The sequence below is a fragment of the Capra hircus genome, chromosome 4 (genome assembly GCF_001704415.2).
Source record: "Capra hircus breed San Clemente chromosome 4, ASM170441v1, whole genome shotgun sequence".
NCBI lineage: Eukaryota > Metazoa > Chordata > Mammalia > Artiodactyla > Bovidae > Capra > Capra hircus.
The window spans coordinates 26,142,018-26,202,965 of NC_030811.1; the positions used below are offsets into that span (position 1 = coordinate 26,142,018).

A 60,948-nucleotide genomic window follows, 5' to 3' on the forward strand; every position below is an offset into this window, starting at 1 on the left:
ATCCTCATGTGCCCAGAACCTATCAAGTAAACAGTAGTCATATGAATTGAAATTAATGTATTGCAGAATCAGTAAAAAGCTTTTTGGAAAAGATGGAGCCTTAGCTGGATCTTAGGGCAGGTAGATTTCTGGTGGTTGGGAAACATGTAAAAGGTAGAGAACTGGGAGAAAATAGTATACAACAGAATTGGGAGGAAATCTGAGCCTGGGCATGGTGGTGAAGATAGAATATGAGAAGGCAAGGACTAGGTGGTAGAGGGTCTCACAGTGCAAGCAGAAGAGTTTATACTTGATGAAAGGGGCAGATGGAGAGCCTTGGAAGGTTTTTGAGCTGACTGCAGTCTTGAGAATGATGAATCTTGCAGCATGGTTGCAGGGCAGAGAAGTTTTAAGCAGGGAGTCAAGCAAGGAGCTTCCGGGAGAAATCTAGATTTTTAAATGATGCATACGGATTGGGTGGTGCCAGAGGGAATGCAGAAGATGGGCTCAAGGAGGTATTTTGGTGGAAGGATCATGAGTCCCTGGTGAGTGACTGGTGCCTGACTGAGCATAGAAGAAGTCAAGAAAAGAATATTTAGCAGTGGGTGGGAAAGGAGGGGCAGAGCCCATCTCCACCACAGCCTCTGAGCATTTCCTTACCCAGCTGTCACAGTATGGAGTTCCACTGTAAGAATATATTTTGTCTCCCTTACAGTGTACTTTCAAAGAGGAATTTTTGCTGAGAGGTACTACCCAATGAGTTGAGTTCACTATAAGAGTTAGGGACATGATAGCTCTCTTCTTTTCCTGAAAGAGATGGTGGGGATGAGCCTAGAGACACAGTAAAGTCCAAATGAAGCTTGGACCCCCTCGCTCCTAAACCTCAGGCATTCCAAAAAAAGAGCAGGGACTGAAAGATGATGCCTGAGATGAAGAAAATGAACATTTCCTGGAATAGATGAAAATAGTAATTTAAAAAAATAGAAGCTGGGGGAGGAGAAAGCACAAGCCATAGTAGGAAGCTATAGGGAAAACTCCAGAAATCACTGTTGTTTCTCTCTCTCACTAACATTATAAACAGATGCTTATCAGAATAGAGTATTATCCCTTCTATTGCCTCATAATTCTAAAAGTTGGGTAAAATTATTTTAGATACCTGTATTGACATATATGTGACATACATTAAACTGCATATATTTAAAAATATGCCATTTGAAAAGCTTTGACATATGAAACCTTCACCACAACCCACATCATGAACCTATCCATCAGTTGCAATAAATCTGTTTTTGAGAATCACTGAGAAAATCTCCAGATGGAAAAAGATCACTGAAGTCCCCTTGCTTTGCGGATGAGGAAATTAGGCCCCAAGTGGGGAAATGACTTACACAAAGACCCAGGAGTGACCAGGGTAGAGCAGGCATCCTTGGACCCTGAGTCACTGCTCAAACACTCTGGGCTGTCCAGTCATTCAAGGTGTTTCCACTCAGTTCTAGGAAAACACCACTTCAGACCAAACACCTCTTTATCAACCCATCCCTGGGGAAGCTGTAATTGAGAAAGAGTAAGATGATAGCTGTCTTTAGAAAAGTGCCCTCATGGCATGTTACTTCTTATTAAGAATGATGTTAGGCACACTTTTCACTTTTGCTCTTTAACCCTAGAAAGTAAGTAGCCTGATAGTAGGGAGAGTAAGACACTAAATGAAACCATAGGACACAGGACTGCAAATTAAATCCTTCAGTAGAGTTACCAGACTCCAAAGCACTTCAAAATCAAAACTCTGAGTGCCTTTGCACGTAGAAACATTATGATTCATAGTAAAAAAAAAAAAAAAGTTCTACAGCTCTATTAGTAAACTATTAATGATATGTTTCAGTACATTATAGATTAATAGACGTGCATGGAAAATGCACAAATGTCTGAAAAAAAGTATGCTCCAATTTTTAATCAACCAAACTTTAAACTTTGTTTTGACCAATATTCTATGCTTATATACAGTAGCTCACCCTTATCTGCAGTTTTGCTTTCCAAGGTTTCAGTTACCCAAGGTCAACTGAGGCCCAAAAGTATTAAATGGAAATTTATGGAAATAAACAATTCATAATTTTAAATTGTGTGCTGTTCTAAGCAGTGAGATGAGTCTTCCTTTGGGTGAAAAAGTAAAAGTGATATTTTGAGAAAGACTACATTCCCGTAACTTTCATTACAGTATGTTGTTATAACTGTTCCATTTCACTGATTACTGTTGTTAATCTCTTACTGTGCCTAATTTATAAATTAAACTTTATCATAGGTATGTATGTGTAAGAAAACACATACTATATAAAGGGGTTGGTACTATTTATGGGTTTAGCCATCTGTCCACTAGGTAAGGGGGGGACTACTGTAAGCTGTTAACATTAGGGCAAGTGGAGTGAGAGGTATGCAAGAACTCTCTGTACTATCTTGGCAACTTTTCTGTAAAGTTAAATTATTCTAAAAATTACTCAAAAATTAAAGGTTTATTAAAAAAAAAACCTGTTGAAGCCACATATGAAAACAATGAAAAGGCAAATACTGTACAAGTGGGAAGTATTTGTAGCATATATTTTAAGGCTTGATATCCTTACTATGTAGACAGCACTTACAAAACTCTCCAAGTAAATATCTTGTAGAAAATGGACAGTCACAAAAATAGGCAGGTCAATCTCACACACATACAAATAAATGGCTAGTTTAGTCCAACATCTGTAGTAACCAAAGAAATGCTGTTTTAAAAACTGAGGTGCCATTTTCTTTTTTCACCAGTCAAGTTAGCAAAGTTGGGCTTTTGGCTATAGTGGATGCTGCTGCTTTGTTTTTAATGTTACCCAGAATTGATGAGGGTTTGGGGAAATAGGCGCTCGTGGAAGAGTGTACATTGTTACAGGCTTCAAGAGAGGGATTTAGCAATTCAAATCCAAAAACTTATAAATATTAACCTCTCACCTAACCATTCTACTTTTAGGAATTTATTCTAAAGAGAGCACCACAAATATACACAAAGATTTACCTAGTATTTATATTGTTTCAAATGGTGAAAAATCTTAGTGGCTTCTAACTGACAGTTGGCTAAATTAAACGGAACAAATCCACACCAACCAAAAATAAGGGGCCCATTAAAAATGGTGTATAAGAATAATAAGAAAAGGACTTTCCTTGTGGTTCAGTGATAGAAAATCTGCCTGCCAATGCAGGGGACATGGGTTCTATTCCTGGTCCAGGAAGATTCTACATGCCATGGAACAACTAAGCCTATAAGCCACAACTACTGAAACCCACATTCTAGAGCCCACTATCTAAAGACTGTGCACCATAAGAGAAGCGAATGCAATGAGAAGCCCTCATGTGGCAACTAGAGAGTAGCCCCCTGCCCTGCTTGCCACAGCTAGAGAAAGCTCGCAGGCAGCAACGAAGACCCAGCACAGCAGAAAAATAAAATAGATAATTAAAAAATAAAAGAATACTAAGAATATATATGGGAAATAGATGGGGAAATAGTGGAAACAGTGTCAGACTTTATTTTGGGGGGCTCCAGAATCACTGCAGATGGTGATTGCAGCCATGAAATTAAAAGACACTTATTCCTTAGAAGGAAAGTTATGACCAACCTAGATAGCATATTCAAAAGCAGAGACATTACTTTGCCAACAAAGGTCCGTCTAGTCAAGGCTATGGTTTTTCCAGTGATCATGTATGGATGTGAGAGTTGGACTGTGAAGAAAGCTGAGCACCGAAGAATTGATGCTTTTGAACTGTGGTGTTGGAGAACTCTTGAGAGTCCCTTGGACTGAAAGGCAATTCAACCAGTCCATTCTAAAGGAGATCAGTCCTGGGTGTTCATTGGAAGGACTGATGCTAAAGCTGAAACTCCAATACTTTGGCCACCTCATACGAAGAGTTGACTCATTGGAAAAGACTCTGATGCTGGGAGGGATTGGGGGCAGGAGGAGAAGGGGATGACAGAGGATGAGATGGCTGGATGGCATCACCGACTCGATGGACATGAGTCTGAGTGAACTCTGGGAGTTGGTGACGGACAGGGAGGCCTGGTGTGCTGCGATTCATGGGGTCACAAAAAGTTGGACACGACTGAGCGACTGAACTGAACTGAAGAATATGTAAAGACATGGAAAGATGTTTACAGAATATTAAGGTGTTTTTTAAAATCCATTTATAAAATAAAACATGCATTCAAAATAATGATTATATAGGAAGGAAATACACTCAAAATTTAAACCAGTGATTTGGTTATATACTTCTATGAGGTTAACAGTAACTTTAATTCTCAATTTGCTTATAATTTACATTAAAAAAAAAAAAAAGACCAAACCTCCCTCTAAGTTGGGATGGGAAGAAACAGATCCTGGCGTCTTTCCTTATACCTTGGTCCCAACTGGGTTTGCCATCCTTACTGATACTGTGCTTTATAGACTTGGCTTTCCTTTTGGTCTGCAAGTTCTTGCTTTGGGTTCACCTTAATACTCTCCCATTTCCCATCTACCCACACTTCAGAACTCCTCAGAGCTCACCACCGTCTGTGCTGCCCTCACTTGCCACCAACAGACAGCCACTGTGTCAACTCAGTAGGACCCAGTTTACACTGAGCCCTGACCTTCCAAACACAACCTCTGCACTTGCTTAGGTCTAAAAGTCCATTCCACAAATTCTTGTTTATATTAGGTCAGGAAAAACAAATAGAAATTGGTAGATCATTTGCTGTTTGCAAACACCAGGCTCAAAAAACCTCCGATACAGTAACTATTTGTCTTTCTTCAGCTAGGAGATAACCACCCAACTCCATACTGTGAAGGTCTTCTCAGTCTGCACCAGGTTCCCATTTATGGTCACCCCAACTCAGGTTTATGAATGGATCCCTCATTTATGAAATAGCTACTATGTGACAGGCACTGATAAATAGGACTCCGAAGATGAGCTGATTTTATCAGTTAAGAGCTCAGTGTCTAGACTAGCACTGTCCAGCAGAACTTTCTGCAGTAGTGGAAATCTATATTCGCACTGTTTCAAGTATGTTGCCACCAGCCACATATAGCTATTGACCACTTGAAATATGACTAGTATGACTAGGGAACTGAATTTTTTATTTTTAATTAATTTTAACTCAAGTTTAAAAACTGAAGCAGAGTGTAAAATATTCTTCCTTTAAAAACAATGTAATGTTTTGGTAGGATATTTTAACTATTGAAAATTTAGCATCCAAGTTAAGATATGCTGCAATATAAAGTACACACCAGATTTCAAAGACTTAGTATGAAAATTAGAATGTAAAATACATTATTAATAATTTTTATATTCATTACATGTCAAAATGATAGTATTTTACATATATTGAATTAATAAATTATATTATTAAAATTAATCACATTTTCTTTTACAAAAAAAGTTTTTAAAAACTACATTAAAAAACGTAGTTACTAGATAATTTAAAATGACATAGGTGGCTTGCATTAAATTTCTATTGAATAGCACTGATCTAGAGAAAAAAGGAAAGTGATATCTAAACAGTCTCCAACTGTTATGTGTTCCTAGAAATGTATACAAAAGTCTAACACATAAAAGTTAAGCAATAGGCTTATCTGCTATAACATGGTGGGGTAATGGTTTAATTCTCAAAACCTAAAAAATATTATAAAATCCATAATTTCAATATGCATTGAATAATAACCTTTTATTCCAGTTGCAAAAGTAATTCATGCTGCTCATTAAGAATTGAAACATTACAGAAATAACTCAGAAAGTTGAGATATTTAACTAGATATAATTAACAATTTGAGCTATATAGAAACATATCATTATTATTGGTTCTTTGTATAAGTGTGCTGCTGCCGCTGCTAAGTCACTTCAGTCGTGTCCGACTCTGTGCGACCCCATAGACGGCAGCCCACCAGGCTCCCCTGTCCCTGGGATTCTCCAGGCAAGAACACTGGAGTGGGGTGCCATTTCCTTCCCCAATGCATGAAAGTGAAAAGTGAAAGTGAAGTCGCTCAGTTGTGTCCAACTCTTCGTGACCCCATGGACTGCAGTCCACCAGGCTCCTCTGCCCATGGGATTTTTCCAGGCAAGAGTACTGGAGTGGGGTGCCATTGCCTTCTCCAGTATAAGTGTGAGACGATACTATATTTGGGGGAGAGCTAAACTGTATTCCATAATACGGATATAATTTATTTAACCAATCCCTTATTTATGACATCCAATTTTTTGCTATTTCAAAGCATAAGAAACACTCATATTTGTATATTTGTTATATATTTTTCTGCTTCTAAAATAATATTCTTATAATAAAATATCCATATATTGCTGAAAATTATAGCAAAAAAGTGACTACCTCTTATGTTGCCACCCACCTTATCCCAATCTTCCTCTGATGATTATTGTTGTTGTTGTTTAGTTGCTAAGTCATCCAACTCTTTGCAACCCCATGGACTACAGCCCACCAGGCTCCTCTGTCCATGGGATTTCCCAAGCAAGAATATTGGAGTGGGTTGCCATTTCCTAATTCAAGGGATCTTACCAGTTGGTTATATACATTTTATCAGAATTAGTTTCCATGTATATATTAACCAGGTTATTTTTTTCTTTTATAAAATTTTAGATAGACTATATATACTGTCCAACTTTTTAACTTAAAAATAAATTAAGCAACAAATATATACTATATATTTACTATAATATATATACTATATATTATGTTGTAATAACTTATAAGGGAGTATAATTTGCAAAAATACTGAATCACTATGCTGTACATATGAAATAAATGTAATATTGTAAATCAACTATACTTCAATTAAAAATGATTTTAAAAAAACCAAAGGTGAAGTCATTATTTTTCTCAACTCATAGGGAATATCAAGGGTTGAAACCTCAGAGGGCAGGCTTGGCCTTTATAAATCCCTGGGCTTAGTGTCCAATCCAGGCTCAGACATGGGTTCTGAAGGTTTCACTAAAACAAATACTTGTTACATTTACTTTTCCACACTTCTTCCCGTCATATATGGAGAAGATCAGGCTCAGGGGAGAGCCTGAAACATGCTCAAACAGAAGATGCATTGTTGTAGGCTATTTCCCCTGAGAAAATCCAAATAAAAAAAGATGTGTTTTTAACTTTCAGGCTAAGCTCTCATCTATACTCTCTTGATGAAATTGTCAAACAATGGTAATAGATATGTAATTTTTACACCTGTGGAATTTAGCAGTTGCTTTATTTGTATATAACATTTACAGAATTAAAATTTTTTAAAAGATGTCAGTGACATTATTTCAATTAGTAATTTTCTTTCCAGATCTTCATCAAGATTATATTTTAAATGCCAAGAAACTCTTTTTGAAGAATTAAAAAAAACCTCCTGATTTGCTCAAAAAATGTATTATTTGGGCAAAGGGGGTCAAAAGGTTTAAAAAAAAACAACTATAGTTGATGTAAAAGAGACATAGAATTGTTAATCAGATTTAAATTTAAATAAGTAAAAGAGTGGATTTCTGGGTCCGAGGGTAACTCTGTGTTTAACTCTTTTAGGATCTGCCAAACTGTTTTCCAAAGTGAGTGCTGAACACTTTTATAGGCATTTTGGAAAACACAGAAGTGAAGACAATTCCTGCAATTTCAAAGGACTTACAGTTTACTGTAGATGGAGAGATGCAACTAACATGGACACATTAAAAGTATAAGTATAATATATCTTATAAATAAGAACCAAACCATGCAACTCTAAAAGTTATACATTCTTGAGCTTCCCAGGTGGTACTACTGGTAAAGAACCTGCCTGCCAATACAGCAGACATAAGAGATGAGGGTTCAATCCCTGCGTCAGGAAGATCTCTTGGAAGAAGGCATAGCAACCACTCCAGGATTCTTGCCTGAAGAATCCCATGGACAGAGGAGCCTAGTGGGTTACTGCCTATAGGGTTGCAGAATCTGACACTACTGAAGCAACTTGGCACACACACATGTTTAAGAGAAATAGGACCTGATTGAAATCTTAAAACAAACCAAAAAACCCCAATACACATATTTATGAATTCTTAGAGCTGGAAGGGAAGGCAAAAGAAATACATATACATTCTACATACACATGTATAACTCACTTGGACACTTTTCCATGTCAGTACATAAACTAAGGTTACCAAAAAATGCTCATCAATAAGAAACTCATTCAATAAATGATCAGTTCGGTTCAGTTCAGTCGCTCAGTCGTGTCGACTCTTTGCGACCCCATGAATCTCAGCACACCAGGCCTCCCTGTCCATCACCAACTCCCGGAGTTCACTCAGATTCACGTCCATTGAGTCGGTGATGCCATCCAATCATCTCATCTTCTGTCATCCCCTTCTCCTTCTGCCCCCAATCCTTCCCAGCATCAGAGTCTTTTCCAATGTGTCAACTCTTCTCATGAGGTGGCCAAAGTACTGGAGTTTCAGCTTTAGCATCATTCTTTCCAAAGAAATCCCAGGGCTGATCTCCTTCAGAATGGACTGGTTGGATCTCCTTGCAGTCCAAGGGATAGAGCTATGCAATAGAATGCTTCTCCTGTGGCTTAGTGATAAAGAATCTGCCTGTAATGCAGGAGATGCAGGTTCGATCCCTGAGTGGGGAAGATCCCCTAAAGAAGGAAATGTCAACCCACTCCAGTGTTCTAGCCTGGAGAATCCTGTGGACAGAAGCGACTGGTGGGGTACAGCCCACAGGATCACAAAAGAGTCAGACACAACTGAGTGACTAAACAATGGACTGCTATGTGACCATGAAAAAGATATGAGATAGGTCTTTATGAACTTAGATGGAATGATGTCAAAAATATATTTATAAGCAAAAAAAAAAAAAGCAAGTTGTTGAATAGTATATATTAAAATTCAACTTTTGTGGAAAAAGATTAATACAATTATCTCTGGCTATCTAAATTTATTTATTTCTGAATTTAGACAGCAAGAATTAAAGTTTGGTTAGTAAATTTAGATAGTGAAGGATATTAAGCTTTCTGAATGTATTCAGCTTGTAAGTTTCAGATAGCTCATAAGAGTTGGGATGAGGAGAAATACATCTCAAAATATTTATCTGAATCCAACCCATTCCTAAGTTTAGAGAAAGCAAGGGTTCAACTTATTACATATGTTTATGTTCAAAAATGGCCTGGAAATAATATGCATTGAACTGTTAGCATAACTGTTAGTTATCATCTTTAGGGTAGAATTTTCTTTCCATTTTAACAAAATTGCATTGTTTGAATTTCATAAATGCACATGAGTATTTCTAATCAGAAAGCACATAATAAAAATGTCATTTCTAAAAAGTAGATTTTGGGAATCTGGCAACCTAAGCAAGTATATAATACTTCAGTGAATATTCCTAAGTATGTATCTACTTTTTTTTTTTTTTTTTGCACATCTGAAAGGATGTTACCAATTCTTAATCATGGAACTGCTAGGTCACAGAGTATGATCATTTTTTATATTCCCAGGTTGTCCTCCAAACAAATTATACCAATTTTCTTTCCCACCAACATTGCTTTGAAAGGGCCTGCTTTCCACAGCTTCCCAATATTAGTATCATCACACATTAGATCTACACAAATCTGAAATAAAAATATTTCAGTTTTAGTTTTTATTTCTTTAGTTATTTGTGAGGTTGAACAACTTTTTGTGTACTTTTTTTTTGTCATTTGGCATTCCTCATCTATGAACTTTCTATTCATATACTTTGACCATTTTTCTACTAACTTGTTTGACTTTATCTTATTTTTAAAACTCTTTATATATTTGGGATATTAAGATCTGCCCTAATTTTCTTACAAAAATTTTCCCAGTTTGTCTTTTCATTTTATTTATTGAGTTTTTTTTCTTTTTTTCCAATTCTCTCTCTCTCTCTCTATGAAAGTTTAAATAGGTTTATTCAGTCCAAGTATCTGTCTTCTGCCTTAAGGCGTCTAGACTTCGTATTGTGCTTGGAAAAGTCTTCCCTACTTGAGATTAGGAAACTTTTTATTGGTGTGTTTTTCTAGTACTTTTGTAGTTTTCTTGTTTTGTCTTTCAATTTTGTTCCATCTGGACTCAATTCTCATATAAGGAATTAGATCACATCACCTTTCAGAATATATTCTTCAAGAATATATTTTCCAGCACCTTATATGTGTTCTTTAATTCTGATCTTTTTTTTTTTTCCCACAAATAAGCAAAGTCAACAGGCTTAACCCCTAGACTGGACTAACTGATGCTAAAACAGACCCCTTCAAATGTGTCCAGTGATTTCCAGCTTTGTCTCATGAACTAAATTTATGATATACTCTTCTTATCACTAACATCAACACATTCATTTTTTCATGTATAAATGTCAAGGAGTAACTATTCAAATAGGTGTACAAATTACCAGTGCACCAAGATATTGAAATCATTGAACCTAAACAATGCATCTGAAATGTTCATTCATGAGCTCAAGTACAAAAATCCAAGTTCTGGGGTTTAGGAGTGTCAATGCATATTGTCCAAAAATTCCAGTTTTTGAACATCAAACCTATGAGAGGAAAGATTGGGGGTTCATGACAACAAGATGGGCTATACATACACACATAGGGGTCTCAACTATGGGAACCCAACTTTCCTGGGAGATCCACAGGAAATGTTAGAGGAGTGAGCTTTGAGATTGGTCTTAAAATTGAGGAGCAGTTCAACATTTGAAGAGTCCAATATTTGAAGACTTGGTGACTGGTGTTTCAAGCAGAGCAATCAAGTGTGGGAAGGTGGCTAGGCTTGGAAGGTTCTTCTTAAAAGTCCTGATCCCATCTTTCTCCATCCCTCCCAACTTTCTATCTTCAAGAGGAGGGAAGGATCCGATGCCAGACTTACTGCTTATTTGACCTCATTCACAATAAAGTCATTACTCCAACCTTACATATATATTTTATACCTTATCTTTAATTGTATAACAAAAGGTTTTTTTCTCTTTAAAGGAACTTCAGACAAAAGCAAAGCAGGTCAAATTTAGTCTTTTGTTGGAGTGGTGGCCAGGGGTACCAGGTAGCCTTAACTTTTCACCCCTAGGAGCCCTGTCCTCACTTGCAGAGGTGATTTTCTCTTTTTTGTCAAGGCCTGTACCCTGCCCTTACCCAGCTCACCCTCTTCCACATCTTCCCAGCTACACTACCAGCCTCTTCCCCTTCCTCAGTCCAAGCTCCCTACCTCCCGCCTAGTGCCAACACACTCAAATCATTACAATACTTTAAAAAGTATTTTTTTCAATATTTAAAGACTTAATCCTACTTCCTCTACTCCCTGAGTCCTAAGACTCTGCACATTTAAAATTAATGAAAAGATTTTAATACCAGAATTCCCAGCTTAGCAGCCTTTAGTATATATCCCTGAACTTCCTGTTTAACATGGATTTTCTGAAAAGCATGCCCTATGATGTATTCGGTAGGCAGTGGCATACTAGAGCCTTCTCAAACCGGCTCACCAGATCCAAGGTGCTCATCTCTTCCCAACTCTACATTCAGTGATGTCTCTTCGGTAATTTGAAATAAGCTACAGTAGGAGTATTTATATCATAGAAATCAGCAAGTGCTACAAAATCAAGGCTTTTAACAAAAACAATTGTTAAACATTTACCAGCATACCACTATTTTAAGGATTCTTTTAGTCTCTAGTAAAAGAAATTCACTCAAGTTAACATAAGCAAAAAGGGGAACTTATAAGATTCAGCTAGTGAAGTGTCATGATGCCTCTAAGTGGGCAAACAGATGAACCTTGGGAATTAACTGGAACCAGAGACTTGAAAACCATCAGAACTTTCCATTGCATCTCTCTGCCCTTCTCTGTGTCATTGTTTTGTTCTTGTTGCAACCTACTTTCCCTGGTTTCCAATCTACATCAAGGGAAATGTGAAAACTTGCTCTAAGTCCAGTCACCTAAAGAGACTGATCTCTTTCCTGTTCCCAATTCCAAATTCTCAGGAAGGAATTTTGATTGGAAGAAAGTTCTACTGAAATCAATGCCTGGGGTGGAAACAGGCAAGATCACACTGTAACAACATGCATGAGAATCAGGGCGGGGGTGGGAGGAAACTGATGGAAAAGAACAGGGATGAAACAGTCAACTCAAAAAACCCACAACATTTATAAAGATCTTTTCTCAGCTATTAACTGCTCTTACTAACACCACCACAGGCTCCATCAAAGGAGTACATGTCTTATTTAGCATTTATTTAATGTCTGAGCACTTTATAATAGGCAAAAGGAGTTGTTCTAAAAGTTATAGAGGAAAAAGATGACTAAGACTCCAAAACAGCTGCAAGAAAAGCCAACTTAAAATGTTTAAGGGAAAATTTCTTGCCCAACAAGAAGTCCAAAAGTAAGATGTTTCCAGAATGTAATTCAGCAGCTCAGGATCTAGGTTTTCCATAGTCTCACTCCAATATCTTTAGACTAATGTCCTTATGGAAACAGGTAGCTGTCACAGTTGAAGTGACAATTTCATCTGCTAAACAGAAAGGGACCATTTTGCCTTTTCTAAGACCAAAGAAGCTTTTCCCAGAATGTCCCCACTAGCAAGTGTCCCTTTCCAGAATCAGGTCACATGCCACTCGGTGACAAGTGGAATGGAACCACCTTAATTGACTTAGACCAGCTGGGACCTAAGTCCTATGAGGGAAGGGGAAGAAAGGGACAAAATGGGAAGCCGCTAACAGAAGGAGAAGGAGAACAATCAGTGGAGGCTACCACAGACTCTTGCTGTATCTGAAGGGGTGCAATCAAAGAAAAGACACAAAAGACTCTGGCCCTAAGTCGCATTTCTCTAAGCCCTTTTGTCTCATTCAACTCTCTGACCTGCCACATCAGTCTTACTAACCCTGGCTGCAGCCCCTTCCACGGGGACCTGGTTTTTATCTCCCTGCTTCCCCCTTTTGATTTACACTAATTAGTAGCAGAGCTGGCTCCCTGCCTGATGTTCTCACTGCTAAATCAAGATTTTGAACACACGAAAACTTCATGGTGACAGAGGGCCCTAATAAACAAAGACAATTACAGACAACAGGCCCCTGTAATCAGGCAGACCGAGGATCTGCCTGTGAAAGAGGCCAAGCTCAGAAGATAAAAGATAAGAACTAGAAAACCGGATTGTCTGGGATTATAAAAATTTTAAGTATTTCATGCATTTCCTTTTGCACACTAAGTGGAAATCTGCAGTGAGGGATAAGTTTTACAAGAAAAGAAAAGCATAATTTTTTTGTAATATGTGCTTTCTCTGCCAGCTTCTCTTGAACCCCCTCTAATAACTGCCGGAATGCATACAAAAAGTTTAGTTTTTTATTTCCATCTGTAGCTTTGTTAAATTTAGATATAAATTGCAACTCTTCTTTACACTATAAAGTGCCTACAAATGAACACTTCAGTTGGTATATATTAGATACCGGAAAGAAAAAAAAAGACAGAGAGAAGGGGCCTTTTCTCCCTTTTGTCTCCTTTACTGCCCTGCATGTTTGTGCCTGATTTGTATTTCCTCTTACCCTCCAGTGCACCTCTGTGACCACATGTTCCTGACAGATAGAGAATATCCAGGTGGCCTGGTACTTGGAAACTTGTCAGATGTTATTCAAAGCAATAAAGAACACATCATACAAGTCTTTGGTATATTGTTACAGGGGAAACCCTGTTTAGAATTCACTAATTGGGAATTTGTGATAATTTGAGGAAGGGCTGGCTGAAGTTAACCTTTGTACTATCTATGGAAAAAAAAAAGAGTTCACTGCAATTCTGAATAGTATAAACAAGATTGGAAAGGGAATAATTATCTACTTAAAAGAACCAGTTGTTTTGAAAAGCTTTAGAAGTATCCTTTTACATACAAACAGGGTAATTATGATTTAAACAAAGGCTGGCCTGTTTCTAAGGCTTCTTTGAAATGTCAATTACAAATTACTCCTGTTTATTCACCAAGGCAAAATCCATCCCAGTGTACCAAGCAACAGTTGGTTAGCTTGCTTTCACTTACTCTATTTGAAAATAATAAATCTCAAGTTCTTTCAAAGTCGTATAATTTAATTCAAGCTTTTCACTAATCTAGACAGTTGGTCCATCCTATAGGGTAAGTGAAGATTTATAATTACTAGCATACAACAACCACGAATGCGTAGAGTGACACCTGCCTTCACTGAGTTAGTGGAATAGCTGGCAAATACAGAATATTGACCAAAAAAAAAAACTATTCCAGAGCAGTGGCTTTTATTTTCTATCCTACCAGAGGATAGAAATATCCAATCATTTTACAGTGATTGCAACTTGGTACACACACTGAAACAAAAACAATACTTATCCTTATTTTGTGTGACACTGTTACTTTTTGTTTATTTTTTAATAAATGTTAGTTACTACCAACTAAATTAATTTCATAATCTATTAATGGGTCACTGTTTTGGAAACACTACCCTAGAATCTGGTGGCACTAGTGGAAAAGAACCCACATGCCAATGCAGGAGACATCAAAGACGCGGGTTCGAACCCTGGGTGGGGAAGATTCCCTGGAGGAGGAAATGGCAACAGACTCCAGTATTCTTGCCGGGGGAATCCCATGGACAGAGGAGTCTGGCGGGATATGGTTCATAGGGGCGCAAAGAGTCAGACACAACCGAAGTGACTTAGGAAGCTCGCATGCACCCTAGAATCTGTTGGGAGATAGTATTCTTTTGTGAAAGAACTGGGTGAGTGGTGATGTCACCAGAAAAGCCCGTTAAAAATTCCTAGAAAATAAAAATAGAATCTTGGTAATAAAGTCTAACCTTTTTTTTTCCCCACGTCTTTCCTTTCCTTTGTGCTTTGTCTAGTTTCACTTGCTCATGGAGTGCTGCCTCGCACCCACCACTTCAGCCGAGAGTTTCTATGCAAAATGGCTGCTCGGACACCTCAGCTCGGCTGGCCCTGTGCAGAAGCTCTGCTCCCAACACTGCAATTCAAGATGGCGGCAGAGTGGGCCGTGTGCAGACCCCCTGCTCCCGGCAGCGCAACCTGGAGCTTGGCGCACAGCAGCCGTACCCACGCTGCAAGATCTCCGCCCCATCACTGCTGACAAGATCCCTCTGTGCAGCCCCGCCCAGGGCCTCTTGGGAAGTGTGTGGACTCTAGAGGCACGAGTTGCCACCTCTCCATTCTTTGACGGAAGAGCACAGCGTCCCTCTACTTCTGAACCCAGCTCAGCCTCATTCTGTTGGTTCCAATGACACGAGGCAGCAGGACCCTTTTGGGGACCTGAGATAGGAGGGTCAGTAATAATAGAAGGAACTGTAGCTATCTGATTTTCTCCCCCCATTCTTCTCTCAAATCCTTGCCCATCAACCTCACTGCGCTAGTCACTACTGCCTCCTGTTTCTCAACATTCACTAAAAAGCTCATTCCTACCTTCATCTACCCTTCCAGCTAAGTTTCTATTTCCCTTCTTTTTTCAAAAGTCTACCCTGAGTTTTTGCCTGATCTACTGATAGTCATCCAGGCTTACCCACTGCAGGTGAGATAAGATGATGCTGTCAGGCCTCTCCACTCAACAGTGTGAGCCCTTTCCTGCTTCACTTAATCGCTCCCGTCTCAGCTCAGTTTCTGGCTGTTGGCTCCATTTTCCATGAACAGTCCTTCTCTAGTCTCTGGACTCAGTTTGGTATTTGGTGTATGGTCTCTCAAGTTCTTATCTAATTGCTCTCCATTAAGAACATGGGTAATATGTTATCACCACCATAAAAACAAAATCTTTGGGATCAGACAAAATCCAAGACACTCACCAGCTACATGATCTTTGGTATATCATTTGATTTCCCTGAACCTCGGTTATATCATCCATAAAACTGGATGCAGGCTTGTGAAGGGTAAACTAATCCTTATAAAATGCTTACTTAATGCCTGGCATATAGCAAACACTCTCTAAATGTCATCTGTGATCAGTATTATTACTGTTGCTGTTATTAGTGGTTTAACCTACTGGCTTGTTTCCCCTCCCACCCAAACCACAACATCCGGTCTTTGAAAGAGAGGTTCAGAGTTTGAGACTACCTAGTGTAGCCATACTTTCCAGTTCCCCTACTCCCCAACCTCTCTCCAAACATCTCCTGTGTGTATACTATCATTTTTCACTATATCTATCCCACTTAGAATCTTCAATGAATCCTATAGTTCCCTCCTTCACGGTTCCTAACAAGAGTTGTGATGCTTGATGTAGGTGGACATTCCTACAAAGGTCAGTTCTGGTCATTTAGTTGCAATGATGGGCGATAGATAGGAAGTAAGCCCAAGAATTCCATGCCTCCCCACAAGCAAGCCACCCAAACAGGTTACAACCTTCTACCATAAAAACCAGATGTGGCCAAATTTATCCCATTCAGCAAGGACAGACTGAAGAAGGGACTGTTATAGAGCCCAAGGGACACTCTGACAGCTCACACAGGCTCTGCATACAATCAACACCAAGCCAAAACTAGTATTTGCAGCCTTAGTTTCATGAACTCTCTCCCACTTCACATGTTCTGTACCTCACTTATTAATACAGTTCCAGTGAGCCTGGCCATGCTTTTGCTCCTCACCCTTCCATGTCTTGTCCTTGCCTTATTCCTTTGATTCAGTGTATTTCTCTCCTTGGCTTTGGCTGTCCTTCCAGCTATTTTTGGTCTCTGCTTTGGGTTTAATGTACTTACAAACTATCCTGACTAACTCCTTCATATTTATAACCCCTGATTTAACTTGTCCATGATTCCTTCTTCCAATATACAGCCATCACTCACCCCCAACTTTGACCTGAGACCATGAAAAGTAGCAATCTTTGATATAAATGACTTTTTGGATAGTAGTTCATCAGTTATATTTTTGGATCTACAAGCAAAACATTTGGGGCATGGTCACCTACTCTATTATCTGGAAAATTGTCATTGTCCTCCTTTTCCTGATGAGATTATATCAGCTTGGATATGGGGCTTCCCTCGTGGCCCAGTGAAAGTGAAGTGAAAGTCTCTCAGTCGTGTCTGACTCCTTGAGACCCCATGGACTATGAATTCTCCAGGCCAGAATATTGGAGTGGGTAGCCTCTCCCAACCCAGGGATCGAACCCAGGTCTCCTGTGTTGCAGGCAGATTCTTTACCAGCTGAGCCACAGGGAAGCCCAAGAATACTGGAGTGGGTAGCCTATCCCTTCTCTAGGGGATCTTCCCAACCCAGGAATCAACCTGGAGTCTCCTGCATTGCAAGCAGATTCTTTACCAACTGGGCTATCAGGGAAACTCAGACGGATTGGTCAAGAACCCACCTGCAATGAAGGAGATCTGGGTTCGATCCTTGGGTTAGGAAGGGAATGGCAACCCACTCCAGTATTCTTGCCTGAAGACACCCATGGACAGAGGAACCTGGCAGGCTATGGTCTATGGGTCGCTAAGAGTCAGACACAACTGAGTGACTAACACTTTTTTTTTTAATCACTTATGGCTGTGTAGGAGGTGGTAATTGACTTACCTTGAAATCAGGATTTTCCAGCTTCAGAGAATAGTGGTTAAGACCACAGTAATTAAGAGCCCAAATTCCAAAGTCAGATGACTCAGATTTAAATCCTGCTCCCTCAACTCACTACTATATTTTGAGCCTTTTATTTTTTCATTTGTTTTTGGTACTTGGGGTTTGATTATTTGGGTGCTATTTAAATAAACAAGGTAACAAGCATCTTGATCATATCAAGTTAGAAATATCAGAATCATTCACAAAATTTTAGGTATTGGCTCCTCTGCTTTCTTTGCCTCTGCATTCCTCAGTTTCTCTTTTTTGCATTCATGAATTCCTTTGCATATTAATTCAACTAAATTATTTATCTATCATGTTGTTTGGCACTGTGCAGGGTCAGAGAGATACAAAGATAAGTCATGGACTGTACCTTTAAAGTTACATATATATATATATGTACATGTATATGTATATGTATATGTGTGTATATGTATATATATATGTATATATGTATATATATGTATGTGTGTGTATATATATGTGTGTATATATATATGTTATATATATATATATTTATCTTCCCAACCCAGGGACATATATATATAAATGACAGAGGGTCTTGCAAATAAATACAGGCATTAAAATGCTAAGAGTGATGAACTTCCCTGGTGGTCCATTGCTTAAGAATCCACCTACCAATGCAGGGGACACAGATTCGACCACTGGTCCAGAAAGATGCCACGTGCCACAAGGCAACTAAGCCTGTGAGCCACAACTACTAAAGCCTGCCTGCCTGAGAGACTGTGCTCTGCGGTAAGAGAAGCCACCACGGGAAACCCACGCACCACAACTAGAGAATAGCCCCCACTCGCTGCAACTAGAGAAAAGCCCACACATAGCAACAAAGACTCAGCACAGCCAAAAATAAATTTTAAAAAATTTAAAAACCTCATTACCTACGAGCCCCCAATTTCCCTTTAAAAAAAAAATGTTACAGGTGCTGAGATAGAGAACATTTCAAGGTACGTTGGAGCATAAGGGAGGGCACAGGTTACACCTGAGGGGACAAAGTGGAGGACGATATCAAGAAGTAGAGGAAGTCTTTGTGGAAAAGGTTGACGCCCAGGTCAAATCTTGAAGCTGTCCTGCTTTTCACTTGCAGCCTCAGACCAATTCGAACCCTGAGGAAATATGGTTAAGACAGTCTCTACAGAAAAGCTCAGAAATGACACCCCATGTCCTGGATTCCAGGGGCCTAGCTCCAATGGCTGGGGCTCCCACATCGCCTCCCTGGTCTCCTTGTTGGCATCAGTTAAGGAACCTGAAGTCATCAGGAGTAACCTCCAAGTCCACAGTCATAGCTCTGTTGTATCTCTCCCAATACCCCATAAAAGGCTCAGTTCTTGGTATTAAGCTGCAGTCTTTATCAATGTGGTATCCAAATCTTTCCTGAACACTTAAGCCCTTCTTAAGTGAGCAGAGCCTTTGTGGCTTGTCTTTGCCAGACTCTTCTCTGGGATCTGGGTCTTATTTTGTATGCCAGTTGGAGTTCTGCCATCCTCCCGAATGGCCAACTATCTACCATCTCTGCTTGAATTCCCGGCCCCACACTGGGGTCCCTACCTACCTGGAAAACTTAGCCCAAGTATATCTGGATTGAGACTCACTTTCAGTAAAGACTCTTTCTTTGACAAATTCTAGTTAGTCTCCTCTGAGCCTTCTTCTTACCCTGATCTCACCCTTGGTGCCCATCCTGCCTTTGGCTGCCCAGACCAGTTTTTGCAAGAATTCTGTTAAGTAAATTTAGTGTTTCCTACCCTTGATGTCTGATCACCCTTGACATCTGATCAGTTCCTCATCCTCCACTTTTGATGTATAAGTCCTTGGTCTGCCTTTTGCAAGAATCATGCTAGGTCAATTTAGCACAAATTCTCCCACCTCTGGTGGCTCCTTGTAGGAATTTTCTATCCCATCCACTGATACTCTTCCCTTGGCTACAAACCCCCACTTGAATTTGCTGATTTGGAGTTGAGCTTGATTTCTCTCCCCAGTTGCAATAAGCGAGGATAGCCCATGGCTCAGCTGTCCTTCTGGTCTACTGTAGGAATCAGGCCTCATTCCAGCTCCTTCTCACCAGCCCCAAGCTGACACATATGCAACAATACAGCTCATGTAGGGAATTCCCTGGTGGTCCAGTGGTTAGGACTCCATGGTTAGGATGCCATGCTCTCACTGTTGAGGGCCCAGGTCCAATCCCCCGTCGGGGAACTAAGATCTACAAGCTGCGCAGCCAAAAAAATATACAACTCAAGTAGACTCACCTGTAAATATGGATCTGGGGAATTGGGGCCAATTCTATTCCAACCAACATTCCCTAATTCATTCAGTCAACTGGATAATCAAAACATATGAATAAATTTAAGTGGTTTCTAAACATAAATATATTTTCAAAGACCTTCCTTATTTGTATTACAGACATTAACAAAATACATACACTCAAGGCATAAAATATCTGTCTTGTGCTCTTTTGCATAAAAAAAATCATAGTGGATACAGATCTCTGATGCTTCAGTGGTGCCATAAACAAATTTGCTGGCCTGTTTTTGGACAAAGAATTATCTGAAATTTTACCTCTTGGGTTCCAAGAATGTTTTTGTTGTTAGTAGAGAGACTTTATTGTAAAAGCCTCCTCATCTAGACCTCTGGTGACTTTTCATGTTTTATTCATCTCTTTCATTTGGCTTCAAGTGAGGTAAGGACTTGATAAAATTCAGAATTTACTGAATTTTGTCTTAATATCAGGTCCAAAATTTTCATCTCCCTTCATTGAGCTTGTTACTGAAGCATTTTGAAGGAAATGGCGAGTCAGCCATTCATTGGTTCTCATGGCTTTGCAGTGGAGGCAGGGCCTTTCCCTGATTTGGTAACCTCCCATATTCCTTTGCCTCTGAGTTGTTTTTCTCTTCTTAATACTGGCTGGTGATGGGTGGGGTTCACTTTCACTCTCCTTCCATGAGGAGGCTCCAGAGTTAGATTCTTCACTGTCACACTCAGTTGTATCACTGTCATGTTGGGTCCGATTCACTTGACTGAATTCAGAATAGCGCCTTGCTCGTCTTTGTTCAAGACAGGCATTGACCAAAGCCACTTCTGAGTCAGTTACAGGGGTAAGTTGGCTCTGCTTTGGTTTTTTCATCATTTGCAAAGAATCCCAGGCACCCTCTTTGCCTCGCCGCTTATTGGAAATATCTTTGCTTTCTAACAACAATGAAAGAAATCAACAAGTTAGGCACATTTTTGGTTACTATAACCTCATCTTAACTAAAAAGGAAGCCTATGGTGTGGCTCACTCTTTGCTGCCATTTGCCAAGCCACCACTTTTCCCCACTCATTTGCAAGTGTTGGCAGCTGACTTCATTTCCAGTGCCATACGCAAACTCCTAAAAACCAAAAGGATCAAACAGATGCTTGACATATTACCTTTGAAGTTTCATGGACCCTTGAAATAATATCAATGGAAAGGTCTCCAAACCTTTCTGAGGAGGACCCTTTTAACTTTTGCCTTGATGGTTTTTTTTTTAATATATTTTTATTTACTTATTTGGCTGCTGTCTTAGTTGTGGCAGGTGGGATCTAGTTCCCCAACCAGGGATCAAACCGAGGACCCTCGTATTGAAAGATCAGAGTCCTAGCCACTGGACAGATTAAAGTGTGTATAAGAATGTGATTTGGGTAGCAGAAAATGAAAAAGGATTTTCTCTGTATACACTGGTGTACTGGACTTGGCTCATACCAGCCAGCTCACAAGAAATGATAAACTTTCCAGAACTTTGCGAGACGGCTGTTAAATGTAGCCATTAGTAAAAATTAAATTATACATGCTTATCAATAAATCAATTTGCTACAAATAAATATAATAAATACTCAAAACTCATCACTTCCTTAATTATTTTACTACACTTCATTATGAGGTTTGCTCTTGAAGCTACTATTTATGTCTGTTCTTTCTGGATATTAAAAATACTATGTAATGATGTGCTGGTATACATCTCTTCCTAACTCCCATGTTCAGTGACATTATGTTGCTGCTGCTGCTGCTGCTGCTGCTGCTGCTGCTAAGTCACTTCAGTCGTGTCCAACTCTGTGCGACCCCATAGACGGCAGCCCACCGGGCTCCCCCATCCCTGGGATTCTCCAGGCAAGAATACTGGAGTGGGTTGCCATTTCCTTCTCCAGACATTATGTTGGTAACCTGAAAGTAGTTTTGATGGGATAAAAATCAACAAGCACTAAGAATCAGGTCTTCATTTACGTAGATTTGTCTAGACAGGTTCTGTAGATCGTCTAGACAGGCTTCCCAGGTGGCACTAGTGGTAAAGAACCTGCCTACCAATGCAGGCGATTTAAGAGACCTAGGTTCAATCCCTGGGTTGGGAAGATCCCCTGGAGGAGGAAATGGCAGCCCACTCTGGTATTCTTGCCTGGAGAATCCAATGGATAGAGGAGCCTGGTGGGCTACAGTCCATGGGGTCACAAAGAGTCGGACACGACTGAAGCAACTTGGCACACAATGCAAAGTAGTGGAGAATATGTTACTGATGCAGATAACATTTAAAGGTATCATGCCTGCAGCTGCTATAATGTGAACAGCACCCAAAAATGAGGAAATATTCTTCCAGTGTATTCTAAAACTATTATCTAGCTCAGCAAAGAAGTCACTCACATCATTAACAACCAAGTTAAGTTCCAACATACCTCTTTCTGTTTCTTTTGTCCTATTCCTTAGTCATATTGGAACTAAACCCATTTATCTATTGTAATTATAGGTTGGCTAAGGCTGACAGTGGCCAAAATCAAAGAAGTACTTTGTGAGAATCAGTGGTCTATATGGAATTTACCATAAAGTATATTATATATTTTATTATTTGTAAATTATCTGATATACATACTTTATACTAGTAAAATTTTGAATGATATATACCACACACATGTTTGGAGAGCCAGTTGTTAAAGACTTATCAGCACACCACTGCTTGTGCGTGCTTAGTCACTCCAGTTGTATCTGACTCTCTTCGACCCCACAGACTGTTGCCAGGCTCCTCTGTCCATGGGATTCTCCAGGCAAGAACACTGGAGTGGGTTGCCATTTCCTTCTCCAGTGAGAAAGTATGAAGTGAGTGAAGTGAAGTCGCTCAGTCGTGCCTGACTCCTTGTGACCCCATGGACTGTAGCCTACCAGGCTCCTCTGTCCATGGGATTTTCCAGGCAAGAGTACTGGAGTGGGTTGCCATTTCCTTCTCCACCACTGCTTATAAGTTATTCAAAAAGATGTCATGTATAGCTCATAGTCTTCCAGAAACACTAGCAATAATTACGTGTGAAAGGCAAGCTGTGTGATGGGAGAATGCTGAGAAATGAAAAGACAGCTTGAGCTCTACCTACCAGTAATGTATAGCCTCTAGCAGCTCTGCTGAAGTAGCTAAGCTGTCCTTCTGCACCAAAGCAAAGCGCTCATTCATGGGCCACCAGAGGTCTGGGGAGGCTCTATAATGCTCTTGACTGTTTATCTCTGTTGTCTGCTTTCCACACCCAACACATATATTTTTTTCATCATAGTCCAACATCAAATAAGTACTGGCTCTTACCTTTACTTGGTGAAGTACTTGTCCCATTGTCTTCATCCTTTTTCTTCTCAGACATCTATTTCAGAAATACAGATTAGTAATAGTGATCTCAGTTGGTTGTTTTTCACTCATTTTTACTTTGACAGTCTAATTTTAAGCAGTCAGTGTGGTCCAATAAATACTTATTGAGTTCCTATTATAGTGATCCTACTTCTGCAGCCCATTAAGAACACTATGCTTTGACAGCATGATCTACCAAAATGTTTTGAACAGCAAAATGGAAAAAAGATTGAGAGAAAATAAGACCAATGACAACTTATAAGTTATAAAGTTTTCCTGAACTCACTGACATTATAGAGAAATACTGTTTAAATGTCATTTTTAAATGACTCAGACAGTAAAGAATCTGCCTGCAATGTGGGAGACTTGGGTTCAGTCCCTGGGTTGGGAAGATCTCCTGGAGAAGGGAATGGCTACCCACTCCAGTATTCTCATCTAGAGAATTCCATGGACAGAGAAGCCTGGAAGGCTACAGTCTATGGGGTTGCAAACAGTCAGACACGACTGAGCAACTAACACAAAACACAATCTTAAAAAAATGATAGTACTAGGACTAGTTTTAAATTACTTTTTAAAGGACATTTTATCAGGTCACATTATGATAATTCTTTAAGATCTTTATATGAATTTATAGACTTACTATCTCCTAAATCCTTCAGAAACATTCCTCCAAAATGCAAGCATAATATATTACTTGTGAAAATGGCAACCAGAAGAAATTGATTTCTTTGAATAATTCCAATTTCAAATATTCTGCCCCAATACTCCATAAATATATTTTTCCCATTTTTCAGATCAATATTCCACTTTTTGATGCTAAAAATTGTTTTGCCAAAAAATACACACACAAAGCAACTCTTTCAGAATATATCAAGTACTTGAGAAATATTCATAACACTTTTGGCACATAATAATTCTGGAAATCTATCACTGAGAAATAAACTCCAAAAGAAAGTTTAGTGTATAGACATATTCTCCCAATGTAATTAGGATAATATAAATACAAGATTCAAAAGTAGACATAGTTAAATTATGATATAATCATATCATATCTAGTTATAAAAATTATTATAATAAGGCTATGTCATAACATGAGGAAATAAATGTTATAATATTAATCTAAAATCAAGATGCAAATTTGTTTTTGCAGTATGATCACAACTTAGCTAAAAAGATGAAAAGAAGAACTACCAAGGAATGTACACGAGAGTTAGCAATAGTGGCTTTGAGAGTTGAAACTGATTTTTTTTCCATCTAATCCTTCAAACTGTCTACAGTTAGGGGAAAAATGAATTTATGTAGAATGCCAAACTACCTTTGGATTGAAAAGTACCATACTTGGGTATTTATAACTGCAGTCTGAGATCTTTGGCCCATTCTTTTCTTAATATTCCATCTTCACAAAGTTTGGTAAGTTTCCCTAATGAGGTACCTCTTTGTTTTTTGAGTTACTGAAATAATTTTCTGAGAATTTTGAGTGGAATCTTCTTTAAGGATACCTTTTGAAGAATGTTTTTGGGTGGGCTTATTTTAAATGTAAAATGTTTAGAGATGATTATGAAGATATTAGAAGTTTATGAACTTCAAAAAGTTAGGTTTATATTCTTTTCATGGAAAGCTTCCATATTTGAGCTGACGTCAAATCAAAACACAATCACAAAATCAAAAGAAAGATTTTACATCAAGCTAAGTGGAATCATATGAACTATGGTTACCAAAAGTGTTTTATTAAGTGTCTCTGGGTGTGACTCAGTTGAGTGAAAACAGCAGAAGTGCCTGCCCCACAGGGGAGGGTAGGACGGTGGGGAGCTCTGGGCTATGGCTCTGCCTTTCTACCACTGGGATTTTACCAAGCCACTTAACCCCTTCTAAGCTCCACTTCCACATATGCAAAAAGAGGAGCTTGGACTGGGACTGGGACTGTTTGGAAAAATACCAGCACTGTCTGAATAAACACTAAACATATAAACTAAATATAGCATATATAGTCTATGAAAGCAAAAGGGTAAATGTGTCTTGTTGCTGCTAAGTCGCTTCAGTCGTGTCCGACTGTACGACCCTATAGACGGCAGCCCACCAGGCTCCCCCGTCCCTGTGTCTTAAAAAGTGGCAAATCCAGAGGAGATCAGTGTGCTTTATGTTGGAGGATAATTATCACCACATTTCCATCATGATTTTACCATTACTTCAAGGTTTATAAATAAGGTTCATAATTTAGCAGAGAAAATTAAGTTCAAAGTGAAGGAAAAATTTCATCCTTTTTGACTAGCTCGCATGTGGTTCTCAGATTTCAAATCTGGGACCCTTTAAAAGAAGCAGTTGAATGGATTATAGCTGCCATAAGGGTATAAAGAGAAAGAGAAAACCTCTAAGATAATTAAGGTTTTAATCAGCACTTCAGTTCAGTTCAATCGCTCAATCATATCCGACTCTTTTCGACCCCATGGACTTTAATCAGCACGGAATAGATATAATTCAACATTTCAACTATGCCATGAAACAAACAAATGATATGGCAGGAAACCTGGGTCTATTCTGTCATAACCACTCATGACATTGAACAAGTCACTTAATCTCTTTGGGCTTTATCGATGGAAAAAACAACAACAACAGCAAACAAACAAAGGAAGGATACTGATATCTTCCTTGCCTGCAAAGAGGAGGCTGGACCATATGCTCATTTGAGGTCCTTGAAGCTCACTGCTCTATGACTCTGAAAAGCTGGTGCAAGTATGGGAGCAGAGAAATAGCTTAGACCTCTCAAATGGTCTTCATGATGAAACTGTCAAGAGTCATTTTCAATTTTTTATTAATTTTCTAAAGTAGCTTTTCTTGTCAGTCTAGACAAATTCAATGTAGTTAGCTAGGGAGTCTAAGACCTGTATAAGTTATCAGTATTCTGAATATTCTTTTGGCAAAATATCTACCTTAAGCATATAGACTGTAGATAAAACTTCTTTTTACAGGGAGGAGGTGGAGAACAGTCTTTGATTATTATAATGGAATCTAGCTGGCACAGACAAAATATGCCTCCTCCTCTCCATCCATCTAGAGCTGATATAGCACTCAGTCTAGCTGACCATTGCCAGACCAGTGCTCTGGCTGTAAGGCTAAATGGTAGTGGGTTTATTAATCATCAGCCTGGTAATAATAGCCAGCAAGGATTCTGTATCAATGACTTATAAGACCTCGGTTACTCATAATATATGGGAGCATCAGAGCTCTGATTAAGTGGACTATCTCACTCCTTCTGTGTGTGTGTGTGAAAGTTGTTCAGTCACGTCCAGCTCTCTGTGACACCATGGACAATAGCCTGCCAGGCTCCTCTGTCCATGGAATTCTTCAGGTAAGAATACTCGAGCGGGTGAAAGAAAGAAAGACAGTATAAGTCACTCAGTTGCGTCTGACTCTTTACAACCCCATGAACTGTAGCCTACCAGGCTCCTCCATCCATGGGATTTTCCAGGCAAGAGTACTAGAGTAGGCTGCCATTTCCATCTCCAGGCAATCTTCCCAACCTGGGGATCAAAACCAGGTCTCCCGCATTGTAGGAAGATTCATTACCATCTGAGCCACAGAGAAGGCCAAGATGGCATTTTCTTCTCCTAGTAGTGGTCCAGAGTGGCGACTTTAGCTCTGTTTAGTTTAGTTCTGGATCTTATTCTGTGTGAATAATGTACTGCCTCATTCCCACAACATGTATCCTATAAATATGACAACTTTGGAATCTTTGATTAGAATTACATGGTAACAAAGGGAATTTGGAGGTCATTAACCAGCAGGGAAGTTTTATCCCAGCTTACTTGGCATGTGGAGAACTTAGCAACTGAGAACAATCTAAATGTCTCAAAATTGCAGATTTGCTATGGTGCAACCATAAGACAAAATTATTCAGTTATTAAGAGTGCTTCTTCTGTGTGAAAATAATTTGATGAAGTATTACAACATAATGTTAAGTTTATAAAAGCAAGATATGAAAATCTATACAACATAATGCAAACCATCTAAGATAAAAAATAGAGATGAAGAGAGATATACTATGATACAAAAAAAAGAACTAGGAGAACATACTCCAAAATGTTAACAGTGGTTATCTCTAGGAAATAAGAAACAGTAGATAAATTTTCTTCATCCTTTTCTATATTTTTGGATCCTCTAGAATGATACTGCATTATTTTCAAAACTAGAAAACAAACTTGGAAAAACTAGTTTCACCACTGTAAAATTTATTTTATGGAAATTCCCTAGTATACAGTAAATTTATTTATATATTATTTAAAATGAAAAAATCATATCCTACCCAGATAGAAGCCCGAGAGAAGAACATCAGGACCAGTATAATGACAAAATACCAAAGCAGGAAGTTCCCTATTACCCCACAAGAGTCATCCTTCCGGCATTCATAATCTTGATTTGGAATGGTAAAACTTATAGGAATGGCGGGAGGATCCACCTCCCAAAATAAAGAAAAAAGATCTCCCATGATGACTTCTTGCTTTGAAAACAAAACATGCTCATAGGGATGAAGATGACTAGGAAGTACTTGAGGTGTATGACAACTTCCTTGGCAACCTATTATGACATATACACTTCATTAATTATGACAGGAACTGACAAACGTTTCTTGGATTGCTAAATTTTTGGAAGGTTTGTGTAAGTCACATCTATGAAAATTTAAGGTAATTCCCCATACCTCAATATGGTGCGTTCTGCCTTAATCTTTTTGTGTGTCTTGAAACTTGTATACATGGTATTTTCTTTACGTAAATCTAAGTCTCTAAGTTTCTAGTTTCATTTTTCAGTCTCTGTGATATATATCATACCATTGTAATTTTACATAGTTCTAATGTGTTGTAGACTGAACTGTGGTCCCCCAAAAGCCTGTGTTGAAACCTCAAGCCCCGATTTGACTATAATTGTAGATAGAGCCTAAAAAGAGATAATTACAGTTAAATGAAGTCATAAGGATGGGGCCCTAGTCCAAAATGACTGGTGTTCTTATGAGAAAAGGAAGAGACATCAAGAATGTGCAAGCACAGGGGAAAAAAAGAAAAGGCTATGTGAGGACACAGAAGAGAGCCATCTGCAAGCCAAAGGACACAGGCTCAGGAGAAATCAATCCTGCTAGCACCTTGGTCTTAGATTTCCAACATCTACAACTGCGAAAAGAATTGATTCCTACTGTTTAAGCTATGCAGTCTGTGGTATTTTCCTATGGCAACCCTGGAAAACTCATACATAATGCCAACAATGTATCTAAATTAGGTAGTAGTAGTATTCCTTTCTGGAGAAGCACTTTCACTTTTCACTTTCATGCATTGGAGAAGGAAATGGCAACCCATTCCAGTGTTCTTGCCTGGAGAATCCCAGGGACAGGGGAGCCTGTTGGGCTGCTGTCTATGGGGTCGCACAGAGTCGGACACGACTGAAGTGACTTAGCAGCAGTGTTCCTTTCTAAGCCTTGAATAAATGCACAGTAATTCACAGATTACATTAAGAGGGAAAACATAGATGTGTCTGTTGTGAGTTACATCAAACATGTACAGTTTCTTTCAGACATGCGTTGGGGAGGAAACTGGTATTCCAATTTTGTGTGTGTGTTAGTTTTTCAGTTGTGTCCGACTCTTCTTTGCGATCCCATGGACTATAGCCCACCAGGCTCCTCTGTCCATGGGATTCTCTGGGCAAGAATACTGGAGTGGGTTGCCATTTCCTTCTCCATTCTAATTTTGAACATTTGAACAATTTTCAAGTTAGTTCATCCCTAAATCTAAAACTAGAGCAAACCACGGTTGCTGCTAAGGCAATCTAAAAATTATAAAAACTCCACTTTAAAAAAATTGGTTAGATCTTTAAGAGCATAGCATACCTGCAGATTTTCATTACCATGCAATACCACAAGAAAACTTCATTTTCTTCTGTTGGACCTTAGAAGCATTTTAGGAAAATTTCTGGCCATTGAGACGTGCTGTGACAATCCACTAGCTTATCAGGACACAGTGTGATGTTTTTATTAGAGGCACGCTTCTCTGCATCCCCACAAGCAAGTCTCCAGACCTTGTGCATCCTGGACCTTGACTGTTTCAGGCCCGCGTCCCCTCCTCCAGGAAGCTCGTGGGGATCTCTGGCTGGGCCCGCCACGCTTCCTTGGGGCTCACTGCACTGCACCTCACCTATCTTTCTAGTGCACCTTCCCGCCTCCCCATTCCACCCCAATCCCCTCTCTGAGCTACTCCAGGCAGAAACCAGGGAAAGTTTTACTTTCACATTATCCCGCGGGCGGTTCAGCGGCACATTGTATTTGTTAAATAAAAGCAAACTGAACTCCCTGATGAACCTTTTCCTCAGGATTAGAAGTTCTTCCAAAGAACATGCATGAAAAGTAAAGACTGTTTCTTTGTAAAACCTCAAAACCACTAACAACTTTAACAAAACACAATTTGGTTTTTCTTGTTACTACTGCAACCTCATTACACGGATATTTAAAATTTTACATGGGGTCAGGACACATAATTTTTTTTAACACAGAGGTGTGAAAAATGCTTTCTCATTGCTGACGGTGTCTGGACACATTACCAAGTACTCTGCATCCTACAATTACCCACATTGCTTAATAAAATCTGCTCAAAAATATGAGTCCATAAACGCCCAAAGGAAGCTAAAATGATATTAATATATAGAAAATCAGCTTGTTATAGTTATTACTTTTTAACTGTGGGTTCAGAACCTGGTCTGAATTTTTGCTGCTCAGCTTTCTCCCCGCAGCAAAGTGGGAGCCACAGCTGCAGAGGCTGTTTCCCTGGTAACGCTCCTAGCCTCCTTTCCCCCGCCCCTCCTCCTCTTCCCGCGAGAAGAGACAGTCCCGTCCTTCCGGTAACTGTAGACGCACGAGCGGGTAGATTTCGCTGTCGCGCTTGCTTTCGCGCATGTGCAGTGGAGAGTGGCGCGAACCCGCCGCTTCCGGCCGAAGAACACGGTGCGTTTTCGGGGTCATCTTTGTGCTTCCTGGAGTAGGAGTCCGCGCGGCTCGTAGGAGTTTCGCGCCTGCGGACCTGGGGAGGGTTCAGCCAAAGGGGAATGTGGCCAGACCACCTACTGCCCGTAGTGGAAGGGAGGAAAGAAGCCATAGGAGTTGCTAAAGTTTGTACTGGGACAGCCAGGGAGGGAAGCTTTCCGCACTGGGGAATATTGACTCCTGGTCAGGGTGGCAGGAAGGGTACTGGTCTGTACTTAATGGGACATGACTCCCTAGAGCAGGAACAGGCCTTAACACTTGTCTGCAAAAGATTGGCCCTAGCGAAACAGACGAAGTATACATCCCAATGTGGACCAAAACTGCTCACTGTCCCCACTCACCTTTACTCCCTTCACACCGCGAGTACTCGCCCTTCTAAAAGTTAAATCCTTATACTTTTATTAGCAACACAAAACAGAGATGGCCTGGATGCAGAGTTGCTAAAGATCGTAGGCAGTTAATTTCTGCACAAGCATGTAGCAGGAGAATAATGACATATTTTATTTGGAATATTTTCTCACCAAACTTGATATTTTGGATTTCTTATAGCTCTTGGCCTGGTCCTTGTTACACATTCCAAAAATACAACACTAACCCTTGAATTGCAAAGTAAGACGGTTTTCTTTATTGGAAATGTTATTCTCTGAAGGGACCACCCAGTTCTCTATTGAGTACACTGTGATGCCAATGAAGCTGTCGTTTAGGGTTCGTTTTTCATATTAAAGAGTATTAATTAATATTAAAGGGTATTAACTAACATTAAAGGGCAAAAACAACTTGGAAAAACATTTGAAAGATGAGGAAAAAGTATGTGCAATTTTAAGTTACCCACTGGGAGACTGAACAACTATAATAGACACAAGTTTGATTTCTTACATGGAGCAGTAGTTCCTTTTGATTAATTCCTAAGCTTTTTGATTTTGAACAGATGCAAGGGGAGCCAAACCCAAGTGCTTCCCTTATTGACAGAACCATCAAGATGAGAAGAGAAACAGAAGCTAGGAAGGTGGTTTTAGCCTGGGGACTCCTAAATGTGTCTATGGCTGGAATGATATATACTGAAATGTAAGTTAATTAGCCAAAAAAAGTGGGAAAAAAGTAAAAATTGAAGAGGCCAACAGTTGGTTCCACAGGTTTTGTGTTCTGATTTTTGGGGTGTGTATATCTATGTCTTAATATTAAAAAGCCTTTCTGATTTTTTTCAGGACTGGAAAATTGATTAGTTCTTATTATAATGTGACATATTGGCCCCTCTGGTATATAGGTAAGTAATTTTCACTGTGATTTAGAGTTACACCCAATGAAAAACTGCACTCAAGTTGAATTCAACTTAGTATTCATTCCTTCATTCAACACATATTTGAATGCCTGTTATGTTCCCAAAACTGGGAATACACCAGGAAGGGAACAAGGTCCGTACTCTCATGGGAGGAATACTCTAGTAGAAGAGACAATCAAGTTAATAAACAGTACGATTTCAGGTAATCATGAGTTCTGTGAAGAAAAATAAACTTTGGAGCTGGTAAGATTTGTATTTGTTATTCTCCCTGAATTGCCTTCCTTACTTCTCTACGTTTTCACCTTTCAAGACCAACCAGATTTTTTTCCCATTGATACCTTCCTCTGTTTCCTCATTCCTTCCTCTCTCTGTTCTTCAGTAGTCCTTAGGTATAAAGAATCTTTGTGGCCATTAAAATAAATTCCAAAGTCTCATACATACGTTAAAGTCTGTGATAGGGAAGTGATGGGGCAAGTGGAAGAGCAAGAGTTTCTATATACCTGAGTTAGAATCATGGCTTCAGTAACTAGCTGTGTGCTATTGCAAAAGTCACCTGACTTCTTTACAACTGTTGGCAGAACTTTAAAATAAAGGTGAAAATGTTTATTGTAAAAGGATTAATGATAATATTTTGAAACTCGCTGGTAAATGCCCTACGCATAATAGACATTCATTAAATGTTAACTGTTAATGAGGAATAAGAATATAGTTTTTAATTTTTTTGTTGATAATTTGCTAAAGTATGCATGGTTTTGTTTCCCCCATTTAAATGTTCCACTCCCCTTTTAAAACATAAATTGTTCTCTTCCAGAGCTTGCCCTTGCATCTCTCTTCAGTCTAAACGCCCTATTTGACTTTTGGAGGTATTTCAAATACACTGTGGCACCAACAAGTCTGGTTGTTAGCCCTGGACAGCAAACACTTTTAGGGTTGAAAACAGCTGGTAAGTGTTTTATACCTTTTGCAAAGGTGAGGGGAAAGTTTGGCAGTAAATCTCTCAATTTAATTTTCTCATAAACTCAGCTAGAAGGGATTTCTAATGCCATCTGATTCAACTCTATTAAACAGTTTTACAATAAATTGTCTTAAGATCAATGATTATATTCCTATTTATATAAATTAAATAACATAGCCTCATGGAAGTTTGTTCCATTGTTTAATTACAGTTAAAATTAAGTGATTAATTTTTGCTGCATTAAAGCCAGTTTCTTTTTTTTTTTTTTTTTTTAAGTTTCTTATTTTTAACTTGATGGAAAATGGTACACAACCTTTTGTGATATTTTGGTAATACTACTTTATATAATTTAACAACCAAGTCACACTTACTTGCCATTTCCCTGACCAAAAAAAGATTCAGTTCATTGCATTTGTTTTCATAGAAACTTTATTTACTGTATGTGTGCTCAATTGCTCAGTCGTGGATTCTTTCCAACTCTTTGAAACTCACTGGTAAAATTTTTGATCTATGGACTGTGGCCCTCGGGGCTCCTCTGTCTGGGGAGTGGGTTGCCATTTCCTCCTCCAGGGGATCTTCCTAACCCAGGGGTCGAACTCTCATCTCTTGTGTCTCCTGCCTTGGCAGGCGGTATACTTACACACAGTTATTTGTTCCTTCTAGTTGTACAGACTACTCCTCCACGTGATCTGGCAGCAGCCCAAATCCCCCCCTCTCCACCTTCTTCAATTCAGGGTCAGAGTGTGTTAAGTTATAGCCCATCTCGCTCACCCAGTACCAGCCCCAAGTTCACCACCAGCTGTATAACTGGATATAGCCCTCAGCTGCAGGGTCTGTCGTCAGGTGGCAGTGGTTCTTACAGCCCCGGAGTGACCTACTCACCCATCAGTGGTTATAACAAGGTAGGACTCTTATCTCCTACTATTTTACTTACTGCTTCTCTTACTACTTACATTTTGATTACTATTTTAGAAGTGGGAGGTTTGAATTGAAAATCACCTAGTGAGTCAAAACTCCTTTTTTTTTTTTAATCAATGAAGAAACCCAGAACCAGTGGGTAATTGACTTGCCCAAATTTGCCTATTTAAGAGCCAAGAATAGGGCTTCCCTGGTGGCTCAGTGGTGAAGAATCTGCCAGCCAGTACAGGAGACATGGGTTTGATCCCTAGTCTGGGAAGATTGCCATGAGACAACTAAACCTTGCACTGCAGTTACTGAGCCTGCCCTCCAGAACCTGGGGGCACAGCTACTGTGCCCATGTACAGCCACTGCTTAATAAGAGAAACAACTGCAATGAGAAGCCCACACAGGAGAGAGAAGCCCCCACTCTCCACAGCTAGAGAAAAACCTGCTCACACAGCAGTGAAGACCCAGCACAGCCAAAAATTTAAAAAAGAGCCAAGAATAGAACTCAGTTAGAAGTTCTTTATATCACATCTTAAAAGAATCCTCAAAAAAAAAAAGATTTAGCTTTTGCAAAAGACAATGTACTGAGGGTAACCATCTAGGATTTTTCTGCAGACTCTTTATTTATTTATTTGTTTAATTTTATTTTGGGGCATACAGCATGGCATGTGGGGTGATGGTTCCCTAATATCTCTTGTTAAATGAGGAGTGTCTGGCAATGAAAACAAGACCTGTGTGCAAGTCTTTGTATGGATATAAATTTTCAGCTTTTTGGGGTAAATGCGAGGGAGCAGGATGTTTGCTATTGTATGGTTTAGTTTTGTACGAAAGTGCCAAACTGTCTTCCAAAATGACTACTGTTTTGCATTCTTACCAGCAATGAATCCAAGTTCCTGTTACTCTACATCCTTGCCAGCGTTTGATGTTGTCAGTGCTCTGGATTTTGACCATTCTAGTTGGTGTGTTACTTTTTGAAAGTTCAAAAACCAAAACAAAGACATATCAATTAAAGAGAAATAAAATCAAGTTCTTTTACTTTGTTCAGCTGGCAAGCTATAGTCCCTCTCCTTCTTCTCCGTATCCTACCACTGTTGGTCCAGTGGAGAGCAGTGGATTGAGATCTCGCTACCGTTCCTCACCTACCGTCTACAACTCCCCTACTGACAAAGAAGACTACATGACTGACCTGCGAACCTTGGATACTTTCCTTAGAAGTGAAGAAGAAAAACAGCATAGAGTTAAGCTGGGTATGAATATATTTTACGAATATACATATTTGGGGTGTTGTGCTGTTGTTCATCTATTATTTTTCTTACTTTGGTCCCATGCATGTTTTAAGTCTTTTTACTAATACACCTTGTGTAGCTTAGCAGAGGAATTTATTTTGTTTTTGTATTTTGTGCTGTTAGAATCAAGTTCACCAAAATTTAAGACGTAAAATAGAACTGAGCTAGCAGAAATCTTAAACCTTTCATTTACGATTAAAAGCTTTTTCGTATAACGTAATTTATAATTTGTTTAAAAGTTGGGGTTATAAAGTGTTTTTGAATGGTGTCTGGCAGGGCGTGGTGAAGTGAGGGTCGTCTCTTTGGGGTAGTTCTTGCGAAGGTCGGTGTAGCAGGGAGAATGGAGGGAGCATGGGTTTCCACCAGACATGCTGCTGTTCTTCAGAACATTTTTTAACTTGTCTCTCGTTTACCTTGGGAAACAATGTTAGCAAATCTTAATCTCTTTGGGGTAGATTTGATTATTACAAAGTCAATTATTTGAAACCAAATTAGGTTATCGAGCCGAGTAATGATTTTTCCCCCTCAGGAACTTGCACAGAAAGCGCCCTCGGTGCTAAAGCACGGCCGCAGTGAGGAAGCCAGTTATTGGGCCATGGCTCTTTGTGTCACTCGAAGTCTCTCTATTGATTTTTAATTTAATTGTGCCTGAAAGTGCCACAGATGTCAAAGAAACAAATCAATACTACCTTGTTATTTGTCGATACATGCTTTTTCTTCTTTTTAAATTTGGAAATATTTCAAGGAAACCGAAAATTGTAGAGTAAAATTCAAAGAACCCTGTGTACCCTCTACATTGCCTTTGTCACAGCCAGATGTTTTCTGGCTTCCATTTTTATTTCTTCTTTGACCTATACAAGTTATTTAGCAATACTGTTGGGAAGTATGATGAGTGATTGGTGTTGCTTTGAATTTCCAAATATGGGAAATGGAAGGCTTCGTTATCTTTTTTTTCCCCTCTCCTAAGTTAATTGTACGGTGACTAGAGATTTTGGTCTCTACCCTATTAATTTTTTCATAGTTTTTGAAACTTGTACCTAGGCCTGCTATTTATGACCACTGTTTGTGAGTGGATCTTAGTGTGTTGAAAAGAATGCATAGTCTATAAATATTGGGCTTCATGTTTGTTCATTGAGTTAAGCTTCATAATGGTATTCTTAAATTCTTTATTAATTTTGATCTGCTTAATTTGTTACTAAGAAAGTGTGCTAAATGCACCCACTGATTGTTTCCCAATAAATGTCTCCCTGTAACTGTCAAATTTGCTAAATATTTATGAGATTATGTTATGTGCATGTAAATTCAGAATATCCTTCTAGTCAGTTACTCCTTTTATCTTTATCTCTTAGGCTTTTTGCCTTTGAGTCTATTGTGTCTGACATTAACAGCTATACTGATTTTCTTCTGGGTATTATTTGCCTGTGTATCTATGTCCATCTGTATACTTTTAAGCCTTCTGGGCCCATAGGTTTTAGGTAATTAAGTATTTTGTATGAATTAATCTATATTAATATTTTGTGGAAAACTACTTTGAGACTATAAATGTCCTTTTCCTTATCAGATTTTCACTTAATGGCTTTAATACCCTTTTAAGATTCTTTTCAAAGTTAATTATTACTGGTTGTCATGGTACTTCTCTAATTTTTTTCATTCCTTTTTTTATTTATCCCTTTTTTGTTTTTTATAAACTTTTTTTTGTGTGTGTGGTTAAATTTACGAAGAGTTTCCATTTTAAACATCATAAGTGTATCATTTAGCATTATGTACATTCAGTTTGTTGTGCAGCCGCTTCTTAAACATCTATATTTGTTAGTATTCTCCTGTAAGGTAGAGCTTCTTTTCTCCAGTTAGGTTATTTGTTTTGATGCTTAGATTGTCTCAGATTTGGCTAGTATGATTGTCTAGCTTCTGTGTTCTTCTGGTATCATTCTTTGAACACTCCTCCCCCTTCCCCCAACCCTACCCCCAGCCCACCTCCCATAAGATATTCCAGGCTCTTCTCTCTCTAGTAACTAGCTTTGGAATTAGTCTGTTTTTCCAGGGGGTCATGTTTGCTTCTAGTGGAGAAAGATATCTCGTAATTAATGTCTGTGCACTGGATATGCCATGGTTAATCTTAAATTCACTGAGCAAGACAGTTAGGAAACATATGGAAACACACTGACACACACATACTTGTATATTTCTCCATCCATCCATGAAAGTGAAAGTGAAGTTGGTCAGTTGTGTCCAACTCCTTGCACCCCTACAGACTGTAGCCTACCAGGGTCCTCCATCCATGGGGTTTTCCAGGCAAGAATATTGGAGTGGGTTGCCATTTCCTTCTCCAGGAGATCTTCCCGACCCAGGGATCAAACCCAGCTCTCCCACATTGCAAGCAGACTCTTTACTGTCTGAGCCACCAGGGAATCCATCTATCTATATTAAAACCATGAATTCCTATGATACCTCCAATTCCAGTCCAACTATACAGGGTTTGTCTTAGCCTCCTTCCTTTACATATTTATAATTCCTTTCTCCAATAACGAGAAAATGGACACTCACATATACTCTTTGTTGTTCAGTCGCTAAGTTGTGTCCGACTCTTTGTGACCCCATGGACTGCAGCACGGCAGACTCCTCTGTCTTTAACTATCTCCTAGAGCTTGCTCAAATTCATGTCTGTTGAGTCAGTGATGCTATCTGACCATCTCATCCTCTATCGTCACCTTCTCCTTTTGCCTTCTGTCTTGCCCAGCATCAGTCTTTGCCGTTGAGATAATTCTTTGCATGAGGTGGCCAAGGTATTGAAGCCTCAGCTTCAGCATCAGTCCTTCCACTGAATATTCAGGGTTGATTTCCTTTAGGATTGACTGGTTTGATTTCCTTGTAATCTAGGGGCCTCTCAGGAGTCCTCTCCAACACCAACAGTTCAAAAGCATCTGTTCTTCAGCGCTCAGCCTGCTTTATCATCGAGCTCTCACATCCATACCTGACTACTGGAAAAACCACAGCTTTGACTTATACACACCTTTGTTGTCAAAGTGACGTCTCTGCCTTTTGATACACTGTCTGGGTTTGTCATAGCTTTCCTTGCAAGGAGCATCTTTTAATTTCATGGCTGCAGTCACCATCTGCAGTGATTTTGGAGCCCAAGAAAATAAAGTCTGTCACTGCTTCCACTTTTTCCCCTTCTGTTTGCCATGAAGTGATGAAACCAGATGCCGTGATCTTCACTTTTTGAATGTTGAGTTTTCAGCTAACATTTTCACTTTCCTCTTTCACCCTCATCAAGAGGCTCTGTAGTTCCTCTTCATTTTCTGCCATTAGAGTGGTGTCATCAGCATTTACGAGGTTGTTGATATTTCTCCTGGCAATCTTGATTCCAGCTTGTGCTTCATCTAGCCCATCATTTCACATGATGTACTCTCCATAGAAGTTAAATAAGCAGGGTGACAATATATAGCCTTGCCGGATTCCTTTTGCAATTTGGAACCAATATGTTGTTCCATATCTGGTTCTAAACTGTCGCTTCTTGACCTGTACACAGGTTTCTCAGAAGGTAGTTCACATGCATCTCCTAAGAACAAGGACATTTTCCTTTCTGACTACCATATGATTTTCATATTTAAGTTACTACTCTTCTTCATATTTACATTTCCTCCAGTGGACCCAGTAATGACCTTGGTAGCTCTTTTATTGATGGAGGATCCAGTCAGGGACCACATATTTCATTTAATTGTCAGGCTGCTTTAGTCTTTTTTCATCTGGACCATTTATGAGTGTGTGTTCTCTTTTTTGTCTTTTATGACATTTACATTTTGAAGATACAAGGCCAGTTTTGTATATTTGTATTTGTGTGATGGTTTTCTCATTGTTAGATTCATCTTAAATATTTTTTGGCAAGAATAAAACTTAGCTGGTGGTATGTTCCTTTCAGTGCATCACATCAGAGGATACATGATATCATTTGTCCCTCTATTGGCAAAGTTAAATTGGATCTCCTGGTCATAGTGATGGCAGTTTGTTCACAGTAGCTTTTCCCTTCTCTAATTTATAAACAATCTATAGTATGATGCTTTTGAGACTTACGACTATCCCGTTCCCTTAAGCAGTCTTTTACTCCAGCAGTTTTAGCATCCATTGATGATCCAGTGAGTTACTACAGTAGTAGTTGCAAAATGGAGACTTTCTAATATTTCCATTTCTTCAGTGTACGTTTAGTAGTTTGGCATTCTGTTATAAAGAAGAGCATTCTGTTTTACTCCTCACCCCACAATTTGTTTTATCCAGTTAGGACCGATGGTTCTGTCTTTTTAATTTAAACTTTAAACTGCTGTTTAACTCACTGAGTTTTTTAATTTGTCTTTTTTTTTTTTTTCTGGTTTCAACATTTTATTTGCTTCTCTTTGATATATGCCTGATTTATTTTAGAGTATCTTGCTTTGTTCTTATGTTTTCCATTCTTTTTCTTACCTCAGTCACTTTAAGCATACTTTAAAATTCCATTATCTAAAGTTCTTGGTTACATACTAACATTTTTTTTCTTGTTGATGCATTTGCTTGGAGATAGGTTTCTTTGTGTTTTACGCATTTTTCACTTTTGGTAAGCTCGTCTTCGGTAGAGTTTCATCTGTGCTTTTTTTGTCCTAGGCAGGCTGGATGGAAGCCTCTTGTTTCCTCCTAGCAGTTTCATATTTGCCTCTTTCTGGTGATTGAGGAATATCATTGACCCTGAATTAATTTAAGTAATTTCTGGGCTTGGAGGTTCCTGGACCTTACAGGGAATGTAAATGGGTGCTGTAAACCCACATGAAGGCGGATCTGTAATTTTTAAATCTCTGAGGATTTCTTTTTAAAAACAGCCTAAGAGAGACAGGCTTCCTTGTTACCTCCTGGTGTCAGTGAACAGATGTTCTCTTCCTTATCCACTGAGAATACAGCCCCTTGAGGTCCTCAGCTGTGTGCCAGGTGCAGGGAATAGAGGTGGGAAGGAGGTCTCAGTCTAGCCCGATACCTTATGCACATTTCCAGTTCCCAGGCACTGAAATCCACACTGATAGGTTTCCCAAAGCCTACAAAATTCTCCAGAGCAACCGCAGTATCACTTCACACACAGACCACTGGCCACTCTGATTTTCAATTCCCTCTTCATTTTTAGCGGCTATTCCCATTACATATCTGCAAGCTCCATTATTCATTTAAATTATGTATTTTATTATTCTTACGTCTTTGGGGTTGTCCAGCTACAGATTTTGTGCTGTTTTGGTGGTGATGGTCATTACAGAGAGGCCCTATTGTGTCGCTTCTTGCTATATCTTTTCCTTGTACTTTAGCTCATGTACAACAGATATAAAAATGTATTTCTGTCATCTGCAAATGTATTTTGTCATCTAAAGCCAATCTTCTTTGAAATTTTCCTTAAGTTCAGGTTTGCCCTCAGAAAGCTTGATTACCATTTTTAAAGTTAACAGTCAAAACAATTAGTCAAAATAGGGTGAACTGTTTGCTCTTATCATGACCCCATGTCTCTTCCTTTTTTATTCTCTATTTATTCAGTCGTTGTACTTGTTTAAAACTTTCCTTGACATTAATTCATTCCTCTAAGTCAATGTTGCCAGAAGTTCTACTTGGAAATATCATACCAGGTGTGATGTTTCTTTATTATACATAGCTACTATTACTATGCCAGTATGGAGCATACTTTCACCAGTGCTACCAGCATAAGACTGGCTCGCCTCCAAGGTTTTGATGCTGTGATTTGAAACACTGCCACATGTCCCTTTCATGATTTCTCATCCTCCATGCCTCTAAACATCAAAAGAAAACCAGTTTTATTATTTTACAGTCATGCCTTTTAAAAATACTGCTAAGATTAAAAAAACTAGTCTCTATTTGTGATTTCTCTGTGAGGGTATGAAATATCAATTGATATTTTGACATCAGTTAAACTTTGGAAAAAAAAAAACTCTTCCTAAGTATCAATGAATGTGAGTTTGACCAAGCTCTGGGAGATGGTAAAGGACAGGGATCCCTGGGGTGCTGCAGTCCATGGGGCCACGAAGAGTCGGACATGACTGAGTCAGATACGATTGAGTGACTGAACAGCAACAAAGTATCATATGATTGTCTTGAAAATTTGCTGTTTACTAAGGAATTGTGCTAGATGCTGGGCTTCCCAGGTGGCGCAGAGGTAAAGAACCCGCCTGCTAGTGCAAAAGACGTGGGTTCAGTCCCTGGGTTGGGAAGATTCCCCTGGAATAGGAAATGGCAACCCACTCTAGTATTCTTGCCTGGAAAATTCCATGGACAGAGGAGCCTGGTGGGCTACAGTGCATGGGGTTATAAAGAGTCAGACAGATTGAGCACACATGTGCTAGATAAAACTAGGGAAAAAAATACTCCCTGCCCTCAAGGAGCTCAGATTTTGTTTGGGAAAGGAGATAAACCTTAAAGTGTGGTTAAGTACTGTGGTAAAGTCCCTAAATGTGACTGTTTATGTTTCCTAAAAGTAAAATGATAAACTTAGAAGTGTAATCAGCAGACGGTCTCTTTTAATACAACACAAGAATTACTACAGACTATAAATAGACCACAGTGTAGTGCTGGGAAGAGTTAAGTTTAGCTGCTAGCCAGAAGACTAGTATATTAATAGGAGGCTGTAGTTATCCCATTCAGAAAGAGCTTCTAAAAATTCAAGCAAGAACTTAGCCTATTTATTTCCTGATGAAACTTGTCTTTTGTTTCTCTCTGAATCATCGGAAAGTCTTAGAGAATGAAACAAGCTTAATTTTACAACAAAAATAAGCAGACACTTTCAACCACTTAGAAATCTTATGGCTGTTAAAGTGATACTGCTCAGGAAAAGTTCTTTTTAATATATAGCACAAGCACTCCATTTCTCTAAAGATAATGTTGGGAGGAGAGAAGGCTTTGTCTTGGGTTGCCATTGCATAGGTTCCTAGATACCCAGAGCTCATATACCAGCCCCTGATATCAAAATCAGTACAGCACACTGATACTCCTTACATGCATCGTTGTAGGAAGCCCAGATTCTACGTCGCCGTCCACCAGTCCTACTTTCTGGAACTACAATCGTTCTGTGGGGGATTATGCACAGACTTTGAAGAAGTTTCAGTATCAGCTTGCCTGTAGGTCTCAGGCGCCATGTGCTAACAAAGATGAAGCCGATCTCAGCTCTAAACAAGCTGCAGAGGAGGTAAGTGGAAAATGAAAGTGACTTGATGTTTGTGATTTACAGGTTGTTCAAGTCTTCTTTTCTACTTCTGGAAGTTGTTTTCTGTAACATCCGCTTTTACTGGCTAGAACTGTAAATCTGGCACATGTTATACACTAGAAAGGGGCTTTCCTGGTGGCTCAGGTGGTAGAGAGTCCACCCGTAGTGTGGGAGACCTGGGTTCAATCCCTGGGTCGCAAGATCCTCTGGAGAAGGGAATGGCAAACCACTACAGTCCATAGCGTCTCAAAGAGTCGGACACAACTGAGCGACTTCACTGTCAACTTTCTCAAACACTAGAAAGACCCCTAGCTAACCTGTGTACTGAAACTTGAATTATATTCTACATTTTACTCTTTACGACACAGAGTTAACATTAGTGTCCTACCTAAAACAAATTTTGTGGCACTCATTCATAAAAAGATATCTCAGGTATCTATTTGTACTTAACATATATAAGATTCTTGCTCTTAAAATAACATTTGGATTAGAACATTTGACTAGAATATACGTTTGATACAGAATGTTTTGTAGTTTCATCAGTTTAGTAGCAAATAAAGGATTTTGAATTTTCTTCTTAAAAAGAATATTTAAACATACCAGTGTAAGGAATTTTAAATGTATGTGCATGAATAGCAGCTACTACGTGTTAATCAGGTCAGTATTGATGATCATGAAGTTTTTTCCAAAGTATTCAAAATATTTCTGAGGTTGGGGGAAGGGATGACTGATAACCTGGCAAGACTTTTCCTCACTGATTCTAAACAATTTTTTTTAACAGGTTTGGGCAAGAGTAACTATGAATAGACAACTTCTTGATCATATGGATTCATGGACAGCTAAGTTCAGAAATGTGAGTTTTGACATTACTCTGTGGACAGTATTAGTGCCTCTTCATATACAAAGTATGTTATTAGCATATCAGTTAGAGATGTTAGTTATTAGACTATCAGAATTAAATATTACTAAAACTGCCCTATGGGTGACGCACATAAGGATAAACATGACGTTTACCACATGGTATCTGCATTCTTGGGCCTTTTTCCCCCTCAATACTTAGCAAATCACCGTATTTTGAGTGGATAAAGGAACAGTGTATTTAGTGATTAAGATCTTCCCTTTCCCAACATCTCAGTTTTGCTTTTCAGAGAGCTTTCCTATCAGAGCCTGTTGTGTGTCTAGACATGTGAGGGAAGCAAAAATGAGGTCATTGTTCTCTGAAAACTTCAGTGTTAAAGACCATAACATATACTTGAAGCTACTTCAGATTGTATCCTTTTCTTCAATTTTTCATGAGAAGAGCGTTCTAATCTTTGGCCTGGAGGTTGGCAAAAGCCAGCTCTCCCACATACAGAGTGAGTGAGTTCCCTGGTTTCAACCCTACCTCATTCTATTGCTCTCTGTGGTACCCACATGTCCCCGGTCTAGGGGGTAAATTGGCCCCTCCTCCACTACGGGATGCTCCACTTAGACTCTGTAGAAGCTTCTTCCACTGTTTCATCCTCCACCATTTACTCACTGACTCCCCATCTTCTGGAAGTATTATATATTTAAGTCATTTGTACTCATTTTTTGTTCTTTTGCTATAATTTACATAGGGTGTCAAGAGAGGGTATGGTGAAAATAGTAGGCTACTTTATTGAACCAGAAGCCTGGTTGGCTTTTTTGAATAAAAATTCCAGAGCCAGCCCTAAAACTACTCAGTGAGGCCTTCTAGGAGTGAGGCCTGGATCTCCCTCCTGCATCTCAGACAATTTTGTTGCAGCCTAAATGCGGCTGGCAAGTAGGATACATTTAATAAATGTTGGAAGAATGAACAAGTGAAATGATTTCCTAGAACTGTATTTCCTTTTATTTCCGCTTATAGGCTTATCTAAGAATGCTAATATATTTAAAAGACAGTCTTGGTCAGGAGTATTAGCTTGGAAGAAATGCAAACACAATCCTTGATCTGAATTCCTTAGGCTACAACGGTCTGAAATTTAGGGGATTTTGTGTAGTTTCTTTTGAAAAGCAGGTATACATATACCATATATTTTATAATACACTAGCAGGATCTTTTTAGTACTCAGTAATCAACCACATTATTGTTTCTGCAGCAAAACATATGAGCAGTCATGCTGAGTAAGATAAAGTCTAAAAATAGTTCCATAGGAATTCAATTCAGGTCTTGCCAATATATCAGATTTTCTTGCTAACTAAATTATAAAAACATCATTTTCAGAGGTTTTTTAATTCAAAAATTTTATTAAGAATTGTTTAACTTGTATTTGATCTGAAACTTTTTCTCATCCTTCTGCTTTATGGTTAAACAGAAATGTGGAAGCAGAAAGGGTAGTTGAAGTTGGTGTTGAACACACATCCAAAACCCGTAACACACAAACCAGGTTGGGTGTGGATTCTTTGAAGTCTTTTCACATACCGGGATGAGTTTGATATCAGCCATGCAAAGTGGTGTTTGAAATTCCTAGTCCTAAAGTGAATAGTATAATATTCACAAACTAGTTTTAATATAATAATATCAGTTTTCCACATGGTTAGGGAATTGAGGGAGCCTGCTGAGAGAGAATCAGTTATGCTAGTTTTAAAAACTATTATACTAATCACAAACCAGTAAAAAATGCTCCATGCATAAATATGTGACTGATTACCCTAGAAATATAAACTAAAGATGATCCTTTTAGTTAAGTATTAATATATAATCATAGAAAGAAGAATTTAAGAAAAACTTAACATGTAACTGTAAATTTTATATCTTCAAAAAACAGGCAAACAGGCGTATCTGATTGAAGAGTATAACTTCATTAGCTTACATTCTGTTAGCATGCTTACTTACCTCTGTAGACTTTGGGTGCTGTTACTTCCATTCTCTTTCACTATGTACTCTATTAATATTACTGTACAAGACAGTAAAAAAAACTTTCATGAAAATAATCTTTTGAGAAATGCTTTAAAATTATGTGTGTAAAATTGTTCATCTCATTTCTCCCTAGTGGATCAACGAGACAATATTAGTGCCGCTTGTGCAAGAGATTGAGTCTGTCAGCACGCAGATGAGGCGAATGGGTTGTCCAGAGCTGCAAATAGGAGGTATGTGAGAACAGAGCCCAGCATTTGAGTTCCTTCAGTGAATCTGCCAAGTGGAAAATTTCTTCTTGTAATGGGCTATTTAACAGCATCCTTTGTTACCTTTTTGTCTTTTTTTTTTTATATTTTCCTGATGGCTAATAATACTGAGCATCTATTCATGTGCTGGGCCATTTGTATATCATCTTAGGAGAAATACCTTTTCAGATCTTTTACCCATTTTTTTTTCTCCTTTACCCATTTTTAAATTGAGTTGTCTTTATTATTGAGTTGTAGATGTTCTTTATTTATTCAAGTTCTTTATTTATACAAGTAGCTTATTAGATATTAATTACAAAATTGTACAAAGCATAGAAAATGTGTAACAATGCTAATTTAAAATCCTCAATTTTCAATTTATCTGCTAAAAATAAAACTCTTAAAGTTTAGTGTAATATAATTTGCCTAAAGTATATATACTATAACTTAGTGCTAAGTAGTGAAGTTTCAAAAATACAAGGAGTATTTTAGTCAACCAGATCTTTCTAGAGAACGGATTTCTCTTTGAAATATGTAAAAGCTTCGGATTGCAATTAACACTTTCCGTTTGCTTTGGGTATCTTTTCATCCGTCTTTATTCTCTGGGTTAAGTATAGAATTGTTCATTGCTAAAGTACTAGCATCATTGACTCAGTGGACATGAGTTTGAGCAAACTCTGGGAGATAGTGAAGGACAGGAAAGCTTGACGTGCCGCAGTCAAGGGGTCACAAAGAGTCAGACACAACTGAGCGACTGAACAACAACATTTACTGAGTACCCCAGGTTTTTTGTTTATTTATTTATTTGGCTGTGCTGGGTCTTACTTAGTTGCAGCATGTGGGATCTGGTTCCCTGACCAGGGATCAAACCTGGGCCCCCTGCATTGCGGAAGTCCCCAGATGTTTATATGTAATGTACACAACATTCACATTAACCTTGAAAGCTAGCTTTTAGTGCCTATTCTGTGGAACAGGCCGCTAGGACTCAGAGAGGTAAAGTAACTAGCCCAGTGTCACAGAGCAGTGATTTGAGGCCAGAGCTCTCTGACTCCAAAGTTAGAACGGTTACTTCCTAGGTCTTGGTAGTATTATTTGAACTTACAGTTATCTTTTTTGAGTTTTTTTATAAGCTATAAAAATAAGTATCTTTCACATTTTACCAGTGTGATGTGCTTTTTAGAAAAGAACAGCGTTGTTTTATGACTGCAAAAACAACATGTGTATGTTCATTGTAGAAAATTTGGAAAGTGGGCTTTCCTGGTGGTAAAGAATCCACCTGCCAGTGTAGGTTCAATCCCTGGTTTGGGAACATCCCCTGGAGAAGGAAATGGCAACCCACTCCAGTATTCTTGCCTGGGAAATCCCATGGACAGAGGAGTCTGGTGGGCTATAGTCCATGGGGTCACAAAAGAGTTGGACACAACTCAGTGACTAAACAGCAACAACATAGAAATACACAAAGAATATTACCTGTGATTGTACTTCAGGAGATAACCACAATCGGTCAGTTGGTTTTTTGTTTTGTTTTTTACTTTAATCATGAAAACTGTTCAGTTTTAGTTTTCGTAGAAAGATCTTTCAAGAAGGAGGGGACATATGTATACCTATGGCTGATTCATGTTTTTATTTGGCAGAAAGCAGTGAAATTCTTTAAAGCAATTGTCCATCAATTTAAAAATAAATTAAAAAAAAAACATGGAGAATCAGTCAGTTTTAGTTACAATTGTATATTCTTTTTTTGGAGAAAGATACTATGATACTGTATATATCAGTTGTATGTTATAATTTAAGAACATTAACATGTGGAAAGTATGTATTTGGGAGTTGAGCAAATAGTATGTATGTGTATATATTTTTAATTGAATTAAAGTCATACCTCCTTTTTTCCCTCCACTTTTTCTCTTTGTTAAGTATTCTCCAGTACTATTTTTATGGCTAGTTTATATTTCTTTTCTGTGGATGTAATATATTGTATTTAACTGATCTTTGTTATTTAATAGAAGATTTTCCCTTTACTAATAGTGCTGTGAGTAAATGTCCTTTTACTTAAATATTTGTGTACATTTATAATTACTTCTTTACAATAATTTCTGAGGGGTAAAGTTGTAAGTTCAATAGGTATAAATGTATTAAGCCTTTGTACATAATCCATCAAAAAGCTTAAAATGAATTTATATTCTAGCAATAATGTCACCTATAAGAAAGCCTCTTTTCCCAACATTGTATAATAAGGTTGGACATTTTGAAACTTTCTGTTGGTTTATTAATTTCTTTGTATAGTAGTCTTTCATGAAATGAAGAGAGAAATCACTGTCATAAAGTTTTCACTTGTCAGTGGCATATAGACATCTTTTAATTCAATCTGATTTTGAAAGCTATTGTGTATCTTTTTATTAATATATACACCCCGCAAGAATCTCCTGTGTATTAGTTGTTTATATAGCTGCCACCTTGCCAGAAATGGTCAAGTAAATTGTAGGTAAAATAGATAACGCAGGTTGTTAAGATAAACTATCGTTGCTTTTATTTATTCCTTCAACGTCTATTCAGGGAAGAGCATCTGAAGTTGTTTTGAAGGTCGACATGAAGAATAACCTGTGTGTCCTGTGTGTTTTAATTTTAACAGAGGCTAGTATTACTAGCTTGAAACAGGCTGCTCTGGTCAAAGCTCCACTCATTCCAACTCTGAATACAATCGTGCAGTATCTAGACCTCACTCCAAATCAGGAATACTTGTTTGACAGGATCAAAGGTAATTATTGATTTGAAGAGGGAAAAAAAATGAGAGCTCTTAAAAATGGTCAAAATAATGTAGTTATCCTTGAATACAGTAATAATTTTGTCCTATATAGGGAAACTTAAATAGGAGCTAAATGGGTTCACGTGAATATTTCATTCATTTTCTATTCTTAAACCACCAAGAGTGGATGCCGCAGTGACATTCTTTATAATTTTAGTGTGCTGATCTTATTTCTTTCAGTTTTGATAGGTCATGTGTAATATGTTGCTTCTTTATATTTCTGTTATATCCTGATTATTTGGGGAAAATAACCCTGGTTATTTTCCTGGGTTGGGAAGATCCTCTGGAGAAGAGAATGGCAACCCACTCCAGTATTCTCGCCTGTAAAATCCCATAGACAAAGGAGCCTGGGCGGGCTGCAGTCTGTGAAGTCTCAAAAGAGTCAGACATGACTGAGTGACAGAGTGTGTGCACGTATACACACGTACACAATCTTCTCAGGAGACTGACTTGAGAATCAGGATATTTAGCCTCCCTGATACCCCCACATACTCTGTTTATGGCTCCCTACATTTGTTTGGATAGACTCTGTAAAATGGTCTCATCACTAAAACAAGTTTTAGAAATATTATTTCACTTTTTAGGTTTATCATAAATCTTAATTTGCAAGTGTTATGTTGCCCCTTCTGTATCATGACTATTTTTTGAGTATAATGTATACTCAAATTATTTATTGAGTATAATGTATCATGACTTTTTTTTTAGTATAATTGCTTTATAATGTGTAAGTTTCCGCCATACATATGTCCTCCCTTCCCTCGTGAGCCTCCCTGGCACCACTCCCCGCAGGTCTCACCCACCTGGGTCGTCACAGAGCTCCAAGCTGGGCTCCCTGCGCTGTGCTGCGGCTTCCCGCTGGCCAGCTGCTTGACACGTGGCAGTGTATGTCAGTGCTACTCCCTCATTCACCCCACCCTCTCCTCCCCAGGAATGTTCTGTATAAGGAGAATCCAAACATACTAACTAGACACGAGAGTCTGCTCAGCCTTCTTCTACCTAGCACCCAGTTCTAGCAGCCATCAGTCCCTGCGCAGCCCTCACCCTTTCCATAGTCCCATCTGCCTCCTCCCTTCCTGCATTCTTAGAGGCCAGTTCTGTATGTCATCATCAGATTATCTGCAAGGATCTTGATATGTATCTGTAGAAGCGGATAAGGCCTTTTAAAAAGAGAACCACAAACACAGTGATCACACCTCATACTTTTATATTATGAAAAATATAGCTTATGTACATAGCCAGGTGGTGCAGAGATAAAGAATCCACCTGCCAATGCCGGGAGACCCAGCTTTGATCCCTGGTTTGGGAAGATCCCCTGGAGGAGAAAATGGCAACCCACTCCAGTATTCTTGCCTGGAAAACCCCATGGATGAAGAAGTCTGACAGGCTACAGTCCATGGAGTTGCAAAGAGCTGGACACAATTGAGTGACTAACTCTTCACTTTGCCTCATAGTTAACAGAATAGTTATACATCCAAAAAAAGATGTGTGTGTGCACATATATACACAGTGTGTATACATATATATATAAAGTTTTATATGTCAAGTATAAAAATGTTTAAAAAACACAGTGAACATTTATATGGGGCTTCTAGATTGAACAATTACCATCCTTTTACCATATTTGATTCTCTCTATATATACATACATACATGCATTTTATATATACACACACACTTTTTTTGCTGTTAACATTGTGGACATCATTACTTTTCAGCACATGAGTTCCTAAAAGTAAGAACATTCTGAAAAGTGAAAGCGAAGTCGCTCAGTCGTGTCCGACTCTTTGCAACCCCATGGACTGTAACCTACCCGTAATACAATTATCAGACCTTAAGAATGAATATTTCTATATCTGATGATCCAGTTTATATTCAGATTTCCCGTTTGTCCAGAGACTGTTACATACCCTTTTTTTTCCCCGAGTGGAATAGTTTATGCTCACACATTACATTGTGTTGCTTTCTCTCTTTTTTTTTTTTCTGTCTAAAACATTTCTGCCAGCCTTTTTTCCCCCATGTGACATTGCCTTTTTTAAGAATCCAGAACAGTAATCTCGTCTTACATTGGATTTATCTTATTCTTTCTTCATGGTGCTATTTAAATTAATTTTTTATATCGTGTATTTCTTTGTTGGAATGTTTTGATTGGGTTTTTAAGATGACATGCTTTCCTTGTTGTAACCCCTTAGCCTGTTTCTTCTTTCTTATACATTCTTAGCTTTTTAAATTTCACCTATGTTGCTACAGAACTTTCTCAGGGAGGCTGTATGAGCTCGTTTCGATGGAATAGAGGTGGAGACTTTAAAGGTCGCAAGTGGGATACAGACCTGCCCACGGATTCTGCTGTAAGTCCTCAGTTTTATTTTTATTTTTACTTATTTTATTTTATTTTTGTTTTATTATTTATTTATTTTTATTTTTCTCAGTTTGACATTTTTGTTATGGGTTTATTTTTCCATTATAAAATAAGCATTAAAAGAACATAGAGGGAATTCCTTGGTGGTCCACTGGTTAGGACTCACTGCTTTCACTGCTGTAAGCCCAGGTTCAGTCCCTGGTCAGGGAACTAAGATCCTGCAAGCTGCATGCCATGGCTGAAAAAGAAAAAAAAAAATTTTTTTTTAATAAAAAACTTTAGAAATTAAGTAGAAATAAAAAATTAAAATTGTACTGGCATCTTAACCCAACCACTGTTAATATTTTGGTGTATTTTCTTATTTTTTCTTTACTTAGATTGTGCTATTTTTAATGTTTTTTTATCATAGATGTAATTGTAAAATTTGTGTCCTGCTTTCTTTCACTTTTCAGTGTTTAAGTATTTGCATTATTACTCACTGTCGTTTAACTGACCTAAAAGTTTTGGAAATATGTAGTGGCGGGGGCAGGGGGCAGGATTTTTGTTTTTCTATCTTAAATACCGTCGGGAGTAACATAATGCATGTTTCCTTCTAATTTGGGGTTATGACATTAAGAAACATTCCTAGAATTAGATTTATGAGATCAAAGACTGTAAAGTTTTGAGCATTTAATAGTTTCTCAGAATTATGTTTGTTTTCTTAAAATGACTGTTGCATGTGAAAATGAAGTTTTAAATGCTGATATTTAAGAATTAAATATATGTGTATTTTATCTTGATTTTGCTGTTAATTAACTATATGAGGGTGAATAATCCACTTAACACAACATTAGGAATGTCTTTTATCTTTTCATTTTATAGATTTCATCTTACAAATATAACCACTTAAAAGCATTTTTGCTAATTCTTTCTCTGGGGAACAATTTAAAAATTGCAATCATTATAAACAGATGTTTGAAAAGTACCACACATAGGTTTTCATGCTGACTTTGAAAAATTATTTCCTTGTCTTCAGATCGTCATGCATGTATTTTGCACCTACCTTGATTCCAGATTACCTCCACATCCTAAATATCCTGATGGAAAAACATTTACTTCTCAGCACTTTGTTCAGACACCAAATAAACCAGGTACAAACAACCTCTCCTAAAAGAATGCATTGAGCTTTTCACGTGAAATAATGTAGTGGGGGCTTTTCGTTTGGTTTTTAATGTAGCCTATTTCCTTTACAGATGTGACAAATGAGAACGTTTTCTGCATTTATCAGAGTGCTGTCAACCCTCCCCATTATGAGCTCACCTACCAGCGCCATGTCTACAATCTTCCAAAGGTGCTTCTAAATAGAGCAGTTGCTATTACTGATGTCATGGATGACTTACTTTGATATTTCTTTTAAAATTAGATTCTTTATGAAATAGGTAAACTGCTTAAGTTAGGGGGAAAGTGCTATTTTTATATCCCATTTTTTAAAAAATTCTGAAAGTAATATATACTTAATTTGGAAAAGTATGAAGAAAAGGAAGAAAAATTCATCCATTATTTAGAGGAAGCTCTTACTGTTTGGTGTTTTTTTTTTTTTCATTTTGGTTTTCTCTGTACTTTTTTATGGGTTGAAATCATATTATTTGTATAGTTCTATATCCTTTAAAAAATTAACATTATAACATAATTTTCCATGACTTTAAAAGTGTTCATAAAAACACTTTTTAATGACTATTTTAAAACTTCATAATAAAGGTATAATTTATGCAACCACTCCCTACAGTTGGACATTTTGGATGTTTCTAATTCTTCATTGTCGTAAATACCTTTATGCATATAACTGTCTATATTTTGGGTAATTTTTTAGCTCAAAGTCAAAAAATGGAATTCTAGGTAATAGAATATTTTCAAGGCTGTTAAAATATATTATTAAATTACTATATGAAAAAATTTATTGTACCAGTTTATACTTCTATCCAGGCATTTTACTCTTAATTATAAACGTCAGTTCTGTTGATGACGTTTGTGGTTATTTTGTTACCAGCATGTTTACTAAAGAAATTTTACATAGACTAAATCATAAATTATATTCTTCATTCTGTCAGATACCCAGGAGAGAATATTTCATTTTTTTTTAGTTTAATATTTCAGCTTTGTAAGTGTAAATAATTTGGGCCATTTAAAGAAACACTGTCTTTAAAAATCATATATCCTAAAGATATTTTAGGCAAAACACTTAAATCAGAGTGGACAGGTATAAGTTAATCAGCAAACTGAAAATCTCGATCAGGAGCTATCAATAGTTTGAGTTTAGTGCTAGCAAAATACTGCCTTGTCCCTTGTAGATAAAATGAATTTACATTTAATATATTACTTACACTGTTATATATCATAATGTATTTTAAAGTGTGATTAAAGGTTTTTTAATCTCAACTCTTTTGTTTAAACTGTTGCTTTTGGGGGTAGTGTTTTGTGTGTAGGATACAGAGGTACCAGCTTCAGAGTATCTCCCATCCAGTCCTTCGTAAATGCTGCTCCCCTCGTGTGGGAACTTCCCAGTGTGTTTATTTCTGCTTATCTTTCAGGTCTCAACTTAAAAATATCTCTTCTCAGGGAGGCATTGCTTCACTGCTCTAGTTTTTATGTATTTGTTCCCATGGCACCCTGCACCTCCTCCTCTCTCATAACATTCATCACACGTTAGTTCTGAGTTTCCTGTCTGCCTTTTCCTTCTGCTAGACTTTAAGCTCCTTGATTACATGGATCCTCTCTGTTTTATTCACCACAGAAGTCCCACGTATAGCACAAAAGTAGGTACTTTGTTTAATGAATGAATGAAAGCCTGAATTACATGGAATTCTGAATTAGTAGAATATAAATTGATAGGATCCACACTTAGCACTCAGACTGAATTTTTGTCCTGGTTTGGTTTAAATCTTGGTGGGTTTTTTTGTCTTTGTTCCAGGGCCGAAATAATATGTTTCATACACTGTTGATGTTCCTCTACATTATAAAAACCAAAGAGTCAGGAATGCTTGGGTAGGTATTAATGCTTTAAAAATACAAGTACTTATTTTATACGCTGTTTCTTATGTTCGGATTGTGCAGAAGGCAGCATCATATAGTGAAAAGATTTGTGGACTAAACAATACAAGATATGGCTTCTAGTACTGGCTCAGCGCTTTCACTAACCATTTCTGCCATCTTGAGCAAGTCCATTAATCCATTTCCCTATTGATAAAAAGACAATTAGACCACATTATTGGCTTTTACAGTGGTGTTCCCCCAGAGGGACAATTCAGGTATATCAGGCTCTCGCCACTTTAAAATTAAAAAAACAAACAAACCAACTGGAGTCCTGTTTGTTCAGGCTATCCCATTTCAGACACAGAGCCTTCTGCAAAATATTTACACTTCCAAAGAGACTGAGTCAGCACCCATTCCATAGTACTGTTAATTGGAATGGAAAAATGGTCAGTTGAAATTATTTACTTTGTGTCTTCTAAATACTTAGTAATGAAGATCACATACTGTTACAGTAAACTCAAAATTGCTGTCTTGTCATTTTGGTGATTTGAAATTTCAGCGCTTCAAAACAGTATGTGAAGTAAATGGACCCCAGCTAATGCTGGGTAAATCTGGTAATGCATGGGCTGGAAGTCTGAGAATCTGAGTTCTGGGTGCATCTCTGCCTGCACTAAGTAACCTGAGGCTAAAAAAATGAAAAGGAAAGAGCTGAGTAGAAAGCATCAGTCTGTTCAGCTCGGATCTGCGTGTTTCTGTTCAGTTCTATTTATGTGTCCTATTTAATACAGGTTTAGAACGGCACTGTCCCACACAGCAGCCACCAGCCACATGTGTGTGGCATTGAGCATTTGAAACATGACTAGTCTAGACTGAGATGGGCTGTCAATGTAAAAGGTCCCCTGGAGGAGGAAATGGCAACCCACTCCAGTACTCTTGCCTGGGAAATTTCATGGACAGAGGTGCCTGGAGGGCAGCAGTCCATGGGGTTGCGAAGAATCAGACACAACTGAGCATGTGCACACACACTATAGTGTGAAATACGTAGACTAGAATTTAAAGACCTAGTATCAAATCATAAAGTGAAATATCTCTTTAATAATTTTGTGTATTGATTACATGTTGAAATAATATGTTGGATATACTGAGTTAAATGAAATATAAAATTATTTTCACCTGTTTCTTTTTACTGTTTACTTTTTAAGGTTATATATTAATCTTTCTGTTGGACAGCACTGCACTGGAGAAAGACAAATTCCTATCTTTTTGTTTTTTTTTTTTCCTATCTTTAATTAAACATATTAGATGCAAAGATTTTAGGACATAAACTGAAATTTATAAACAGCTTTCTAAGAAATTTATCAGCTTCCTATAGCATGTATTTTTTTAATGTAAGAAAGATTAAATAGGAAACTCACTTTTGTCAGGCATCTCTGCTACCATGGTTCTTTTTTATTTTTTAATTACAAAAATAATGCATGCTCAATATAGAAATATTTAAACAGTACAGCAGTGTATAAACTAGAAATTGAAAACTCCCCTCTGATCAACTCTTTCTCAATGCCACTCCTTCAGGGTATCCACTGGGTTATCAGTTTGAGGTGTAGGTTTTTCCAGTTACTTTATGGGGAAAGTTGATTCTGTTTTTCTTTTTCATATTGTTTAAAAATATATTGTACCCAAACATATTACCTTGTGAGCTGCCTTTTAATCTTATGGTGTAGCTTGGATATTTTTCTGTGTCAATAAATAGACTTTTTTCCCTAAATTTTCTAGCAGCATTTGGTTATAGATGCACATATATTAGAAAGATGGGATGTGCTATGGCTTTGTAATTCTTCATTTAAAAGTGTTTCTGGAAGGCTCTTTTGAAGTGGGGAATTAATTTAGCAGTATTTTAAATAGTGAATATTTTAATTGAAAATTTATCTTTTCCTCTAAAAATCTAAATTGATAACTGATACAAGTTTGTGTTGAATGCCATAGTTTAAAGTACTTAGTGGGACAGTGATTTACTCAGAGGCCCAAAAGAATTGATACAGTTCTTAAAGTGCTTATTTTCTCTGAATGAGCCCCTTATATGTGGAAACATAAGTGAAACATTTTAAACTAAAATTAATCTGTTTTTTATTTATTTGATTTTTTTTAATCCAGGGGAAAAAAACTGAAATTACTAGCTTTTAAAATATGATTGATCTTTTTAATACATTGTAGATCAACCGAATGTTAAAAACTGCCCTCCTGTGTCATAAAGGAAATAAGCAAGTGGCTCAAATATAGTCCACTTGGAATCATGCCCATAATACAGCAGATTGATACAAATACATTACCAATTCAGTGCCACGTATTTGTGCAGTTACTAGAATGATATGAATGTTTTACTTCCAAGAAGGAAAAAAATCTAGACAGAATTGACTGCACAGTAAAGTGTCCTGTTTAGCAAAAGACACCATAAATAGTTTGAAACTAAGTGACAAACTGAGACAAAGCATTATAATTGTAATTTTTTTTTCCCTATCATACTGAAATTTCTCATTTGCCATGTTCTTGAGGGTATGGAGAAAAAACACAGTTGATGAAATTACCCTTTTTGAAGGGCATTTTTGGTATATTAAAAATTTTTTTTATTAAAAGTAATACAAACTCATAATTTTAAAAGTCACAGTGTGCTAAAATTTCATGACAGAAATAAGGCATTCCCAGTATTCCCCAAGCCCACCTCCCAAAAGCAACCACTTAAAACTCTTCTAGCTCCAGAGAGTGGAGATGTGTAGTTCTCCTTTGTCATCCTGTTGGATGAGTCACTGTTCTCTTTTGGCCCTCTTCTCCTTCCCTCTTACTTTGAATACAGTTGTGTTACTCTAGGGAGTAGATTTTTCTTTATATTATGTGCAGTAAGGCTTAATTTAAGCTATATTAGTAATACCTGTATTTACTGAAGCATCCCAAATAATTAGAAAACTCCTAATTGAAATCAAATATGTAAAGTTCTCTAAAAGGCCTAGCATCTCTAAATCTCCATTTTAAAAAATTTAATTGACACTTTTACTTACTTGCTAAAATTGTCCTGTTAACTCCATCTGTTATAGTAGTTCTTGAGTTCCACTGAAGAATTAATTTTCAACACTCCATAAACCATTTGTTCTAAATTTGGGTTTTAAGCACAGGTAAGAAAGTAATAACTGTTACTAGAATTCATCTGATAAACCATGTATAACATAACTGATTGCAGAAAAGCACTAAATGTCAATTAAACTTGTATTCCTTGTAAAGACTCCTGTTATTTGGGGGGGGGGGGGGCGGGGAGGGAATACCTTAAATGCTTGGCAATCAATTTCACTAATTTTTTTTTCTTTTCTTTTTTTAGGAGAGTTAATCTTGGCCTCTCTGGTGTGAATATTTTGTGGATTTTTGGAGAGTAGTGGATAATTTAATTCCAAACATTTGGACTTCATTTGACTGAATCAGAAGTTGAATCTAAGCATCTGAGTCACTGCCTCTTCTGAAATAAGATACTATGTGTATGTTACAAACTCTTTAGATGTAACAGAAAATAGCTAGTGTGAAACATATTCTACACCAAGAAAAATTACCTTCAATTTTTTATCATTTCAGAAAAAACTACAACCCTTCAGATTTTTGTTGACACAAAACAGTGTGGTTACCCCTTAATTAATTTGAGTCCTTCTTCATTGTAACCGCCAAATAAGAATCATTCACCATATTGTTCCCCACAAAATTGTTTTTTCAATTGAATTATTTAGTATAAATAATTAAAAAGAAACAAGCAAATTGCTCATTTTTTTTAATGTCTATATTTCCCCAGTGTTTGGCAAATCAGCGCAAGGCCCAGATTTAAAGAAATGAGATAAACTTCTAAATTATGTTAATTCTTTGTATTTTAATAATATTATTGAAAGAGATTTGATGTTTAAAAAGTCAGCTCTCTATGAAGTTCGCAAATGCTGCATGGTCTTCTCTGTGATGCCTTCCACTCTAGTCTTGCCTTGCCTCTCTCCTTCCCTGCCCCAGCCAGACTGGCCCTCCCAGTGGCTCCCACGCACTCCCACTGCCTGAGACATTCCTGCCCCACTCTTGGTCTTTCTGACCCTCCTCAGCACCCTTCTAAGTTCTGTCTAAACGTTGCTTTCCCAGGGGACTATCCCCTCCCCATCCCCTTTCCATTCCCACCACCGCCACCCAAGTCCCCCAGACCCTCTGACTGTTACCTCTCCTGGTACCTGTCAACTTAGCTTCTTATCACCAAGAAGTGGTTTGAAATCACATGTGCACATGTATCTCTTTATGTCTCTTTACACCTGAACTGTTCAATTACAGCAGCCACCAAAGGCTATTAAGCACTTGAAACACACCTTGTCTGAATTGTAATGTGCTGTGAGTGTAAAATTACATCAAAGACTTGATGTGACTAAAAGACCGTAAACTAAACAGAAAAATGAAAAGTCAACTTGGGTTAAATTTAGCTGATAGAATTAAACTATTTAGGTCTTAGTGAAGAGACTGAAGACATCAAGAAAACAATTGCCTTGGTTTTAATAACTCAGTTTCACTATTCCCTAATATTGAGTTCCCTTCTTTAAGATCATATTCTATCTTATCTGTTTAAATTTCTTAGATGTGTTCAAAATATCTGGAAAGTAGGAAATTACCAAATTTGTAAGTTTTGCTTGACTCTCCATCTATTTTTTTAAATGTATAAGTAGTATATCTAAGGCTAGCTAGCATCTGTATATGTTTTCTGGGTTGACATATTAGAGACTGCTTTACCTGGGAAACCAGTATCTTCTCAAAAATTCCATGTCAGTGTTATATATGCTGCTGCTTTTGTATAATTTGTAAATCTTGTTCCTGTTTTTAAAAAGTCAGATGTCCAAAAGAAAGGAGGTTTCTATCTTATAACTGCTTTTGATATGTGCTAAATTTGTTAGGATAAAATACCAATTAAGCATGTTAAATATAAGAACATTTTACAATCTAAGTCTACCATTTCAAAAGTTTGTGTATCTACTTCACAATTATAAAAAATAAAAGATAATATGTCATTTCTTATATTAAAGTTTATGTGTCAAAAATGCAACATACAGTAAATATTTCACATAAAGTAATGGTACTTGTTAAAAAAGGAAAGATTTTGTTTGCCTACTAAGGGTTGTATGGGTTACTATACTCTGGGTAGCTTTCATATATTAATTTGTCTTCACAGATGTTTCAGCCAACATATACTTACTATAGCTTTTATTAAAAATATTTTAATGAATTAGTTTGACTTCACACTTCAAGAAGACACTGCATTGCAAATGTGGTAAATTTTTTGGTACTTCTGTTAAAATGAGTAAATAACCTTTTCTCTAATTAAATGTTATTTATAGTATATTTCTCACAAATTTTTCTTCACTTGACTCATCCTTATGGGTCAAATACACTAATCTTTTAGATTATGTTCACTGTATCATTTTCTTCAGCCAGATTTGTTTTAGAAGCATGTTTAGGTGTTTATAATTTAGTTCCTACTGTGACATAAAAATACTGTGTTGCTTGGCTTTCTCAAACAGATACACACTTTGAACTGATATTTCAGTGGTGAAGACAAGCAGCATGTATATAGTTGACACTTCTAAACTCAGCTTTGTAAAATATATATATATAAATCCTTTGAATGCGGGCATTCCTTAAAGGTCAGGCTTTGGTCCTCTGTCTCACTGTTTATGCTTTTCCTTAAAGGTCTCATTCATTCTCTGACTTACTCTGCACTTGATTCCCAAGTTCATCACCAACCATAACTGTCTCTCCTGAGCTCTAGTGTTAAATTTCCTGTGACCTGTTAGACATTTCCACTTGGATATCCTGCACATTCTTCATGTGTGGCACTGGATTCATATGTACTGAAACAGCTCCCTCTTCTCACATCCCTTTCTCTGTTCATTGTCCTACCAGTCGCCCATGCTCAAAACTCTGCTTTCATCTTGATTCCTTGAGCTCCCTGGGTCCCCAGTCCAATCAGGCAGCAATCTCATCCATTCTTTCTTAACAATGTCTCTTGCAGCTGTCTCTTTCCATCTCTGCTGCCACTATGCTCATTTATATCCTTATCAACTCACATAGGACTACTACAACAGCCTAATTAATCTCACAGCTTCCTAATTGTTGCCATGCTTCCAGATTTTCCAATTTATCTTGCATGTCCTCTTCAAATTCATCTTCCTAAAACACTTGTTTGATCGATTTCGTTCTGGTAAATTGCTTGGCCTGACATTTAAAGCCCTCCACAATATGGCCCCAGGCTAGCCTTATCCACCTGGATCCTTGGCTTTAGCCAGTGTAGGCTGCTCCTTGCTGGGCTCTCTGCACATGTACCTCCTCTTCCTGATCTCTGGGGATGTCTCCTCCCCCTCTGCCTTCCCTTGAAACTTTGCTCTAATTAAACCCACTATTTTGGGGAGTTGATCCTGACCACTGCAGCTGGCATTAATTTCTCCTCCAAAGTGATTAGGTCTTCCCCCCTTTTTTGGCACTCAGCAGCCATATAAGTGAATCCAGAAGTGACTTATAGTCTTGGTGGGTTCTCATAGCTTGTCTCATTCTCATGAAAGACTAGTGTTCTACTAGTCTGAGCTGTGCTGCTGTTCAGGAAGAGTTTGACGATGGCTAAAGCTACCTTTTGGGAAAGGCTTGAGTTCTTTTTAAAGGATGTCTTTTGAGCAGCAAGAATCACTGGCTTTCCTTTTGCTGCTAGACTGTAGCCTGCTAGGCTCTTCTGTCCATGGAATTCTCCAGGCAAGAATACTGGAGTGGGTTGCCATTTTCTTCTCCAAGGGATCTTCCTGACCCAGGGATCAAACCCACAGTCTCCTGCATTGCAGGTGGACTCTAACCATTTCAGCCACCAGGGAAGCCTGTAACACTAAGAAGGGGGAAACATTTCCCAGGCCTGAAGAGCTGCAGTGGGGACACTGCCTAAAAAGTGTAGGCGTTAGGAAAATACACAGCCAATTCCTTGTACTCTTGGGGATCTTCCTTAATGACCTGGGTTGAGGTCGATGCACTTAGCAGCAGCATATTGGCCCAGATGCTACAGGGTCCACTGTGAGGAGCTGGGAGAGGTCAGCTGGCCCAACCATCTGTCCAGGTGGCTTCAGTCACAGCACTCCTCAGGTTATAGAGACGGCCAAGCAGCAGAGGGCTGGGATCTCTAGCAAAAAGCCTTTGGGGAAGGATCTGGGAAGGGGCGGAGGGAACCGGTGGTTGTCTGGCCACTTGGAGTGAGAGCAGGTTGCACAGTCAGCACCTGTGCTTCTTAGGCCCCAGTGACATTGCCACGTCTCACTGTGTATGCCAGTGGCTTTGTGCTGAGACTGCAGGATTGTTAGGCATTAGCTCTGAGCCATGTCTCTAATTTGATCCCTGAATGGTTATCAGTAATTCCATTTCCACACCAAATGAACTGCACTGGCCCGGGGAATAGGTTATGGATTCTGTGGAGGGTGGCACCTCAGTCGGCCTTAGGAAGAAGAGTCCAGTATGGCAGTATAGGTATGGAGAATCTCATGTGTGCCCAGAATCCTGTTTACCCCAGACAGCAGTGACCCCAGAGATATTACACAGCAAAGTCAACATGCAAACAATTGCAGCCACTGCTAAGGATGAAATGTAGTTATAACTAAATCCTTTCATGCCCCCAAAGCAAATTGAATATTCCACAGTCCATCTGGCTAGAAGAGCCACTGGCTTGAACCAGCTGAGACTTGGGAGGACTGAGCTCTGTCACTGTTGGGGCAGGGCAGTTAACCTTTTACACTGATTTCTGGGCATAAGAAAGATATTCATACCTCAGTGATCACTGAGAAGCTGAATG

The 60,948-nt window shown here is 38.2% G+C and overlaps 2 protein-coding genes across 4 annotated transcripts; one reads left to right on the forward strand and one right to left on the reverse strand.

Annotated features, from left to right (window-relative positions):
- Positions 19,895-27,680, reverse strand: SSMEM1 (serine rich single-pass membrane protein 1). Its single transcript, XM_005679473.3, has 3 exons — positions 27,453-27,680; positions 23,114-23,168; positions 19,895-20,726 (listed from the first exon to the last, which is right to left on the reverse strand). Exons 1-3 carry the CDS (start codon positions 27,633-27,635, stop codon positions 20,239-20,241), a joined length of 726 nt encoding a protein of 241 aa, XP_005679530.1. The 5' UTR covers positions 27,636-27,680; the 3' UTR covers positions 19,895-20,238.
- On the forward strand, positions 29,948-58,353 carry TMEM209 (transmembrane protein 209). Of its 3 annotated transcripts, none has more exons than XM_005679470.3 (15): positions 29,948-30,128; positions 31,096-31,232; positions 31,373-31,431; positions 32,258-32,389; positions 33,065-33,303; positions 34,353-34,554; positions 41,616-41,791; positions 42,591-42,662; positions 44,803-44,899; positions 47,541-47,666; positions 49,961-50,058; positions 51,085-51,199; positions 51,302-51,399; positions 53,017-53,090; positions 56,443-58,353. In XM_005679470.3, exons 2-15 carry the CDS (start codon positions 31,096-31,098, stop codon positions 56,495-56,497), a joined length of 1,680 nt encoding a protein of 559 aa, XP_005679527.1. In that variant the 5' UTR covers positions 29,948-30,128; the 3' UTR covers positions 56,498-58,353. The 3 variants fall into 3 exon arrangements, with proteins under 3 accessions (XP_005679527.1, XP_005679528.2, XP_017902415.1); XM_005679471.3 differs by lacking the exon at positions 29,948-30,128 and adding an exon at positions 30,137-30,292; XM_018046926.1 differs by lacking the exon at positions 29,948-30,128 and adding an exon at positions 30,157-30,181.

What these genes read in the sequence shown, in the direction of transcription:
- SSMEM1 (XM_005679473.3), bottom strand. Translation starts at nt 27,635, where the DNA reads ATGGGAGATCTTTTTTCTTTATTTTGGGAGGTGGATCCTCCCGCCATT. An exon ending in TCTCTCGGGCTTCTATCTGG is followed by an intron (nt 23,169 to 27,452) that starts GTAGGATATGAT and finishes TTTCTGAAATAG; the next exon opens with ATGTCTGAGAAGAAAAAGGA. An exon ending in AAGTACTTCACCAAGTAAAG is followed by an intron (nt 20,727 to 23,113) that starts GTAAGAGCCAGT and finishes CATTGTTGTTAG; the next exon opens with AAAGCAAAGATATTTCCAAT.
- TMEM209 (XM_005679471.3), top strand. Translation starts at nt 30,230, where the DNA reads ATGTGGCCAGACCACCTACTGCCCGTAGTGGAAGGGAGGAAAGAAGCC. An exon ending in CTTGTTTGACAGGATCAAAG is followed by an intron (nt 47,667 to 49,960) that starts GTAATTATTGAT and finishes ATGTTGCTACAG; the next exon opens with AACTTTCTCAGGGAGGCTGT. An exon ending in AAAGAGTCAGGAATGCTTGG is followed by an intron (nt 53,091 to 56,442) that starts GTAGGTATTAAT and finishes TTCTTTTTTTAG; the next exon opens with GAGAGTTAATCTTGGCCTCT.